This window comes from Nymphaea colorata, chromosome 3 (genome assembly GCF_008831285.2).
Source record: "Nymphaea colorata isolate Beijing-Zhang1983 chromosome 3, ASM883128v2, whole genome shotgun sequence".
NCBI lineage: Eukaryota > Viridiplantae > Streptophyta > Magnoliopsida > Nymphaeales > Nymphaeaceae > Nymphaea > Nymphaea colorata.
Genome location: NC_045140.1, coordinates 18,886,855 through 18,957,800, shown reverse-complemented (window position 1 = coordinate 18,957,800; position 70,946 = coordinate 18,886,855). Strand labels below are relative to the sequence as shown.

The window sequence follows — 70,946 nt, the reverse complement described above, 5'->3', positions numbered from 1 at the left end:
ACCAAACCCCGTAGCTTTTCTTATTTATTTAATGTGGCAACCAACAAAAACTCTTCTAGCTTCTGCCTTTAATTTCTTTCCATGGTTTCTCCAAGGAGAGTAAGGGCCCAATAGTTTCTACCAACTTAAACTATCTCGAAATTATCAATCATTCTCTCTCGTTTTTCCATTGTTTGGGAACCTCTTAGTTGATTGAATCAACACAAGGCAAACCAACACATGTTCATGTAGACTACAGTCTCACGCATTTGTGCACGGAATGTACATCTTGTTTTCCCATGTTGGGACCAAAAAGCAAGCATATATGAGTAGTATAATTGTTCTCTAATGAGACACATTCAAAAGTGTTTGTGAAGTATGAAGATGTGTAACATAGCTAGTTGGAATGGGATATGCATAGTAGATGTCATGAGAAATACATAGATTGCATGTTCCTCTTCGAGTGATATTTTCATACGCTGCAAAAGGTAGAGGTGTTCCATGAGTTGAAAGCAGTCTCACTGTCTACTCAAGCCTCGAAGCAACCTAATGATCTTAGAGATAGTGGCGTAGCCATATTGTGGCTGCCTGGCTGGTGTGGGCAGTTGCCCACGCCAGCCTCTTAATTTTTTTTTATTTTTAAATAGAAATCTTAAATATTTATTCTTATATATATATATATATAAGTGTCCCACCAAATTTTGAGTTTGTTTAAACAAGTGCCTCTCCAACTAATTTTTCTGACTCCGCCACTTCTTAGAAATAGAACAATTTATTGTTTCCAGGCGAAGAAAACAACATCCCCGTGGGCCCTTTGCCTCCACTTTCAAGTTGAAAAATGTCCCGTTAGTTTTGTCCCACTTAAAGCTGCTTATAAAGAAAACCAAGGAGAGACAGATCGCATCGAACGCCGCCTTTTCCACGTTCCACTTTGATTCCTTCAATAACAAGAGAAACTTGTCAAAGATTTTACGTCACGGCTGTAATCTGTTCTCTGTTCCGGTGTGCTATCGGTTTTTTAATCGGTTGTTGATGGTTCCTTAAGTTAACCATGAAACTTTTACATGTATCGTGTCATGTCTTGCTATTTTATAAACTCGGAAGTTGCTTATTGCATGAGATGTATGAACGGACGGACCCCTTATTGAAGGTTGGCTAGAAAGCTTTAATAGGACTTCCTACGTGAAAAGATTGGTCCTGAGGTTGGATGCAACTTCAAGTGCCATTGGGATCCGTTTAGCTTCCATTGGATGAAGATTAAGTATTTTGACAATGGATCTACATTGATACCGATCAAAGACTATAAATGTAAACAAGTGAAAGCAAAACACAAATCCTTGTGCCCCAAGAAGGGTTAGATGAAAGTTTCTACTTTCAATAAAATATTGAGTGTCCTCGTATATATATATATATATATATATATATATATATATATATATATATATATATATATATATATATATATATATATATATAGAGGTTGATTTATACTTTTGAAAGGTACTCCTTTTTTTTTAAGGGGGAAGTTGTCCTCTCTAATGATATCAATATTAGTCCGGAGTGGTCGATAGGCATTGTGTCACCGACAGTGATACACAATAAGCGGCTGATATAAAGGCCTTATCGGCATTAATTACACAATTATATAATATATATCTATATATATTAAAATCAATTGTTTTTTCCTACTAATTGATATGGCTTATAATGCTGATACTATTTGAAGTACAATATTTGCAACGTTGGTCTCCTCGTAAGGTGAACTGTTGTAAGAGACATATTTCACGGTGAAATTTGGTCGAGGGTACTAGTTGTCCTTAAATGTAGGGTGAAATTATATTTAAACAATGTTTGGTAGCTAGGTATAAGTTTTGCTTTTGGCAAAAGTTTCACTTAAAGTGGTAGGTTTAACTAACTTTGCTTCTTTCCATCAAACAGAGCAAAACTATTGCCTGTTAAGAGTTTTGTCTTCTGTCTCTTTTTCTGTCAATTTTTTAGCCAAAAAAACCAGCAGATCAAACATCAACCATTTACAAAGTAAATACATTGTTTGAGACCTGAAGCATAGACTGAAATTGAACTTCCTGATCAATAGTATGCCCACATTAGCGACATATTGTTAAATTGAATCCGTCGTGCTTGTGAACATAGAAGGATATAACTGTGACAAGAAACTGATGTTCTCCAACATATTTGAAACGACTGTAATATTGAAACTTGTAATGCAACAGAAAAAGAAAATGTAATAAAAGTTAAACTTCGATTCATTTGATTTTTGCATTGCAAGCGTACAGTCTTATACATATATTAAGTTGTCGTTGCACGAGAGTTTCTATTTTTGCATCTCATCATACATGAAAATTCGATTTCCAGTAAGATCTATAGAAGCTAGCCGGAGCCTATAAAGATGAAGGAGTTGTAGCAATGGGTCCCTTCGTACGTGCGGCCATTAATGAGGGTGAGCTTCCCATTTACTGCAGCAGCAAGATACTCGTTTCCCTTTGTCACAGGAAAAGAACTGAAGAGTTGGATCCATTGCAAGTTCTTGTGAAATATTTCTACCTAAAACCTCAATACATGTTCGATAATTTCACTATAAATGAGCTCTACATCATCACCTGTCAAAAATTATATAATTGGATTAAAAAACAATGATAAGAAACACGAGCTTCTGAAGTATTAGAAATATGTTTCAAGTTTGATGTGATGCAGGCGGTTAAATGCAACATGAAATCGTATGCAATCAAAGAGCTATATGCAAAACATTCGAGCCTTACTACAATTGTTACTGTTATTATTTTGAAGAATCAACCAATGCTAGGGTGTTTAGATTCTGATATGAAAAAATAGTTAAAATCCGATCAAGCAATTGGTTTGGATTCAAAATTAAGAAATGGCATCGATCAGATTAAGTTTTAAACAAATAGCCGGTCAAATTTGGAATCGAATCCAGTAAACATCCTATATCCAATGTTTGTTTATATATTTTAAGAGTCGGCCTTTAAGTTGCCTACTCAGTTTTAGATGTGAAAAATAAAAACCACACTCCAATCAGATACAGCTTCTGAATTTAAAAATTGAGAATTAAAGATGGATTAAACTTTTATTCATTAACATTCGAATCCGAATGTATTAGTAGTTAATATTCGGTAAATCGGACATGAAAAATGCACATCGGATTCGGACATCTGATTAGATTGGATTAAAACGATTGATCCGAGGATCCGAGATCTAAATAGTGGGGTCATCGACCAGATATCCAATCCAAATGTTACCGAACAAACACGTAATAATTGAGCAATAATAATTATGATAAAAAGTAATATGATGATGAAGGGGCCCATGTTGCCGTAGACAGCAGTGGGGCCCACGGCATTGAATAGAAAAGACGCTGGGAGAGAGGAAGCGACTTCGCGGAGAGTGGGAGCGGGGAGCGCCTCCCCAGTGTCCCCGTCGTTCTTTAAAAATAGAACGAGCAGTCGGTAGCAAGCAAGAATTCAGGAGGAGGAGGAGGACGAGGCGGAGGAGGGAGGCGTTACTCTCACCCAATTCCCTCTCTCACTCGCTCTCGCCCGCTGTCACTGTCCAACTCTTCTGCCTTCAGCCTCTCGCAACCCTAGTGACCTCCGCCCTACCCACCGACGCCACCCGCTGGAGGTTGCCTGCCGGCGTAGATCTTGCTCTGTGTTTCTGTTGCTCTCTTCGTCGTCCCATTGCCGTGTTTGGTCGCTCCTACCGACAGGTCGCCGAGTTGACGGGAGGTCCCGCGGATCGGGACCCACCGCTAACGAAGATCCCCGGTCTTCGAAAGCCCACCGACGCACCGCCATTTTGCGCCATCGCCCGGCGATCCCAGTTAGTGACCGGGAATCGCATTGGTCCGGAGTATGATTCTACGCTCTTAGATCAACTCCTTGTTTTCTCTTGGATCTCCTGAATTGCTTTCTTTTGAGCTGTTCCGGCTGCCTGCCGACAAGTGGTTACCGGCATGCGGGCTTGAATTTGAAGTAATGGTTGGAAAAGGCGGTGTCTGAATAGATCTATTACTTTCCGCCTGCGTTTTTCTCACGCACTTATCTTCTTCTTGGAATGTTTCCTTGTCTTATCTGTTCACTTCACATAGAGGACCGTGATCCGGGTGTAAACATTGTACTGATGTGGCTCACTGAAGTTTCAATTGCGCGTTTTCTTTTTTGTGTCATGTGCGTCCACTGTACAATGGGTTGAATGTAGTAAGATCTTTATTTACAAGCTAATTTAAATGCATCTCTGCGTCTCATTGTTTTGGGTTTGCTTTGGTCGAATTTGACTGCATGAACATGATCTGCGTGGTTCGTTTATGAATAGGAACCCTATGCCGGATCTCATGGCATTTCAAGAATTGGTGGGTCAAGGAATGCACAAATCCACGATTTTATTTTTTGTATCAAAGCAAAATTCTGTTGTTGATTCTTTCCTAATGAATCATGTAAATTCACATGTAAACAGTAAATTTGTTATCAGAGCAAATTGAAATAGTAAGACTCCGATTGCACTTGCACATATGCTTTTGCAGGATCCCGACTAGCTTATGCCATTATATGTCACTATTGGTTAGAATCAGTCCGATACTTTAACCAGACTTAACTTTTACAGTTCTATCTTTCTTAGTGGCGTTTTAAGGCTTAACCGGCCACTTAACTGTTGTTGATTTATCTTCTTTTGCAGCATTTTAAGGGTTCGAAGCAATGTCAGAAAAAGCACTTAGAGATCTCAACGTACTGCCTGTATCTGATAAGAACAGTGAACATTGTAGCAAGGGTGTCTTAGAGAAGTCACCCATAGAGGCTAAAAATGAGAATCTGAAGGAAATGAATCATGTAAGACCTGCATCTCTGGTCTCATCTATTCCATCAAAGGAAGTCAAAACCTTGGATCCTGCTGCAGCAAATGGAAACGTGGAAATAGAGTACATAGAATCAGAGAATCTACATCAGCTTGAAGATGTTGATACTAGTCTAAGTGTACTAACCTTGCTTCTTGCTTTGCAACGACTTTATGGTCCCGTTGAAGTACATCTTTTGCGCAATAGATTGTCTTTTATTTTCCCTCTGACGGTGCTTTTTGTGTTTCTTGTAGACACTATTAGCAAGGCTTGACTCCAAAGACTGGGTGTTGGTCTGTGAAGCCCTTAACCATGTGCGTCAGCTGGCCCTTTTCCATAAGGAAACAATTGCCGAAATGCTGTAAGTGTTTTCCTTGTGAAAGCAGACATTTTATGTTTCTGTTAACACATTATTCATTCTTGTATGGATCATGGTTTAGTCCTTCTTAGTTCTTTCTAAAAGCCCCAATTCACCTGTTATTGGCTTTTGTAAGTAACTTCATGTAGTTGGTATTAGTCCTAATAATGCCGATAGTTAGTAACAACTTTCAGATTGTTTGCGTTTTTTTTTTTTTTTTTTTTTCATTCTGGCTTTTGTAGTTCCTATACATTGAATTTCATTCCCGAAACAGGGGAGATGTGATTTCACTTATAGTGAAGTCCTTGAAGAACCCAAGAAGTGCTGTATGCAAAACTGCAATTATGGCTTCTGCTGATATTTTCAAGGTCTACAGAGATCAGACTATTGACTTTTTCGAGCCTCTGGTAAGAACCAATATGAATGTTGTTTCTTTGTTGGTTGGTTCTTCGTTATTCTCTTTTTATGTGTTACTGTTATGCCTGTTTTCAAAAGTTTATTGAGAAGTGAGAACACTTGTTTCATTGTTTGTGTGTGAATCTGACTGTCTTCTTTTGTTTCAAACAGCTTGTGCAATTGCTTTTGAAGTCTTCACAAGACAAACGTTTTGTCTGTGATGCTGCTGAGCGGACATTAATTACAATGACCATGTGTCTCTCGCCCACTGTACTATTGCCAAAGCTACAACCATATCTTCAACACAAAAATCCCCGCATTCGTGCAAAGACATTGGCATGTATATCAAGAAGTGTGCCAAGACTGGTAAGGTTTTCATAGCTAATTCTCTGGCTTAGTTATGGTTATTCAGTCAGCATTAAACTTCTTCAGACTGCTGAGTGGGCAAGTAAACATGATCTCTCTTGTGCGGCTGGTATATGTAGGAACATTTATTGAATTATAAGTAAAAATTTCCTAGTGATGAATGAAGTGCTTAAGTAGCTTGAGAGCTATTTATTTGCTTGAATTTGGTGCCGCTTATCTAGTTAATAGTCATAAGTTATTTCAGAAGCTGCAGCATGGTAGTAATCTGATCATTCAAATTAGGCTCTTTGTTCTGAAAATATGTGCTCAAGCATATGCTGGAGCACCATAGGAAGTAAAATAATGCTTAACTGGCTGGGCAACTAGTTAACTGCTTGACAGTGACATCATTTATCTAGTCATTAGTTAGTTCCGATGCTATGCTAGATGTTTATGTGATCATATAAACTGATATTCTTACATCCTAATTTTTGTTGCTCTTGTGCATCCAAGAGTTCTGCATGCAGGTAAGAATGATGTGATTGAGTCAAAATAAACATAAAACTTTTCTTTGTTGAAAACTGTTGGTTTGAAAAACTAATAAACACATAGCTTTATGTGATATATATGTAGCAAAGCCTACTGTTATAAATTATTTGTGTTAAATTTTTTCCAACAAAGTCTAACTAACAATACAGCCTCCTCTATAATTAGTTGCATACTTGCATCTTAAGGGCATTATCGTTATGTAAATTTCTCTCTTTTGAATCTGAGATCATGCGTTCATCTAGTTGACTTCCTCGCTTCCAAATTTATCGCTTCACAAAACGTCATGGTCTATGTGTGTATGCATAGTATAATTTATGACAATATTACTTGGTATTTTTCTATTTTTCGTTTTGTAATTTGATATGCATGATTGTGTAGGATGGTCTGGTGCTTTTGAATGTTTTGGCCATATGTAAATGTCATGGATTTGAATTTTTTGGACCTTAGATTCCTACTATTTGTCTTGTGTGGGAAAAGGAAAAAGAAAGCAACCCAAATTCCTACTTTTAGTTAAAAATTTGCATCCTTAGTCTGTGAGGGCCAGGGAAAGAAGGGTCTGGAGTTATGTGGATCTCTAGATTTCAAATGTTAGTTTGTCTTTCAGATAGGAGCAATTAAATACATTCTTCTTCTCATCCTGTATGGTCAAACCACAAATCCATCTCTGACCATCAGCAGCTTATCACTTATCAGATTTATGTAGTCAGCGGCATGTGTTTGTCATTTAAAAAAAAAATGCTTGTACACCATCCTATTTAACATGTTCATTTGCTCATTTCTTGTCTTTTGAAGGCAGTTATGTCATTGGGAAGTTGGCCAGTTCTTATTGACAAATTTACTAAACCTCAATCATCTATTTATAGTTCTCATGGAAAAGATAGGATAGATATGATAATATTTGTGAGGTAGGGATTAACATGTCAATAGCCTGTAAGTAGAGACGTATATGAAGAAATCCCTTTCAAAATGACATAGGACAATTCAAATCTATTTATTAGATAGAAGGTGTGAAGGATGTTGAGGGAGAGTAAATCTGAGGATTGCAAGTAACATTCTTTGCCAATGCAGAAGTCATGCTTTGGTTGTGGAATACTTCTTATGTCATGGTGTCCATAGGTAATAAGAGCATAAGTTGGTAGAGGGTTCTGTTGTATTTGTGCGGTTGTGTAGATTGATAGCATTCCTGATGTTGTTTCTTTCAGCAGTGCACATTCATTTTCATGTTTGTATGATGGACAGAGACATGAACTCTACTATGGGAGACATAAACGTTATCCACTTATCCTTTGGATCAATAATACTAGGCTAGAAAAGTGAAGTTATGGAAACCAAAAAATTTTCTGTGCATATGCTGTTAGACTGTTTGTCTTATACAAACACATGTGTGTGTGTGTTTGTGTATTTAAAAATTCATTTAAAAATTCCATTTGATGGAGTTTATGCATGTAACTCAACAATATGCTTATATGGCAATGCTATTCATATTCATCTAGTGGCTTGTACCTTGAACAAGTTCCTCTGTCGGCTGCCATTTTGTCTAGGTTACTGTTGTGGACTTATGATGTTGATTGATTGTCAGAACTAGTTCTCATAAGGTACCAAATGAATGTGGGATGGTGAAGAAAAGATGATCTTGTAAGAGTGAACAGAATGTTGAGCATGCTTCAGCATGTTGAAGAACGACATTCCTAAAGCACCTCTGAAGGTGCATTGATATTTAGCTTCAATTCCCTGAACCTCATTAGCAATTCATGTTTTGACACGCTGCTTTTCAAATGGCTTCCATAGTTTACCCTCTTCTTTTTCTTATGTTTCTTTCACATGTATTTGGGTTCCCGAATATTTTGTTTCCATCCATGCATAAGTACCATGAGAAAAAAGAAGATCTAGATGTGGTATGAGCATTGCAAGCAGTATTCCTTTGATATACAGAGGCAATAGAATGAGGAATCTATGTACATTTGAAGAAGCATGGTATTTCATGTCAAGATCCTTAACTGAAAGCTATTTTCAGCATAGTTGGCAAACTCCTCGATACAACTTGGAAATCGCCCGAGTCAACTCAGATTGGCTAAAAACCTAGCCACGATTCAAGGTTTAACTCGTATACACCCGATTTTCAAAAAACTCGGGTCTGGATCTCCTAGATCATTCGAAATCGCTGATTCGGGTTGGAATGGCCTAGTCGGGCTTGAAAAAAGAGAAAGAAAGAGACAGAAAAAAAGGGGTGAGAAAAACAAGATCTCCCTTTCCATCATTTTTCTCACCCTTCTTACCCCCCCCTTTGAAAAAGGGAGTTTTATTTGAAACTCTTACTTTCACTCTGTTTCTTCCTCTTGAAAAAGGGAGTTCATTATGATAGCATTTAATGATGTGTCAGGAAGTTTATTTGTGCTTTTTAAATTTCATTTTTAGTAACTTTTCAAATGATTTTTCAAAATTTTCTTCTTTGGAAACCACAAAATAAGTGACCTAACTCAGACGAGTCACCGAGTCAACTCGTTGCAACTTATTGACTTGGTGATCCAGTTGGCAGCCGATCTGAGCCCAATTCACATGTTTGCTAACTATGATTTTTGAAGAAGATTATGTAAAAATATGAGGTAAAGTTTTAAATATAAGTCAAGAGAAAAGAAATATATCTAACTATAAACTAATTGTTGAGTTCAAGAAATAATACATAGTGCAAAAATAAACTATAGCACGGATTATCATGATGCAATGGAAGGGGCTAAGTTTAATCCATCAAGGAAAATGTTTCCATTAACCGATAATTTATGCCTTGTAACACTTGAAACAAAGTATCCATATCCATTAATTATTCAGTTATAATGAATATCTAACAAAAATTAGGTTACTGGAATAAAATGTAAAAAGTTCCTCTCCGTTATTCAATTTTGTTAATCAAACCCATGCAAACTAAATGGTACTTTTTTCCCTAAATAATTTCCGTTAGCTCATGCATATTCTTCATGGTCAGCTGAGGTATTGTTTCTTTATGGAGGCTGATTAATGGGAAATATGGGTATCTCAACAAGTCTTCTTTCATCCAAAAAAGATCTGGCTGGATGAAAAGGGAAAAAAGATGTCTGAAAACTGAAAGGAGAAGATACCAAGAGCAGTTCTGTCATCAGCATGTAATGTGTAATACATTATTATACTGACATGCTATATGTGTCATCTAATGGCCTGTGATGCATTGATTTAGCATGTTCTGCTGTGATGGAATATGATTTTTGTGACATTGAACAAACATCTCTTTTCATCATCCTATTTCCTCAGGAACCAAACATCTATTCTTTCTGCATCCTGATTGTGCTTTGGTTGAAGAGTCAAGCCAAGTGATTTGGATGTGCTCAAAATTCTTTAGATTGAGTATATGGATACATTCATGTGAATGCTTCATGTCTGTCGTGGAGTAATTTGAATCTGAAAGGCCCTTTAGTGAAGAAAGTGGAGGCTTCTCATTTGACCAACATTGTTTGATGTAGATCTTATTGCCTAAATCAATCTGCATGTTTTATGTTACCGAATGAGAGCCAGAACAGATTCAATCAGGTGGTTCTATATCAGATGAAAGTATGCAGCTTACCATGGTCTGCTGATGTGCATCAATCTCTAGACTCTAGTATGATCATCTATGAGGGAGACTGCCTCATAGACGTAATGTGCTGGATGATTTATACCCAAGAGTCATGATTAGTGCTTTGGTTGATGACATAAATTCCACATTCTCAAAAGGCAATTTCAGTATTAATTTTCTGATAGTCTTTAAAGGGTATATTCCTGCAATTACATATGCTTTCATGGACCTTTTATTTTTTCTCTTTCGTCCATATAATTTTCCTGTGCTTGTCTGATCATTCGCCATTATATTTTCCCTTTTGGCCTTTTAAACAAATCAAATATTATGCATCGGCATATATCTCTTCTTTGGAATGTTTGATATATTTGATAATCTTGTCTAAAGCTCGAAGCATAACTTGATGCAAGTTTATCATCCAGAAATCTGCATTTGTACCTGGCTTGCTTCACAAATCAACATCATGGTAGAATATGTATCACCCATAGCTGAACTATTAGATAGGTATACTAGCATGGGACTATGCACCTGGTCTAAAACTAGTTGTGTAATAGTTGGGCAATAAAATGCTATTGTGGTGCATTGACTGGATGGAAGAGACTGAAAATGTAGATTCCGAAGGATGGAGCTTGTTTTTATATATGTTGAGGGACGGACATTGGCAAATGGCAATCTTTTGCTTTTTACAATTTTATTTAGTGGATGTTGGCTTGACGTGTATGTACATGGTGCAAATTTTGGGCCTACTCTCTCAGTGACCTTCAGTCATGTCCTTCCCTTCCTTATGTATCGAACTGTGACTCTTTAACTAGCACAATTAATAAGCCGACCCTTATGTATCGAACTGTGATTGTTTAACTAGCACAATTAATAAGCCGACCATGGGGAGATGGAACTTATCAAAGCCTAAAACTATTCAAGTTGCCAATACTTGAAAGTGCATCCATTTCTGGAAACTTCTCTGACTAGGATTGTCTGAAAATCTTTTTATATTGCTTGTCTTGCTTTGTGGTTTCAAAAGTAATAAGCATACGATGCATTAGCTTGTATGGCATCCGCTGGAAGGATTTTGCATGTTGTGCTATAAGAATATGAATATCCAGTAGCTTTTATGGTATCAAATGGAATAATTTTGCATGTTGTTGACTAAGTTAATGGTGACTTTTGCATAGACAACAAAGATGCATTTATTTGTGCCATCATTAAAAGAAAAACTCAAGTCTTTGTTGAAATGAGGAAATAGATGTCAGATATTTGTTTGCTACAGAAATTGTTGTTTATGTTGGTTATATGTATCCTGTTATTTTTATAGGGCATGGAGGGTGTAAAAGCATATGGATTTGATGAGCTAATCAATGTTGCTGCATCCAAACTGAGTGACCAGCTTCCAGAGTCAAGAGAAGCTGCTCGGGTTCTCACCTTGGAACTGCAAACTGTATATGAAAAGTCGCAACTTGCTTCTCAAAATCTAGAAGCTGAGCATCCTGGGGTTGATACGTGGGAGCAATTTTGTCAATCTAAGCTGCCACCTTTGAGAGCGCAGGCTGTGCTCCGTGTCACCTCGACTCCGAGAGAAGGCCTAGCCCTGGAGTGCTAGCATACGTGCTAAACTTTTCATTCGAGAATTTTATGTCCTTATTTTGTCCCTTATCTTTTTCCAACTGTAGCTTGTCATTTTGATTTTTTGGTTGTACATATTAAGATGTCCTTGGATCGTTGTTAATTGGTTGGCCACTGAGTATGAATATGTTCTCTCTTTGCGATCATGAAGTCGATTACTTTGCAAAAACCTCGTTACAGAATTGAACTAGAACCTGTGTCCGCATTGTCACTTGCCGTTTGGCTGCACAAGCTGCTGTTTCAAGTCATTTACGGGAGACTGAGTTTCTATCACCTTCCTCTTTCTTCTTTTATTTTTTTGGAGAAGACGAACTACATGACAGATTCTGTCAGAATGAACCACTTGGATTGCTTGATGTCGAAAATTCAATGCCTAAATTTTTAAAAACTTTTAGCTTCATAATTTATATTTATGTCATGAAATATTGCTACGTGTTTCTTTTAAACATAAATAGTTCTCCTCAATGTTGCAATATGGGTATCAGTGTTAACATCAGTTTAGTAGGTGCATGCTTATATTGGTATGTATCATCTCAAATTTTCATTTTAATATAAAAAAAGTTGTTTACAATGTTTTCTAGATAAAAAATTGAGGAAGGCATTGATTAGCATAGCCGTTAGCAAGGGGATGCATATCGGCCGATACGGGCCGAGGCCGAAGGCATTGATTAGCATCGCATTGGCAAGGGTTTGATACGATGCATACCGGTCAATACGGGCCGAGCGAGACACTTCCATTACAATTACATTGTTTTCCATAATAATGAAGAAAAAGGTTGCATACATAGCAACAATTTATCGGAATGGACTTTACCGATCCATAAAGCGTAACAAAGAACCGGTTCCTGTTTGAGCTACTGGGTTTGACCAACATCGAGAAACATGCAAATTAACTAGCTTTCTACTTTCACTGGGAAGAAACTCTGAGTGCACAAAAATGATAATCAAGAACATTACATGTGTGCTTGATCAACATAATATAAATATCTACGAACTCAGTTTAAACTGTAAGAAAGACTAGGCATATATGGGTCATATTGCCTGTCCGTTTGTATGTAAAGCCTGGGCTCCTCAAATGGCTTCTTTCCCTTTCTTTCTCTAAATGTTGAAAGTTCAAACAGTAGAGATATCAGAAGCCAAAATTTATGGTTTCATTGACGTTTCCTTATAATGATCTTCTCACCTGCTTTTGGAGACGTAGTTCCATATTTTTGAAGGTCATAACAAGGAGTTAAAACATTTTATTTCATTATTTAAATTGAATAAACATCATAAACAGTCAAAGACCAATGACGCCTAAATTATTGGATATAAATAACTATTCAAATCCAATCTAATTCATATCCAGAAATCAATAGCTGATAAGCAAATAAGAGTTTATCTGAAGCAACATCAGGTGGAGCGAAAGTTGTAAGAAAAGGCTTATAAAGGGTGTTAAAATGAAGAAACTAAGATCAGATCTCAAATCTGCCATTCTGCAGCCTGAGCTTTTCATGGTGTCGTCATCAGAAGGCATATCTTGAAATCAACTGGGGCTGTGAAGGGTCCCTCATTGTCGGACAAGAGCTATTGTAAACATAAAATGAAATATACTTTTTATTTTCTGAAGATACTAAAGTTTGAATAGAACTGCATTAGAAAACATGATGCACTAGGTGCTTCCAAGATTTTTTGGCTGTAAATCATATCTACATGCTTTTCTTCCTGAACATTTGGAAGATGAAAAGACTTGGGACCCGTTGACATGGTGTAACTGTACGTATTAAAGATTGTCAATAATTCGTTTGTTCTAAGCTTCAATCACCGCAATAAAAGAAAAAAAATCAAGGATACTAAGCAAATTGCTTAAAGGAAAATCACCAAAGGTTTAAATTTGGAGGGGCGAGTGCCTCTGGTTTTGCAAGTTGTGAAGCTGGATGGCCGATCCACCCTTTTCCAAATCGCTCCCAATCATAGAACTTTATCCAGGCGTCGGGCGCAAGATCAGAATGATGATTCGATCGATTACCATGGTGGGGATGAATCCTCCTTGATGAATCATTCTTCCAATGGACCGGGGGATGATTAAAACCTTCCAAGCAAGCCTCCACTGCTGAAGAAGACTTAGGCAGACGTGAACAGCAAGGATTCAATGGATGTTGATGAAACTGAAGAAGAGCTCGAAGTCAGAGAGACCGTCGGCAAACTCCGGCTCTCTGACATGTACAAATGACGTGCAGGTTGTGGCCGTCTCTGAGGATGTTCATGAAACGAAAAAAAGAACAAGAAAAAAGGAAAAAAAACTGCCGAGGCGAGAAAGAAGAGATCGAAGGAGAGGCCTTAGAAACAGACCAACAAGACGAAACTGCGTAGAAAAGATGGAAAAGTTGGTAGCAATGAAGAGGAGAGAGTGATTCTCCATCCCCTGTTCTCATCCCCTTCCCGGTTCCCACCGATCATCAATATTTTTCTGTCTCAAAAAACGATACCACTCTTTTCATTACCAGAGATCAATCACAGGATTCGACGCTTAGGGCCTGTTTGGTTGGAAGGAAAGGGAGGGATTGCGTTTGGTTGGTTAATTAGAAAGGAGGGAAAGGAAGGAAAAGAGAGAAAGTCTGTTTGGATGGGAGGGGAGAGAAAGGAAAGGAAAGGAAAAGAAAAGAAAGGAAAGGAAAGGATTGTATAGTGTAAATTCAATCCATCTCAAATCGAACGGATTGGGAGGGAAAGGAAAGGGAGTAAGTACAAAAGTGTTGACGGCCCACAATACCCCTCCATGTTTTTTTTGCTCCCTGCCTCTCAACCTTTTGACTATTGAGGGTATTATTATAAATTGTATTGTTTCGTTTTCATTCCATTCACTTTTATCTAAACAAGCTTTTATAATCACCTCTTTCCATTTCATTCCCTTTCCTTCCCTTCCTTTTCTCTTCTCTTCCCTTCTCTTTCCATTCCTTTCCCTCCATCCCTTTCCCTCCAACCAAACAGGGCGTTAGATTGCTCATTCTTACTTAAAAAAAGTGTAAACCTTCTGCTTCGTAGTGCGGTGACAAAGAAGCCACGCTATATAAAGCGGTACTAACTTTGGTACAAACTCATCCGACCCAGCTGCAGTTTCCTCCCGTAAGGAAAAGGGGAGAAAACTTCGGTGCAAAGCAATATTAACAACATTGGTATTTGTGATTCATCGTTTCCTGCAATTTCGTTTGCGTAGGATGACGTAACTTGCTTCTCGTACGTAGGAGCTCCTGTGCGTGCCATGTGCAAAAGAACTACAATGACGCTCAAAAGCTGCTCAAATTTAAACCCAGAGTCGATAAAATTAAAATGCATAACAAAATTTAAGAACAAAATTTAAGGACAAAAGATCTTTTAAATATAAGAACCAAAGTGAAAACAAGTATATATCACTTGGGGAGACCCCAAGATGGCAAAAAACACCGGGCAAAAGGTGATGAAATTGGAGATGGCCTTTTCTTTTGCAAAATTAATAGAAAACCGAACTTTCAAAGACTTGCAATAAGCAAAAAATGAGATATTGATGTAGTTTAAATGATTAAATGATATCAAATATCATTACTTTCATCTGAAAATTGGGTTACTTAATTCAGTGGTATGCGTTTTCTCAATGTGGTCGTTCTCACTAGTTTTAGTTTAACAAAAACTCCATTGATCACCTGGCTAAAGGAGGAGGTCAATCATAAAGCGTTCAGTTTATACAAACCCTGTTGATGTAAACAGGTTCTCATGATGTTGCATGTTTTGGGCTCAAATGGCCCCAACCATAAGAATGCATTTAGATCTAAAATCTAAGGCAATCAAACATAGCTTCATGTCCCAAGATAGGCAGTCTGACCTGATTGGATCTCTTTCCAACGCAGATTTGGACTTCTTGAATTTTAAAGTCAAATCCACATAAAAATCCTCCCATCTGATCTTTGTCGAGTCTTGGATCTGATTTCGCTACAAACCTTCATACCAAAGCTCAATCCCATTACTTGTTAGATCCTGTTTCGTTCTACCAAATGAACTTAAACTCTAGAATGGCATCAAACGATCTATTTTCCTCATCTCTTCTTCCAAATCTATTCCAAACTCCGAACTCGTTCCACAAAATCTGCCTCGTCGAACCGATCAAAATTGCTTGCCAAAGGAGACAATTAAGGCCGGATAACGCCCTTTCATAATCCCTACTGGTCAAAGAATTTGGTCGATCTGATGATCGCATTCTTGTGGCGTCGATGAGATCGGGTTCTTGTGGCCATGTTAGGTGGGAATCGTGTTTCCAATTTTTTGTATGCACTTTACATATTATATTACATTGTATTATATCATATTATAATTAAAAGGCGCCAACATGAATCATGTTTTTAATGGTGGGATATTTTGTCGAGGCGAAACAAATCTCAGTGAAAGATCCCCACTCTTCCAAAAGCCGCAGAAGTTACTATGAGAGATGCTTTTTATTTTATTCCATTTTCGGTTAAAAGAATGGCCTTTTCTGACCGTCTCGAGGTAAAAAGATATGAAAAGTTGTGTGTTTCCTTTGGAACTTTGAAGGATTCGTGGTAGCTTCTTGTTTGTAAAGTTTCTATGGTAAAGAAAGCGTTCACATTGAATGTTTTGGACAGATGTTATTATTTATGGGGCTTTCAAAGTGTTCCTACTGCCAAACGACCCTTGAAAAGCTTGGTGTACCTACTTGGGCTAAATGACTGGTAGGTAGCCCATCTTAGTTCAAGTAGCGTGGGTGCGGTGCCAACCTTTGCTTTTCTTTGCTTTTGATGTTTATGTTGTTAGACGAACAAAAAAATCTCTCAAAAAAGTTAGAGTAATTTCAATGTTTTGGACTAATTTTTTGAAGAGGTCATCCACAAATATACTCCAAACATGTTATTTTGGATTTTACACCTAATTTAAGTCTAACCTAGAACTAAATTCAATGGGTTTAGTCTAATAAATATCAAAACCACCCTCGACTTAGCATTACAAATAGGACATTAAATAGCTGTTTGATAACATGAACACAGAGTTAGTATATTTTCCCATAAATCGGCCCCGAGAAAATAAATTTGACTCATGGAGTATTGTAACAAGTGTTTTATGAATCTACCTCCTTTTTAGAGTATAATAATAAGATAGTGACTTGGTATTAGTTTTGTAAAACATGTCCAAAAAAAGGTTGTTTGGCAATAATAACAATTTATTACTATTTCATAAATCTACCTTGAAAAATTGCGATAGATACATGTTTGATGAACCTGCCTCAGTTTTTGAAGGAGATTCAAAGAACATCAACAAGCTGTTTTCATTGCCAAATGCGCCTCAAGAGGAATGTTTAGCCATATCTTTGCCTTGCTAGATCTCAGTGTTCATTTTTTGTCCTTGCTTCTTCCTCCTCTTCCTCCTTCTTTGTCCTATTGATCACTTCTCATTCACCTACTCCTGTTTTCCAACCTTGCTCTACTTATTTTCCAACTTTGGAGAAGCCTTTTAATTTGATCCCCAGCACCCAAGAGAAGTGGTGGGAGTTTAGTGTTTTATGTCCTTCCCATATATGATTTGATTGTTTAGCATGAGCAAGGGAAATTAAGATTCACAAACATATAATCTAAATATCATGAGATGAAGAATAAATCCAAGTTGAATTGTTGGGTCCAACTTGTAAGAGCCACCCTTGGTCGAAACACTTTCACAGGGCAACATATTATGCATCTCCGGAATTTTAAGAATTTTTCATAATTTTAACAGAAAATAAAATATAAAAAATTTCAAAATAATATAAACTAATTAAAACTTTTAAAAGTTACACGTAGGCCCCTGCCAGCGCGTTTTCTCTGAACACATTAATTCACCTTCTCTTGTTTTATCTTCTACCATTCTTGCACCTTCCACCCACTCCCACATGCTTCCCATCCTCTCTAGCTCTGCCAGTTCTCAAGCCTAGACCCTTCATTATAGCATCATCCGGTTAGGTGGCTACCACCAACATTTTTCTTTCTTAATTTTTGTGTTAATATTTCGTTTGCAGCTTTGGTGGAGATACATGGGAAGCTCGTGTGGGCCATTGCCCCCACTGCCCATCAGAAGTTTTATTAGAAAAATGAAAAAGTAGCGTTGTGACAGCTTAAAAATTCTATAGAGCGCCCACATCAAGCCTGTATTGGTGACTCGAGTGCCCTTTAGATATCGTAGCTCGGCCACTCATTTCTAATTTCTAGTTAGTGTTACACGCATTCCTCTACCTCTGTGGGCACTGCTGTTGTCTCAAAACCAGCCATGCGTTCTTCCTTTTTTCCTCTTCTGTGAAGTAAAATAATCAAGAAGAGTTCCTCCACCTGTGTCTCTCAAAAGGATTCGATCGAAAACGATTTAGTCGCTGTTTTGTTGCTCAATTTTCTCTTCCGATCGCGTCCCTCTGGAGGAGATTTTCAGTACCTGGTTGATGCGCCAGTTTTTTGTTTTTCCCAACCGCAGTACCGACATTTTTTCCGGTGTCCCATACAAGTCCTCTCATCCCTTTCTTTCTATCTATAAAATTTGACGTTGCTTTTAGCTGGTAGTACTTGTGCCTCATGTCCTTTATTGTGTATTGTTGAAGTCGGCCGAATGCCACGTCCCAATGCAGCCAAGTTCTGAGTGATTTGGTGTTCAAGCCTGTCACCAGTTTGTTTGTTTTTAACTTATTTTACCCGTCTTTTGGGGGCAAGTGATTTTTCATATTATTTTCATTTCTTCCCTTTTGTGTTCAAAGAAGCTGAAAGAGGACAATGTCAAATAAATCTGATATAGCTCTTGCAATACCGCATGCTTTTAATACTGCTTCATGATTTTTTTACATGAAATAGAATTCAATATTATATATATATATATAAAAGACAGAATGAAAAAGAGACTAAAGAAGATGAATGCCTGATGTAACGAGGTTCGATGTAAACTCACTCCTACGTCCACAGAAAGGAAAACTATCGTTGTTGATTGCGATAGGCATTGATCTCTCTTTTATTTATTTTATAATAAAATTACAAGCACCACCAAAGTCATTTCTTGAATTACATAGATTGTTTTCTTGAATTACATAGATTGTTTCGATCTTTACAAGATGAAACAATATTTTATTTATAATTATTATCTTCCTGTTTAGTTGGTGGGCCTCTTTGTTTGACAGCTGCATCTTTATCTCTTGTTGTGCAGTCAATAGTCTTATTAACTGCTTGGCCAGCTGTTGTCTCTTTATTACTACCACCTTTATCTTGGCAGATGGTGTTTTCTTACCAATACTACAATTATCGATTTTATCATCATTTACTGTCATGAAAGACATGGCAAATGATAGTTGAGCCAGGTCCAACTAAGTACAATAGTGGAAGTCGAGAAAGAAGATGATAACTGAGCCATGTCGAATTGACTATACAAGGTAAGCCAACAAGGATTCAAGGCAGCAGTAAAGGAAGACACGGAAGCGAATGAAGCACTCGCATTCTTGAAGATCCACTGACATGACTTTCACTGACGCCTTCGTGATACTGTCCGTAAGGCAACATTGGCGACTTAGAAATATGTTACAGTCTGCATCTGGGAGCATCCCCATGTCTATGATGTCCTTTAAAAACTTGGGTAATAAATAATCAAAAAAATTTAAGCTTATTATGGATGGATGGATGGACCTGCATGTGAACCCACTAATAAAATATACTCATGGGTGGGTGGGGCCTTTGTTAATGAAATTGCAGTTCAAAAGTCACCTCTCCCCATTAGCTCACAGATTTTATCCTCGGGTCTCTAGATCTATTCCTTTCTTGTCAAGGAATTAACTGAAAGCCAAAGTTCAAAAAGATTAAGAGCCTGATCTTTTTAAGATTACGTATAGTTTTAAAATGTCACCTCTTAATTATTTGTATCATCTCCTTGCCGAAGTCAGCTCTGTAGGCGGCCACTATTCTACTGGCACCAGAGCTTCAAATCTTTGGGTTAAATAAAAGAGAGTGGGCTGTTGAATCTACCAGTTGCCCAACACCTGGTTTTCATGTGGTAGTTTTGTTTTTACTTTTTTAATTTCCTTCATGAAGAAAGATTCTTCTCGGGCGTTGTTAATCAATTCATGAGAATGGAGAGGAACAAAAAACTAGATTTGCTTCTTCTTTAGTGCGAAACTGCAGAAGGATTGAATGACCTGTCTTTCCCGCGATATTATTCATAAAAATCCGTGTCTTAAGTGTATCAGTCAAACATACAAACTACATTTCATAAAACGATTAAGAAACTATTTTTTCTCAAAACTAGTTCTGATAAAACAACTTTGTCAAGGGTCACAGACAAGCACGCCTTAGGAATCACTTCAATCCATGCATTTTGATGCCTTTATTTTCTACTTTCAATTGTTAGCGCAGGAGGGCATCGTTTCAGCAGCGATCAAGTGTTCATTTATTAATAAAATCTTTACTGCTTGTTACACAGAAATCTCGTTGAAGCAAGGGGAACCCGGACAAGGAAAACTAAGGGCGGAAGGAAGGAAACCTCTCCGCCTCGTTTTGCATGATTTCATCCGGGCACAGGCAATTTTGGGGCGTCAGAAAACGTGCTTAGCATGTGCTTTGTCTGCTAGCAGGCACACGTTTCCTTTCTCTCTTACCCTTCCGTTTCTTTCACGTCTTCTTAGGCCAACTCCTGAACAATTGCAGCAGCGAGCTGCCTGAGAGAAGTTCAGACTTCAGAGCAACGCATCATGTGCTTGTGTTTTATATAGAAGAGCCATTAGAGCTAAGTCAAATCTAAAAATTTTTCAGTTCAGGGGTCCTCTGGTCGGCGAACAAGGAGATGTCCTGACGTGTTTAAAAGAAAAAGATTCCAGCGACGGAAGAAAGTAGTGGGAAAGCTTTTGTATGGCAGATATCGACTGCAGATCTTACATCTCGAAGCTCCGGTCAACACGGGCTTCGTATTTCTTCCTGTGAAAGTGCCAGGCGCTGCACTCAATGGTTATTGAGAAGCCCCTACCTGCAAATCGATCACTGGTGCTACCCACCTTTTTGGAAGTGCCAACCAATCTGCTGTTGGCCCTTCGTTTTCCTGAATCCATTTTCGGAGCTCAGGTTTCTTGTATTCTCATTTGGTATACCAACCTTTAGATTGGATGTGGTAACTGCTGCTCTGCTTCTTCCTTTTCCTCTCTTCCTCCTCGAGTAGAAAGTTGGTAGTTGCAGGATTTTAGAAAGGCGACATGGATAGTAGATATATGGGAATAGTTGCACAGGTAATGATCATGGTGATCATAATTTCTGTGATGTTGTTGAGCTTCGGTCTTTGGGTCTTGGTGGTGATGCATTTATCCGTGGTGGGTAGGGCCCTTGGGAATGGGATCAGAACTAGGAATTTGCATAGGAAAGATGATGAGCGTGCTGGGATGGATATAGATGAGTTACAGAGGCTTCCCTGGTTTCATTTTGGGACAGGAGGGGAAAAGGGTGGCTCAACTGCTTGTGCTGTCTGCTTGGAAGGGCTTCAGAGAGGTGATAGGTGCAGGTTGCTGCCCTTCTGCAGGCACAGCTTCCATGTGCATTGTGTTGATCCATGGCTGATTCAGGTCTCAGTCTGTCCAATCTGCCGGGCGAGCACGAAGCTGAAGAGGGAACGAGGTTGTGCACGGTGGGGTCGGTCCTTTGGGTGGGTGTTCTGACTTCTGAATTGGAATCGGCTCGACCTGTTGCAGTTGGAAACTGTAAGCACTCGATGTCGTCCATCATCGTTTGCCTGCTATAATCCTCTGGTCTGTGCCATCGGTTCTGAAATGAACATTTTGGTAGGTGTAAATGGTATCTGGTTCATAAATGGTCGTCTCAAACGCTTCCATGCAATCTACTTTTGCTTCTCTGTTTCCTGTAATAGGCGGTTTATGGCAATTTGAAGCGTGCCTGGACAGATTTATAACAGGTTAATCCATGCAAAAGTATGACTCCTAAGAAGGTTTGTGACATCCACATCCAATGAATTGCACGGTCTATTCCTGTTACCAAAAGCAGTCCTAATTTCTTCTTCTTCTTCTTTCTTTCTTTCTGTCAATTTGCTACCCCTTTTTGGTTTGGCGATATTTAGCAAACTCTGATTCTATGGCCTTGAAAGTATTGTTCCACCGACCAGACGCCATGTACCAGGCATATGCTTCTTCATAAAAGGAAAATCATGAATCTGTAAGACCAAAGATTCTTTGCTCTTGTGGTTTTCATCATAGTGCCCTCGTGAACCGTCCATTTCTTACAACATTTTCCAGTTTTGTGTATCTCTGAATCATACTATGGGATGTTTGAATCGTTTCGATCGATGTCATCAAATTGGTTTCGAGCAATCAGACAAGTGGTAGCCTCGGCCACAATACGAAAAAAAGAACGCAGACTGCTCTGATATCTTCATAGAAAGCTGTGTGCTGTACATGGGAAAAATTCCTTATCAATAAAAGGATCTTCTTGTTACTGTGGCATTTTTATGGTCCCCAAAAGTTTTAACTGGATTCATACCTCAGCCATCTGATTCTACTTCTTAGATGTCTTTCAGGCATGAAAATTGTGATTGGAAATTGGTCGCAGCAATTTCCCAAGCTTACCTGCAAGTGCTGTCGATGATAATTAACTGAAAGAAAATGATTCTGCCGTAATATCATTTGGTTTAAACCAGCATAAATACTGCCATGTTACTTTATTCAAATTTTCTTTTAGTTGATTGTGAACTTTTTTTCACCGGATTAGTAAAAGAATAGCAGAGCCAATTATTTTTCGGTCTCTGGCTGTCCCAGGGTCTGCTAGGTGACAAGACTGAATGCTGCCAAAGCAGATTCAAGTATGTTACCAAACTCATAATTGCAACAAGAGAAAAGTCAAAAGACACTGCAAGAAGAAATGAAAGAAACTATACAGAAAACAATGTAAGTACCGCAGTCTATTTTGTATCTTTGCCTTGAATCAGATAAATCTTCACTTGCACCATTACACGCAATCGTCAAAAGCTTCTAGTTGAAAGGTGCTCTAAGTCTAAAGTTTAAATCTTAAAAGGGCATTGATATGTAAAAAAAACTGAGTTAATGAAATTTTTGTATGCAATAATGTAATTTTTTTTGCTCACATCAGCAATAATAATGTAGCTCCGCCACTCCTTGCACGAGTACCGTCAGACTTTCTGTCGCAAGTGACCGAAAATGACAAGTTACTAATGGATAACGACCGACTAACTTGTTTATTTCAGTTGGCTTCTTCAAAGCTCCAAAGTAGATTCATTGCATGAGGGCGGAGCCGACATTTTTTTCTGAACGAGGGCTTAAATTTTTTTAATAGGGGTCAAATTAAATTTTTTTTGAAAATTATATCAGCCGACTTATTCATTAAGCCAAGTGTGGACATGTTATGGACAATTGCCCATGCACGACCACAAAAAAAAAAAAATTGTCCTATATTGAAAAAGTGTTTGTTTTATATTACCGAAAAAGCGTGTTTCAATTTCTCACTTTCTTTTTCCACGGTTTTGACATTTTCCCTTGCTCCATCTACACATGTCAATAGATCCCATTTGATCTATATCTGTTTTTTAGATGTTCATATATTCTGATTTGAGCATGAATAAAAAAAAAATCATATTTGAGTCTGATATCTTGAATCTGAGTTTTAAATTAAATCTGACTGACTTTCAAAATATAAAGACATTGGATATAGTATATTTATTTAAAATTAAATCAGATATTTAAATTTTTTTTCCATATCCAATTTCTTGAAACGGTTTAATTGAATATCCAATCCAAATAAAATATATTGGCATCTCTACGTGCACAACCGACTTGAATAGACTGATTTAAATCAAATAAGCTCCTTTTCTATTCAATGAGAGAGCCAATTAAAGAAATATGCATAACTTTGCGTCAGTAGCTTGAATTGGTTGATTCAAAACAAATTATCAATTTTGCCCATGAATTATTAAAATGACACTTTTGCCCTTGAAGGGGGTGGGCCTGGGTTCTGGCTCAGTGGTGTCAACACCAATTCCCATACGACAATGCCGCCAGCACCTTCACATGCTCCAATGTGGGCCTCACCAATCACTTCTGCCTCAATTCTATAGCAGGGCGGAGCCAAAAGGGGGCCGGCACTGTAGGGGCCTTGGCCCTCCTCAATTTTTTTTCTTAAATTTACATATAATTTTTTTTAAAGTTTAAGTACCCTATATAAAAAATTTTAAAAACGATATTTCGGTTCCTATCAAAATTTTGAAACTATAATTTGACCCCCCTCATAAAAAATTTCTGGCTATCCCTGTTTATGAGAGACTAATAGAATGTTTAGTTACTCTATGTTTGAAATCCATGGATCAGATGTATATTAAGCATGACATGCTTTTGCTAATCTATAGTTCATCAGACTAAGGTTCTTACATCAAACCTAAGATCTACCTTTCAGATCCTTATTTTACTTATTTGCATTGGGTAGGGGCCGGAGTTAAAATGGAACTGGAGGAGTCTGATCTTAAATCCACAGTTCTCAAATCCTATAGATGTTAGGTTAAGGGTAATCAAAGCACCCTAATTGTTTAATCCCTAGGTAGTTTGTGTTTTCTTCTAATTTCCTTTGTTTTCATTCTTTATTTTATTTTATTTTTCTTGCTCCAATTTGTTGACATAATTTCTAAAATTACCGAAATATTATGCTACAAAGATTTGGACTTTGAGTTTCTATGATTTGATTTGGTGTCTTCTGTTTTTGTAGGGGAGTTTGGGGTTCAACTGCTCTATTGCATTGCTTCATAGTTAGAACTGGTCAGTAATATAATGGCCCCTACATGGCATACTGGGTAGCTGCCTATTTTGCCCTATTTATTTGCCTTTTTTTTCTTTCCAAATTTAATAAATAAATTGAAATGTTTTAAATTAATTTAAAGAAAAAAATGAATAAACCTTTTTAGGCATCATAGGGCTCCACAAAACTGGATTCAACATATTTGCACCAGCCTGAATTTTGTTTTTCTACATATTTTCCCATCTCAATCTTCTCAAGAGAGAGTCTCTACCACCAAAATGAATAACAAAGGCGACGACGAATCACCTTGCCTTGTTCCTCTTTGGCTCTCAAAATACTTCCCTTCTCTTCCATTTAGAACCAAAACAAAAGAAACCCAAGTCACACAAGGCACGATTCCGTTTACCCATTCAATATTAATTCCCCAGTGAAGTAAAGTATTTCTCAGAAACCCCCATCTAATTGATTTTATCATAAGCTTTTGAAGTATCAAGTTCGAGAAATAGGGATTGAATGTCGTGATTCTTCATGCTACTAGCACTCGCATGGACAAGAAGAACTTGCTCATGAATTTGTCTTTTTGCAACAATCAGATTGTTTTATAAATACACTGACACTTTGGAATTGACACCAAGTGTGTCATCTGAATGCTTTTCACTAGTTTTCCAGTTTTGAAAAAATCCACAACAGCAGCCGGAACATTATCACCAATGATTTTCTCCAATATTTTGTTATATAAAAATCAATGCTCCTGCAGATTTTTCACTCTGCCAAACGCAGCCTTTCAGTCTCGCCACTGTCAGGAAAGAACTCTCCAGAATAATTTGTGCCTGCTTCGTGGATCTGAGATAGACCTTCTGCCCAGGTCCCAATTTCTTCCAACTTTTTCAGATTTCCTTTGCACTGATTGCCTTGAACAGCAGATTGAAAAAAAATCGAGAGTCAAAATACTTCGTCCTCTTTAATCAAGATCTTTGCTCGAGAGCCACTCCATACTGTCATCGTTTATCCCTGCACTTCTTCTCTGCAATTGAATGTCTTTCACCTTACTGATTCTACGATCAATAAGCCTAAAAATTTTTTATTCCAAGACGAGAGGCTTCCATGTGTAGTCTAACAGCATATATATATAAAAAATTTTGTGGCCGCAGCCTTGCTAGGGCCCTTCAGTGCATTTGCATTGGGACGTTGACGCAAGACAGATTAAGATAAACCAATCTTAATCTAAAGGATTTCAAAACTAAGCTAAGATGATACTAAAACTGACTAAAACCCACTAAATTTAAAGGAAAAGCAGAGGAAAAACCACAAACAGCTTATATTTCGTTTCTTCAGCTACGTCCCTTTATATAAAGGAAGAGATGGATTTTGGATCTGTATTCATTTATATGTATTAAAAATCATCTAAATCCAACTACAAAAATATGGATCTGAATCTATCTGCTTCTGGCTCCGCATCCGACGTGCATTACCAGCTCGATGAACCATGTTGAGGGATTCAGTCCCTTATACACACACGCACAACGAGACATATCAACATGCCACACAATGTAATCAAATTTTATTGGTCTCATAAATTCAATCAGAACTTGCTTGTTTAGTAAATACAATGACCAAAAAGCTTCTAAGTGGTTCAGGTTTGAAGAAATTAGCTCCATCTTAAAGAAGCAGCACCCTTGAAACATCATTCATGATTTGTTCAGGTTCAGTTAAAGGGCCATGCTCATTCATTTCGGATTCCCTGCTATGCCCTTCAGCGTAAATGTTGTCGATCATCCACAATTATACTAAAGGAAGAAACGATGCGTTAGGTGCATCGGTTTAGGTACGACAATTTAAACCATTTCGTTTTAAAGCATCGAACTTTCTAGTTATTTAATAGCTTCTGTTTTGTTCTTTCTGATTCAGCTTTGCACATCATTGCATATTATAATCTCATAGGACAAGGCATTTGATCTTTATCATATCATTACATATTCTAATTTCATAAAAAATTAACGAATCTGTTGAATGCATAATAAAGCAATGATGTAGTCAAAATATCCCCTCGATCCTCTAGAAAGCTTCTATTTCCATGATTATGTAAACGTATCAGAGAAACATCCATGGAATGGAAGGCTCAGTCATGGTGATTTAACCTGCTTAGTATGTGATCACCTTCCTAAATGTAAAATTATGGAGCACTGGTACCCTCGGAAATCTGACTTCACTGATGGCCTAGTCGTGCCAGTTGCTCCGCCATAATGAACTGATAAACTTAATGCCAGTAAAAACTGTAAGATTCAAAAAGTATCTTGCCAGTAAAAACTATAAGATTCAAAGAGTATCTTGCCAGTAAAAAGCTTCAAGATTTAATTCTGTTAAGAAGCACACCCCAGCTTCAACCTTGAGATAAGAGATGCCCCTTTTGATTTATGTCAGTAAAAACTTCATAATTAATTGGTCCTGTTAAGAAGTACTCCCAGCTTCAACGTCATAGAGACAAGAGAGTCAGTAATTGAATTACAGCAATAAGTCTGTGCCGGGGGTCGGCCGCAAGCATCCAAAGCAAAACAGAGACCTTGTGTATTGTGGCCAGGACGGTATGGTTTCATGAATGTTACAGTTACCTCAACCATTTCCAAGTCATTGCAGCTCATGTCTTTAATGAAGTGTGCAGATTGGCAATGGAAGAGTGGCGGAGTAACTGAGCAACTACAACCACAAATCTAGCTGTATGTATATTCTTCACTTCTAGAACTTCCCTGCAATCAGTTGTTTGTTATCAGCTAGAGATTTAAATGAATTGGAATTGGATTGAAATTGGCTTGAGATCATACTGCATTCAGCCAGAGAGAGGAAAATCTCAAAACAGAAACCGAACGATTCACACCCACATTGAATCATGTCCTATCTCAGTCTAAGGAGACAGATCGTTTTAGTCGTTCAGCAATATTGTTTGATATCGTGACAGACCGATTCAACTGGTTGGTTTATATGATTGACATAAGTTCATGACCTACATAAGTTCATTACCCTGCATCCTTTTAAGTTAGTAGCTCACCTCGAGTACTCGTACTAGCTAAGTTGCATATAGTCAGCTGGCATAGTCAAGTCGATATGCTTACTGTTGGTGTGTTGAATCCATGGAAAGTTAACCAACATGTCTGATTGGCAACAATTGAAGAAAATGAAAAAGGAAAAAGAGAAGGATCAGAAGCGAGAGAATGAGTGATAAAAGAGTTCAAATTTTGTGAATTTCAAAATGAGTTCATCCTCCACGAATTTAAACCGCATGATTTCTAATTACCATATACTAAAGTGAAATGAAATTATTGTGCCAGGTTCTGAAATCCTCGGAGTCGCTGATGATGATGAAGGTTTATCATCTTAAACAAGATGAATCTTCTGGCCTCCAATTCTTCCCATCCAAGCTTCTGCTATTGTCCCTGTTTCCTGGATTCCAAGATTAAACTTTAAAGTTTAAACTCATCCGGTGCATTACAGGGTCTTGAATCTTAAGATTGATGATTTGATGTGACATGAACATGTTAGTTTGGCTTGTATTTCCATGCCAAAAACTATGATCTGTTAAGCTTAAGATCTCATGTCAGACAAAGACAGACTTAATGTTCACATTTCACTTTCCAGTTTTACATTGGCAAAACTTTTGCATAGTATTTGATTAGATACCGGGGGAAGTGGGTTAGCGCTTATGTCGATCTCAAGTTTGACAGATCTGCAGATTGTCTCTGATCTGTGGTAACTAAGTGCATGAATCAAATTCCAAAACGACTTTGAATTGGAATCAGGCTTTGAAATTCAGCCTAAAATTTTCACAATCTGGCTTTCGGTTTACGGCAATAGAACTTGGTACTTTGAATTTGAATCTTGCAGTACAAACTAGGAGAAGTGTGCACGGATCGGCGAGATTGGAAACTTACGGTTAATGGGCAATCTTTTAACTCGGCCAGTAGTCATCTATCTCTCAAGGATACCAAAGCATACAAGGAGCCATGAAACTGAACTACTAAAATCAACTGCCCTATAAAACAGTGATGTCCACACAATAACTCGTTTTGGCTAATTCTAATCAAACATTCCCTTACACCCACCCAAGACATCTGGCTGCAGTTTACTCCTGAAACAAGCAGAGTGTTTGTGCTACAGTATGAGTATATTCTGGAGAAAAACGTATACGTTCATGGTTCTATTGAGAAGCCTATTTTCAATGTTCAAGTTGTTTTCTGGTGTTTAAGCAACTCAAGAAAGGATTTCATTTCAAACTCATCGTGTTGGTCATGAAGCTACTGCCCAAGCCTCTCGGTTGTTGGCACTTCTTTAAAGAAACCATTCAATCCACACACCAAAGACACCGAAAAGAAAAGGGAAGCCCTGTTTTGGTACAGTACAGCACCTGCCAGACTTTACACCTGTATAGCAGAGGACCTTTCTGGCCGACAAACAATTACCAGTATTTCATATTATGAACACCAAAACAAGACATCTGCATTGATGGGATTTATCTAATCGTCAGCCTGAATGCAGGCCTGCTTCTGGCCCATCTTCACCTCTCTCTCTCTCTTCCTTTCACGCGCACAGACAATACGATTTTTTTTTTTTAATCTCTTTGATGCGTAATCTTTCTGTAAAGAGAAGGACATGCGGACTTTTTCATCTCACGGTGAGGCTGCTACAGCTTCGTTGTTCAAAATGCCCTTTAGCATGACTGCCTTGATCAGAAAAAGGCCGGATTTCTCCGCCCTTCATTAACACCTCACAGAGGGAGTTGGTGAACTACCCCCCCTCCCCAACAATGCATGGAGCCCTCGTGGTTCCCCTGTGGTGTTTGTAGCACAGTCATGAATATGTATGGGTAAGCATGGCATCGTCTCAGTACCAAGCCGATTCGTCCCCCTTAAAAAGAATCGATTGATATGAAGCCCACTCTGGGGGGCTGAGAAGAATGCGTATCGCCGATGCGCGTAGTTATTTAAGGTTTCCGAGACGAGTCGGAAACCGATATTTTCAACAGGGTTGTAGACTCTGATAATTATCTTATCCATCTACCAGTGTCTTAAAGGTAGCAAAAGTGAAGATGGACAGCAGAAAAGGGGGGTAAAAGTTGTCACTCAAAACATGAGACGGCGTTCTTTTATCTTGGTGTGGCAAACCATCGCTTTTATTATGCTGCCATCAATGAATTCCAACCGTGAGCGGACTTGAACCGGTTCGAAGTGAGTCGACCAATGGAGCTAGGTCTGAACCTGGTTCCGGATTAGCTCCTGTTTATTTGGGTCATAACTAATTCCTTTTTCTTTTGGGATCAAAACCCACCTGTTCAAGTGTAAATAGCTTTCTTAAATTAGGTTCAGCATTAGCTCCAAAGGGTATAGTGTAGTTTGTTGAGTTGGTAGGCCGATCAAGGCTTGGCCATTAGTATTAGTTAGATTTCTATGAGCACTAATCCTCTGAACCGTAGAAGGTGTGAACCGTAGAAGGTGGTAGACGTTGTCTCTTTTCATAAGTTCACACAAGTCACGATGCAGCTCTATCCGTCGGATGTAAGAAGAAAAAGGAGCGCTTCAGCTTCTCACCTAGGCAGTGGATTTCCTCTCACTCACACTCACCGAGAAATAAGGTTCAGCAAGGATGAGAGACAAGAGATAACCAGCTCGGCTTCTTTGGTTTGGTCTATACACAAGCTTGTTGGTAATTAATCGTTTATATTATAAATTTATCTAGTAGTATGCTTTGTGCGAAGGTGGGGGTAAAAGTTATTTGAACACCATCTCATAGCTTTTCCAAGAAATTTTGGAGCAAGAACACGCTTATATGTATTCGTTTTTTATATTTATAAAATATGAATTATCAAGTAAAAATAACCAAAATACATCATCTGCGTCGACATGAGCGTATCTGTGTGACATAGCTAGCTAGTATATTGATCAAGCACCATTAGGTTTTGCAATAAACGAGCTTAGGGTTCAAAACACAGGTACATATTCTACAGCAACCTCACGATTTCAGTTCTACTAATTTCAGCTAGACTTTGAAACAACACTGAAGAAGGTCAGCTTGAACCCAGCTCGTTTTGCTAGATTTCTTCGTGAGTTCGAACTAGATCGAAACTTCTTTCTAATCTAAGACCCGACTTTAGTCTTAGTTCATTCACTTCATCTATGGTCCGGCCTAGTCATAGCGATTGAATCTGCTGCTGTTTTACTGTGGCGAAAATAGTTGAATTTTCTACTGGCCACGTCCTTGAAAGTGTGTTAAAATATGAAGTGCCGAAGATATATGTATATGAGGTGCTTCACTAATATGAAACTATTTTTTATCAATGCAAGTTGGGGCATTACCATCAGGCTTTCCTCTGCGGAATGCAGACTGGGTCAGGTCCAAATTAGTCTTGTCTTTTCTGCAAAGTGCGTCCCTGCAATACTCGAAAGCCTGCATCTCAATAACATGTAAGATAAATTTGGTTGATGGTTACTATTGATTGTTTCTGCTTTTTAGTTTAAGCAAAGGCCTATGGGGGCATTTGATTCCCTTAATCCCATTTGATCTTAAATCAAACCTTTTTCCAATCCAAACTCAAGATTTCAATTGTTGATCTTAGGTTTGGCCCAAAAACTTTGTTTTGATGAACTATAAATCTAATCTAGAGTGGATTTTTATCCTATTACTAAAGTTACAACTGCATCAGATTCATGGAACGAAAACTTAGAGCAATCGAACAACCCCTAAGTTAGCTTCCAATTAAAGAAATGTATCACCAGATAATGTTTTATTATATATGTATGTTTTCATCAATCTCAAGATAAAACATTATCTGCTGCTTGGGCACATGTTCCCTTGAGGAGACTGACCAGCTGACATGATCCGACAAAATTGCATTTTGGATCCAGTTTCGCTTAGTGATCAGATTTGGATCGAGTTTGATATCTTGCTGGGATACAATCAAATTCAACCGGATTACACATAAATTACATATCCTATACTAGCTAGACGGATCAAAAATTGGTTTTCAACAAATAGAATCGTAACCAAATCTAAATTCTATTACACAAAATCTTATTAAGTCAAATTCTTTTAGGAGGCTGGATTTAACCTGAATCCTAGCCGTTCAAGTATCTATTTCTATGCCAAAACAAAACAAAGGAAAAGGAACTTTCTTGTGAAGATAGAACCAGAACGAACCGGTTCCAACCGAGGTCCGAGTTGGGTACCCAACTGTTGTTAATTTCTGTACTTGCAGTGTCTGCATCTGCATATAAATATGAAGTAGAACTAATCGTTGAGCAAACTCAAAAGGATCTGCGCGCGCGAGAAAGAGACAGAGAAAGAGAGATGAAGAGGTTCTCCACCTCCTCTTCCTTGCGCGGCTTTTCTTTGTTGTTCACGGTATTAGTGATTTGGTATGCAGAACTCAGCGAATGCAGGAAGCAGGAGATCGACTTCTCCCCGAGAATCAGACTCGCTATACGGATCTGTTTCCGCACCTCAAGTTCGACCAGGGCTTCTATGAATCATGGGGAGTCTCCAATATCAGGCAGTCCAACGACGGATCTTATGTTGATCTCACCCTCGACAAGAACTCAGGTACTTGGAGTTCCCCACTCCAACACTAATGCCGTCGCCTGCAAGTGAAATTGTCTTTAGATTGTGATCAGGGGAGCTCCTGTTCTTGCTAATTTTAACACATTTTTCTTGTTTTTCTTGCTTTCTTCTGGGTTTTGGTTGCAGGCTCTGGCTTCACATCTCAAGACAAATACTACCACGGTTTCTTCAGTGCCGCTATCAAATTGCCTTCCTCATACTCTGCGGGGATCGTAGTTGCATTATATGTAATCTCTCTCTAGATCGCTCTTTCCATTATTTACTATCTTAACTCATCACAAGTTCCAATGCGATCTTTGGTTTTCTCTTCAACCATCCATATCCTGGTCATAAACTTAAATTTTCTGTTACTGATTTTGAACTGTCTTGAAAGTTGAATCTTGTGGTTGCATTGAAGATGATAGAATAGACTCCCTTGCATTATCCAATGTTTGATGGTTTGAGTTGTGTGAAGAAAATTATGCACCCACGTGATATAAAAGTCGAATTGTCAAGGAGTAGGCCTTTTATTTTGTGTCTCTTCTTTGATTTTGCCACCCAAATGCCTGGTCGTTTCCAGGTTCAGCAATCATCTGAACAATTGCTGATTAGTTTCAGATGCAGATTCGGAATTTGATTAGTAACCTTTACCAGGTTCTTCTATGTGATTTAGAATCTAGAAATTGGTAATCGAATATATTTCATCTATTGATACATATCTCTAGCTTTAGCTGGGAATATATTTCTGGCCGTGATCTAAATTGTGTTTCAGGTCCTATAAACTTATGTTCCTAAATTACTATACGTCGGTGGGGCTAATTAGTGAAGGGGATACTGTGATTTACAGATGTCGAACGCCGATGCTTATCCGCATAATCACGATGAGATCGACTTCGAATTCTTGGGGCACGTGAAGAGGAAGGAGTGGGTGTTGCAGACGAACATATACGGGAACGGGAGCGTGGGGGAAGGGAAGGAAGAGAGGTTTCACCTGTGGTTCGACCCTTCCCAGCAGTTCCACCAATACAGCATCCTCTGGAACGACCACCACATCGTGTAAGTGTTCGTTTACATCTACCCACTTCATTCCATTCCAATGCTTAATGATTTTGAAGTTTTTTACGCACAACAGCATATTCTCTTTATTTTATGACTTGTCTTCCCATCAGAGCACACTACACCACGTGTTGTGTTCCTCAGCGTCGAGGAGAGTAGCGGGTCGGGCTGGCGGAGCTTTTTCGGTCTCTAATTCGATTTTCATGAGTTTTACTTCTCTGTCTTTTAATTCGATTTTCATGAGTTTTACTTTCTTGTCTACCATAGATGCGCTGCATTCTAGTTGAGAGGTTTTGACCTCCTCGAAATACCTCCATGTGTAATGTTCCTCAATTCCATGACATGATGATGCTAAAAAACAGTTGTATTAAGGTCATGGAAGCAAAGATCCCTCCTTGGTTTAGTTTGAGTTGTCTTCTCCATGCACACCATGTGTTGTGTTTTTCATATCTAGGTGCCTAGGCTGGCAGGTTGATGAAAGTTTGGCCGTCAGTTTGATTTCTATGGGTATTCCTCTGAACTTCAAACAGTAAATGCATGTACTTATTTTAGTTTAGTGAGTGTGCTCCTTCCCACTGAAGCAACTTTGAACTACAAGTGGAGGAAGAGAAGATGAGGTGCTTTCACATGTTGTGTTTCTCAAATTCCATGACATAGTGATGCCAGAAGGCAGCAGTTGTGGTATTAAGGTCTATGGAAGCAGAGATCTCTCCTTGGTTTACTTGCTGCCAGTTGATTTATCTATCCCATGCATGCTCCCATTCTCTCTTTTATTTTTTTCTTTTCTGCTTCCAATGAATCAATATTCGAAGCGTTTAAATGTATGGTTTAATTAATGATAGACAAATTATCCAGCAAGATGATGGGTACAAGGCAGGTGGCAGTACCCCCAATCCTACGCGGTCCATGCTTCCTTTATACCCCACACGGATTGGGTGAGAAAGGTTGAGCATCCACTGCAAAGGGCAGCTCATTTTCATGGACCATAGATCGGATTTCATTCTTCGTCCTATCGGCTGATCCTTTATTATTGCAACGTTATTAATGGAATTTTCAAATTTGTAATAAGGCATTTCGCTTGTGACAGTAGAATATATGTTCATAATATATATATATATATATACTGGTTAAAAATGTTCAAACAAACGATGAATTTTACTTTAAAATATTTTTTTCTGGTGATTAAAGTTTGGAAAATGTCACTCCATTTATAAATTGCAATACTTTTGAAACATGAGCAGAATCTGCGAGTTTCCTGCATGGTGACAAACACTTAAAAGCTTAGAATGTACCATCTCTGCATCTTCACATGATCCACTCTCTCATGGATTCAAAGCAAGTGTCAGTGGCGGAGACAAGTGTGGCAATTGCCCACCCACCCACCAATTGCTTATATTCTTGCCTCGGAGCCATTTTCTCGAAAGGTTTAAAATTTGAAGCATCAGCACCGCTCTGGCTGTGGGCCTTAATATATGCAACAACTTGTTGAGACAGTGCTGGATCTTTTGATTCAACAATATTTGAAGGACGTTGATATAAGAAACTCAAACTCATTGCAGGTTCTTCGTTGACAACATAGCAATAAGAGAGGTGAACCACAGCCAAGGCATCGGCGGTGCCTACGCCGCCAAGCCCATGTCCGTGTGCTCCACAATATGGGATGGCTCCAAATGGGCCACAAACGGCGGCCGGGACGGTGTGAACTACAAGTACGCACCATTCGTGGCCTCGTTCACGGGTCTTGAGCTGGTAGGCTGTGTCTGGAACCAGTCCCAGTCGGCGGCGGCGTGCAGTGGGCGCGGCGACGGCTCGGGCATCGACCCGATCAACGGCGGCGACTTTGTCCGGCTGTCGGACCAGCAGAGGACGGGGATGGAGTGGGCCAGGAAGAAGTACATGTCCTACTCTTACTGCCAGGACCCGAACCGTTTCACGGTGATGCCGCCGGAGTGCAAGTATCAGAGGGAGGTGGGTTTCTTGGAGGATGGAGCCGACGATAGCTGGATGAACGATATCACCATGATGCCGCCGCTCCCCAAGCATGGTAGCTCTAAGAAGGGACACTGATCTCCGAGCACCTCATGTTATGTCACTAATGGGGAATTTTAGTAAGAGAAAATTTCACACGCTGGTCCCAATTGTAGAGACCAGGGAGAGTAGCACAAAACTCATCGCATATTGTAAGTTAAATATGAAGAACGGACATGCCAACTAAGTTTAATAAATGAATGCTATGCATAGTTGTCGTTTTTTCATGCCTTTTATGCATCGTGACCATATTAATTGTCTGCATGCTCGGGCTTCTCACAGGCTGGCAGAATTTGTCTTCTTTTGTTATATGTATATATATATATATATATATATAGAGAGAGAGAGAGAGAGAGAGAGAGAGAGGACAAAATTGCTGAAATCTAACTCACATAAAAAAATGAAGCCTTCATCTAGTTAAGATGCAGGTTTTTGTTGGTGCTGAATTTGCTGAAAATCAGTAAAGTCAATTTGCAGATTTTTGCGTTTTATGCCCAAAGGGTAGATGGATCAATCTGTTCACTTACTCGACTAAGTCCAGATTGAACAGAATTCACGTCAAACCCAGCCAGATGTGCATACTGATCAGAAGGACAGTTTTTCTAAAGTGAGCGTGGTCTTAGACAGAGACATTCTTTATCTCCCTATCTATTTTTGTTGTTATGGCAATCTTTTCATGGAGCTTAAAGTCTGCGGTCATGAGGGGTCAACTTCACATTCCCAAGTTTGGGCGTGGATTCGACATGACACATTGATGGGAGAAGCTCCAATTAGAAGAATTTCTGGTGCTGATTATGGGACAGTGTAAAGCTGATAATTGTCTGACTGTTAGGGAAGCGAAGTTATAAAGAGAACAAAGGCGATCCGGGGAGATGCTTAAGCTTCTTGGATAGGCTCCTTGGAGCCTGACAATGATAAACTCTGTTGGAAGGGTGATTCTCGGCTGATTTTGTTTGGGCCTCAAGTCTGGCAGAGAGGATGGATATTTCTCTCGCCTCTAGATGTAAATTGTGCAAGAACAATATTGAAACGCAGCATCGTGTTCTGTTTGCATGCCCCTCTGCTCTGAAAGTTTGGTGGAGTGTGGTTAACAGGTTTTGGGTTAGAAGAACTCTTTCTAAAGATTCTGTGTCAGAAATTTTCCAGTCGAAGAAGATTCAGCCACAAAGCAATTAAGCTTTGTTTGTAGTTGTGTTTTAACGTGGTAACATGGAAGCTGTGGAGATTAGGAACATCATAGCTCATGTATGGAAGTGATTTGGACGCCAGAAGGGTCGGATCAAGTGGCTAAGGCCATTCCATTATGGATTCAAACCATTTTGGCAACTCTTGGCTAGGCCAGGATGGGCAATTAAATTGCATCTGGTTTGAGAGGTATTGATAGTGATTGTTTCTGGTATTCAATGGCCAGGAGTGGTTATCTTCGTGATGAGAAGGCCTGGCATTATGCTGAACTCATGTGATGAAAATGTTGCTTAATGAGAATGCAGCAGATCCTCATCCTATCTTTGTAAGAGAAAATGAGGCGTTGGCCTCGAGCAATGAGAGGTAATATTAGCTCTATTCGGCTGAATGGTTATAATTGGGAATTCCCGCGTTCTCCTTTGTCTCCGCAGGTTCTGTTTTCGTAATCACAGTTTGTCTTCTGATTTAATATCCGTCTGCTGAAGCAGGAAACGAATAGGGCTGTCAGCCTGTGGTCTTGTTTTGTATTGAAATAATAGTACTCCCGTAACATTATTCATTTTGAAAAGCCTAAAAGAAGTTCAGTCTTAAGTTGGTCAACTATGATTTCCAAGGGCACCTCACTACTTCACTATTTATGCCACAGAACAAGAATATACTTTTTCACAGCAGTAGACTCGTGCAAGAGAAGCCAACTCTACAGGATAATCTACTGATCTTATTTCTTCATCAGTAAGTTCACCGGGTCACCCCAGAAAAACCCTCTACACATCAAAGGCATAAGCAAAGAACTACAGCCAAGCTGGATTCTTCAATGGTGTCACAACAGCCTTGACTTGCAAGTAGTTGCTCAAGCTGTAAACCCCCTTCTCCCTACCAAGACCACTCATCTTATACCCACCAAAAGGAATTGCAGCATCAAAAACGTCAAAGCAATTGATCCAAATAGACCCTGCCCTCAGAGCCCGCATAAGGGTGTTAGCGGTGTCGAGGTTCTTTGTGAACACACCTGCAGCCAGCCCATACGGGGTCCTGTTTGCTCTATGTATCACCTCATCTAAGTCCCTGAAATCAGTCAACACATCAATACATAGAAAGTCCAAATTACGAAACCAAGTGTAAAGGGTAATACTCAGTTCAGTGCCTACTTGAACTTCAAGATAGTTTGCACTGGACCAAAAATTTCATCGGTCACGATTGGCATGTCTTCCTGTTCAAAAGCAAAAAAATCAGAACTAGTTAACCCTCTTCATCATTGAAGTAACAAAAGGTCTTAGAGGCAAGAATGTGATCAATGGAACACCTCGACATTGGTAAATATTGTTGGCTGGATGTAGTAGCCCTTGTCACCTATCCTTTCACCCCCTACTTCCAGAGTGGCACCATGTTCAATACCAGATTTTATGTACCTCAAGACCTTCTCAAACTGCTCCACATCAATCTGTAATTCATTTTCCAGCAACGAAGTGTAAATTCAAAAAATGGCAATTTGGTGATCCAGCGTTAATAATTAAAAAAAAAAGTGAAATACATATGCGAGTGCAATATTCCTCTATATTATATTTAATTTATTTGAAATCATTGGTAAAACATTACGAGGAACATTGGGAAGTAAACCACTATAGTATGCATTATGCTACCTGAGGCCCTTGTTCAACACCCTTCTTGAATGGATCGCCAACCACACGCTTGGCAGCTCGAGCTTTAGATTTCTCTACAAATTCATCATAGACTCGTTCATGCACAAATGTCCGAGATCCAGCACAGCAGCATTGCCCCTGTAGGGATGTTGGAACTATTTATGAAACTAGTCCATCACTAAGAGGGTGCTTTTACATGCTTCCAGCACTACAGTAGCTTACTTGGTTAAAAAACAGAGCAAAATGGGCAAGCTCGACAGCTTCATCAATGTCAGCATCTTCGCATATGATGAAAGGTGATTTCCCTCCAAGCTCCAAAGTCACAGACTTGAGGTTGCTTTTTGCTGCTAGCTCAAGCACAATCTGCCCAGTAGTAGTGGATCCAGTGAAGGCTATCTGTGAAATGACAAATGGAGCGAGGAAAAAAGGAGAAGGTTAAAATTCTATTGCAGAAGAAAGAATAACAGTATACCCATATAGTTCTATTGCTTAGGGTATGTTTAGGAGGATAACTTTGTCGTTCCCTGCTTGAGAATCATAGTTCCTGGAAATTACTTTGTCAAGGAGGCCATTGACGAACCCAATGCAGTGTTTTCGGTACCCACCTAAAAGACGGATTTTGCAGAATGTGAAAAGAAAAAAGGTATGTCTGAACACATACTTTCTTAACGGAGAATCTTCTAGCACCACATTCTTAGGATCTACTGTAGGTAAAAGTAAGCAGCTAAACCAATAGAAAAGATGTCACAATCAAGTCCTACGAGAAACTAGAAGATGCTGAAATTTAATGTACTATGGTTATTTTGTTCGTCCTCTTCCAGAATGTTAAAAAAAAAATTATTTTACTACATAAATTAGAGAAGGTCTAAGTAGTTTAACTGGAACATTGGTAAGAGACGACTTTATAAACTTTATATCCATGCCAAAAAGAAAGAAAGAAAAAACGACATAAAATTGCATCTGAGTGAAGGTGGAGTTTTCATAGTCTTGCAAACAATTCATGTTTATACTTTGTTTGCTTATAACCTTTTTGGAAGAAAAGGGCCACAGAAAACGACCTACAGATTTCTAGCTAGATCATTTTATGAACCAATGGATTTTAAAACATATATCATCAGAGATGGTACCTTATCTACATCCATGTGACTAGCTAGCGCTGCTCCAGCTGTTGGTCCAAACCCAGAAATTACATTCAGAACACCAGGAGGAAGCCCAGCCTGTCAAATATAGAAATATGTAAGATGTTAACTCAACAAAATGAGGAGTGGGACACTCAAGTGTTAATTCAACAAGATTTCATGCCTAACTCAAGGATGGTCAAGTATCATGCCATTTTTGTTAAGCTTTCCTGAAGTATTAGTAGCTACTCTGAAAGCAGGAGACTAAACCGTCATTCATTTATATCTTAAGAAAGAACCTTAATAATCATAAATTCAGGTTAGGCCAAGAAAGAAATATGACTTTCATTAATTTAATCCATGAAAACTTGACAGCCTTACAACGAAGAAGGAACAAGGGCATCTAAGGCACTCAAATCAGTATACTTTATTGAAGTTACATGGGAGTTCACCAAAACCCAAATGGAAATTACCTAAAACAAAAGAAACAAAAAGGAAGCGATAGAGTGAAAGCATCGGAAATTGTCAAACCTACACATGACATTATCTTGGAGAAAATCATAGATGATGTCACCATTTTCTTATGCTTCAGCTTGCGTTTTCCATGTATGCTGCTTAATTTTTCAACTAAGTTTTGACCAATTGTTGAACATAATGTTTGTCGGATATATTTGACATATGTTTGGTGCTTATGTCTGGTGCTTTACTACACGACAGTATGAATACTGAATATCCATAAACTTTACGCTCACCCAAGCACCTTTAGTCATGGTGTGAGAAGCTAAATTAAAGGTCTATTTCTGTTATTGCAAACTGTATTTCAAATTGAAGATCAGCGGCTGGAGTTCTGTTCTAAAGATTATTGGAACATACATCTATGGTTTAACGATGAGACACTCCAAGAGCATACCAAAATAATAAACATTTCACCTGTTAAGGAGTCTATGTATAACAATATATGTTAGATATGAAAATTTGAGTAAATTGATCTGAATTCGCCGTCAAGGTACATGCATTAACAGTGTCAGCAGACACATCTACTTTGCAGTGCCATATAAGAGGGCAACCCATAATAAGGTATGCTGACTTTTAAATGTCATTTCCCTTTCCTCAGTTCTTATCTTTAGGGTAATATTAGAAGGATCTGAAACATAAAATTGCCATATTGAAGAATAAGGGTGGAAAATTTTAATGACGTAGAAGCAATTCAAATATGCAAGTTACACAAACTCTCCTTTTTAAGGATAGTGAAATTCTAGCTACCATATGAATTCCTAGATAAACTTTGTTCTAGAACAAGACTTTTGGACAATACGGCATATAGAGCACTCTCTGTTTAGAAAAACAGTTTTAGACAGTAATAGAATGTAACACCAAATAACTTACAGTAATGAACTAAAAGCAGCAATAAAAGAACAGTTCAATAATATCATACCTCAAGAAGCAGATTTGACACATAAAGAGCAGAGAGAGGCGTCTGCTCTGCAGTCTTTAGTACAATGCTATTCCCACAAGCTAAAGCAGGTCCGACCTTCCAAGCATACATAAGAAGTGGAAAGTTCCACGGGATAATCTGTCCAGCAACTCCAATGGGTTCATGCAAGGTTTGCACGTGGTAACTTCCATCAGCTGGAACTGTGAGACCATGGATCTTATCTGCCCATCCTGAAGCAAATCCATGATGGTTAAGTCTATACCACTTTACACATTGTAGCAATCAAAACTAATTGGTGTCCTAAGGAAGATTTTATTATTCAATTTCTTAAAGAGTTACCAGCGTAGTATCGCATAAGTCGGACTAGCATTGGAACTTCAATTTGGGATGCCTGCTCATAAGGCTTCCCATTATCCCAAGTTTCAAGAGCTGCAAGTTCATCATTGTGCTTTTCAATAAGATCTGCAAATCTGTAAAGTACTTGTGACCTTTCCTGCACAAGAAATGGAGGAGACATACTTCAAAAAACAGTCCGAACTGTTAACACACTTACAAAGAATGCATGCACAAATTGATGGTATATAAGACTTCTCTAACAAGATTTAATGTAACATCAGAATAGTGTACATTGGAATACCTAATGCCACCAGTTATAAACAAGTAACCCATATGTTAAGAGCTAAAGACTACCATATTGGGAGTCTAAGAAAGATTCAGATTGCAGTTCAGATGAAAGAATATCATAATTACATAGGCGGTCATTTTTGGCCAAGGTCCCTTATCAAATGCCTTGCGAGCTGCAGCTACAGCCCTGTTGATATCTTCTGCATCCCCTTCAGAAACATGTGCAATAACTTGTCCTGTTCTAGGGTCAAGTGTGGGAAACGTCTTACCTGAGACCAAGGAAACACTTACGAGTCAATCTTTTGTAGCTAGAAAATGGAAAACCATAATTCAATATTGAAAAGAAAGAACGACAAACAATTACTAATGATACACTTCAAACTGTACTTCTGCAGTAGAAGAATCACCTGATGCAGAATCAACAAATTGACCATCAATTAGGAGCTGTGTCAAATTTGCTTGAACAGGGGGCACTATTGGTTCTTCAGCTGCAGCAGCAGTACCAAATGCACGACTTCGGATGGCATTTGTAAAAGGCCTTCCTGGAGAAGCATTAACGATAAAACTGTTAAACAAGTAAACAGCTACAAACGCCAAACTCCAAGTTCAAGGAGTATGATAAGGTCATCATTTTCATGCTTAATTACAGGAACAAAAAATTATGCCAAAAACTAATTCCAGTAAAACATAAAGAAACTGGAGATGGTAAAAGAATATTCAACCTTCACTACTTATTAAACAACTGACACTCCTAATAACAGAGCTAATTAATCCTTCATGACTGCTAGTTTAGATAATAAGCAATAGGTTGATCAGTGAGGAACATAGCTGATAAGGTGAAAAAAAGAAAAGAACATCTGGTGGTGGTGGAACCTCACTTTCTCATTTGCACGAGAAAAATTCCACCCTGACATCATTTCACGGAGCAAAAGTTCGTTTGGCATTGTGAGAGGGGAAACGCTTCCATGAAGTGGGATCACTTTCTTCATGAGATCTCAGTCCTTCACCGTTCAATTATTTTGATCCCCAGCAAGCTAAGTGACTTAAGAGAACAGATATACAAGGACCGGAATGTAGAAAAGCAAGAGATGAATATCAACAACAGAAGTAAACGTATGGGCACCATTTTAGAACAACCAAGTTATTCTATCTCTCTCTCTCTCTCTCTCTCGCACACACATAAATACATGTGCAGAGAGGCACGTGTACGTCAAACATGATCTGTATTCTGTTATTTGTTTCTTCCGTTTTGTTTGCGGTTCCTTTTGACTGATAGAGAGAGTTTGAACAAACGGAAATAGAACCACAGAAATGTTTCAATGTCTTTGCTTCTCTCACCAGTAGTGAAAAACTTCAATGGTGACCTTTAATAAGATTAAAGTTTTCCATACAGAAAGGCTGCACGCGTTTGACTCCATGAACACTGTAAAATATTGAAAGTAATTCAGCCAAAGACCAACATAGACTCACCGAAGTTCGTGAATGCTGCAACACCTAAATCCAAGGCATCAACCTCCTCCTCAGAGTTGATCTTTAAACATTCTAGAAGATATATCTACCGTTCTCGTTCTCTTAATAACACCAGATCTGATTAAGCTAATATTTGTATTAAACCAGATTAACAAAAAAAGGACGAATATTGAGACCGCTAAAATATTTAAAAGGCGTTTTTTGGCTTTAATCTGGCTGAATTAACCAGGTCTTTCATCTTCTAAGAAAGAAGAGGAAAAAACAAGTATCTGATCCATTCACCTTGTTCTTTGGAGCTGAGTTAACATACCTGATCAGATCGTATACGTCTAATTAACAACTCAGCTCTAGACTTACATAACCACAAAAATCAACAGAAAAATCCAAGAGAGAGAGAAAAAGCATCAAAAAATTCTTCTTTTTGCCGCTTAATCTAAAGAAGGCCATAACTAGAAATATCTGAGACTAGTAAAAAACCAAAAAACAAAAAGGTTATCTTGATAAACCAACAAAAAATCTCAGAGACCCCAAATAAGAAAAAGCAAACTTCGGGTGGCCAATTACCACGGAAACGCAATAAATTCACTGTGGGGGACACAGAAAACCAGAACTTGTGCAACTGGTAGCAGAACCAACCAACAACGAAGGCCACAACCATAATTGCAAACAAAGAACCACGAAAGGGAACGATGAACTGTCCATTCCGAAAGGCCATGGCAGAAAAAAAAGGATCTCCGTACCTAGAGATCCAAATTTGGACGATCGGAGGGCCATGGACAAGAGGGAAGACATGTTTCGGATGGTCATGGTGGCCTCCGGTGTTGGTGGGGGTGTCAGAGAGGCCTCTGCGAGCACTTTAATGGCGGATTATTCAGGGGTGGGGGAGACGCAGTAGGCGTACTTATACAGGCCATGGCCACATGGTAAGCAAGGAAGGAGGGTGGGTGAGAGACGAGTCGAGAGCAAACAGTGCGTGCCGGTCCCACCTCACCCTTACGGTTTATCCTCAATCTTTTGGCACTCTCAGGTCAAGGAGTGCAAGAGGGCACGCTTTTCCAGTTTATTGCAGAAATGCCCCAACAATGATAATTTTTTTTTTCCCCCTTCCGATGGGAAGAAAATACTCCAATATCCAGGTTATTTTATCCAACATAATTTTGGAAGTGACCAACTTTCCAAAACCCTGGGCTTTTTCGCTTTTCAGTGTATTATTGGGATCATTCTTTGCTTTTACGGAGTATCTAAGTATCCATAGATCCAAACCCGATTTTTACGGACCCGGTCGTCACAATCGAGAATTATTTTTGCCATTTAGGCCCTGTTTGATGCTGGGGTGAAAAACGTCGCAAAACTTTACCCACATACGACCATACCATGGTAAAAATTAACTCGTAAAAAGGTTCAATCTGAGAGGTCAGAGATTCTATTTGTTTTCACGTGAAATTAGAGGAGAACAATAAAAAAAAAAAACTAGGTATTAACAGTACTAAAAATAGTTTTTTATATATATTTTATTATGTACACCAAAACACAGTTAATAAACAACTATTATGTATATCAATTTTACCACGTTAAATTATTTCATGTCATCAAAATAAAGCTTTAAATTGAAAAAACCTTAAATTAAAAGAAAGAAAATTTTCATCTCAATGACAAATTTTTTCCTGTCCAGAATATACTCTAATTCAAGGCTTCAAAGCAAATACTGATTCGATCCACTTTGAGAACTGAAATCCATATCCAAAACTGAAGCCAAATGCTTTGAAGGGGCGGTAGTTCTGTAATTAACGCGAAAGACCAGGGCAGCGGTCTCCTGGAGTTGAGGATAAGACCGAACGAGAGGCCAAAAGAGTTGGATACCCCAAAAAACGAAAGATAAAAATAATATTTTTTGACCGAAAAGGTCTCCCGATATGAAGGAGTTCCCAATTTCTGCCCGCCTTCTCAACCCAACAGAAAAAGGGAGAAGAAGGGAAAAGCAGTCGGCAATTATTATTTACTTAAATATAAAAGTTATATTATGTACCACAAAATCTTTTTAAGGAGGATTTGCTGTTGTCAATTAAAATTAATTCGACAAAATGAATCTTACTTTTTTGAGCCCGTACGATTGATACAAATAGCGTTGCCTAAAATAAATAAAAGGATGAATCGGCCTGAACAGAAATTCGTCGTCTTATAAAAATTACAAGCATTTATCACATCTTTCTTCTTTCTTTTGTTGTTGGGCTGAAGTAGAAAATTTTTGTGGCCAGACTAAAACTATAGTTTTTCACAAGAGCTAAAATTTTATATATATATTAAACTATTTTTTTTTAGATTTACATATAAATTTTTAAAGTTTTTTAAACTGTAAGGATGAGGTATTTTTTAAATTGGCATTTTTTCAAGATTTTGATCAATTTATCTCCAAAGGGGTGGGGTTATTTTCATCCGACTGAGATGGATCAGAGTGCTGCTCAAAATTAAATTTCACCACTTAATTTTTAAAAATTTTAATTTATGCCCCTTAACATTTTTTGGAAATTATATAGTGGCTTGTGTTGGAGAAAAATTCTTGCTCTGCCACCACGACTTAATGCTTACAAATTTGGATCTGCGCGCTTGGACACTATTGAGATGAGTTGAGCTCAAGCTAATAAACTCATACTCAAGTCTGGCTTTTAAACAGCTCGAACTCGAACTCGACTCGTGTTCATCCCAAAAATCAAATCAAGCTAATAAACTCAAACTCAAGTCTGGCTTTTAAACAACTAGAACTCGGCTCGTGTTCATCCCAAAAATCAAATCAAGCTAATAAACTCAAAGTCAAGTCTGGCTTTCAAACAACTCGAACTCGAACTCGGCTGGTGTTCATCCCAAAAATCAAATCATGTCCTTTATGTTCTATCTATGTGTCAGCTACACCAAAAAAAAAGGTTACGAGCTATGTCATGATTTTTTACATTGATTTCTGCCCCCACAAAAAGGTTGGACATGACAACGTGCAATTCAAATCTAAGAGATGAGACAAAGTCGACGAAGAAATTGCACAAATACTCGTGACCATGATACTGACCTTAGTCCTTAGCTGGTGTAATTTAATGGTAATAAGCCAGAGATTTGAAACCCTAAAAACTTATGAACCCTTGGAAGAAATTTTCAGCTGGAAGCCTAAGGCTGCATTCTTTAATCCCAAATCCGAGATTTTGGCTGATCTGAGAGATTGGCAGCCAGAATCTCAGATCCATAGATTTTGAGAGTTCAAATCCATACTTTTTTTTTTTTTTTTACATATAGCATACATAAAAGTTCCATGCTACTGAGACCCATTATTTATTTAAACAGAGAATCTTCCATAGAGCAGCTTTTTGGATCTGCTATCAAACATTAAGTAGGAACAATGTCAAGAAAGCGTTTGATTTCAAAAAAGCATCGTGTTCACGGAATATATACTTCTCAAATACATGCTTAAAAGCATGATGTTTTTTTATTTTATTTTAGAAAACATAGTGCCATTATCAATGCTTGTTCATACATTCAACAATCAAGTCATAGACGTCGTCATTTTATCTTGTTTAAACAAAAAAAACAAAGTGTTATTGAATAATGGAGCGGAGTGAGCCTTTAATGTTAATTATGAAGAATAGTGAAAATAAACCTTTGGCAGTTCATACTAAAAGGCATTTAGCGACAATAACAATATATAATTGTACCACAGATTCATTCATCGACGAACATGTCTCAATCTATTATTCCTGTTAAGTACATGACATTGACATTAAAATTCAACAGACCACATGAACTAAGGCTGTTAAGATTAAGGACCTTTTATTTCAATTTCACGTGGTTCAAATGCGCCTAATACGTGTACGCTTGGGCATCAGGTTGGGTACCGGCTTGGCCTGTGCCTGGCTTCATAAGTTTTTTGGTCGAATTGACTGGATATTTATTATTATTATTATATACTTATAATTATATATATTATATTATAAGTAATTATATTTATATATTATTTTATATTAAAATATATTATTTATCATAATCAAACTGGCCAGGCCGAACATGTCCCTAATTGTGGGTAGTCGGGCCAAGCCTAGGCTGGGTATCGGCCAAACCTAACTCTGATCGACCTGAGTCACGGACTTTGATGCCCAGCTTTATCTCTCACTCTAGAAAAATGTTCCCCATTGTCCAAGAAAGGTCATAAACAGTATGAGCCAATTTAAAAAAATAAAAATATAAAACCTTCTAAAAGTGATTTTTTTTTTTTTCCTTGCAGAAACTTTTGGTTGGAGCGGGAGGAGGACGGAAGCGTCTCTGACTAAGTCTGTGACCATGTGCTGCCATTAAAGGCAGTCGGCTGGAGCTTTTATAAAACATTAATACATTTCAGAATGCTTTTGTGAAAGGTTGAAAGGGATATCGCAACTACCTTGGGACAAAAGCAGAAATTACTTGCGGCTTTGAAAGGGTAAAACAGTATAAGATTTTTTTCTACAATCACATGTTGCTGAATGGTTAAATAGTTAAAATTTAAATGCATCTATTCAAGCACTATAAACCGTCATTATATTATAAATCACATTAGCAACGGCTTTTAACTATCAACACATCCCGACATAATATTGAAAAGCTTGATCCTTCCCAATTTGACATTTTAACATCTGTGATATATTCATAAATTCATAGTTTATAATTATATATATATATATATATATATATATTCTAGCGTGTTTGAAAATAGCGCAGCTTTGGCAGTGTTTTCGAAAGGGAGTGAATTAACTTACCCCCACCTCCCGTTTCTCTTTTTCTTTATTTATGAAGTTCAATACGTTTGACTTGAGGGAAGTAGTGATAGAACTTTCTTCTCATATTTTTATTTAAACCAATCGGAGTTGTCGCCGGATCTTGAACACGGTGAAAACTTCCAAGCTTCGCCCACAGAATTCGTGCACGATTGTAATATAATTGAATATGATTGTAAACATTCCCTTAACTGAATTATTGAATAATTTATATCCTTTTTTTTTGTCGGGTCCTGCACATGGAGGGGACCCGATCCAACAGTTTTATCCATATATCTAGAGCCTAAATTATATCAAATTTTGCTGATGTCGTGGAGTTCATATTAATGATGATACGAATTTGGTTTTTTTTTAAGCTACATCACGAGTCGCATGCCAACTAGGAGTTGGATGCGGCTTGAAGCTAAAACGAGAAATAATATGTAGAAGCATGAAATCTTATGGCGTCACCAACACTGCTCATTTCCTTCTCAGTTGACAGTCGTGACAGATAACCCTGTAACGTTGCAGAAGCCTAAATTTGAAGTAGTTGGCATGCAACTCTCTCTGTCTTTTGAGATAAAATCTATCTATCATGAAAGTTGTTGAACTCCGCCCTCACGGCATGAAGGCGAAAGTCCCTACTCTTCCCTTCTAAGATATGCTTTTAGTGCTTGGAAGTGTTCTTTTTAATGTGTTACAACTTCTTCCATACAAATGACTTATTTTTACATCCGAACAAAAGATTGGCCACCTATCAGTGTCCCTAACCTCCAGCTGTTGCGCCAACCCACTTCGAGGGTGATGGTGCCATTTAGTAAACCCAAGTGGCCAATATCTATCCCAAGGAGCATAATGTTGATGACCGGGCTGATGGGTCAGTGAAAGTCCAATCGTTAGTTCGATTTTTATGGGTACTACTTCTTTGGATTGTAACTACTCGTTAGTTTGATTTTCATGAGTACTACTTCTTTGGATTGTAACTACTACTTTCGAATTGTAACTACTCGTTAGTTTGATTTTCATGAGTACTACTTCTTTGGATTGTAACTACTACTTTCGAAGACGAAAAAAACAACCATAAGTTCACCCAAGTTCTGAAACGAAAAAAACAACCATAAGTTCACCCAAGTTCTGAAACAGTCTTACACCGAAAAAACAGACATAAAAAACAGAGGAGGAAAAAAGGAAGAAGCGTTGACCTTTTTGGTGGGGAGTGTTCCTTTAATGGATAATCTCTGTTCTCAAGGTCGGTAAAGGATAACATCTGAAATTTTGAGAGGGACTGGCCCTTTTAAGTCAACAGCCAGAGAAAACAAAAACAGAGAGAAAAATTTGCCATAATAATTGGAGGACTCTGCAATTCCTTTAACAATTGGGAGTGGGCATTCTGCAATTTGATAAGTTGCTGACGAGCCACCAGCAAACAAAGTTTTGTCAATAATTGAAGAAGCAGCCTTTGCTGAAACAGCCGTGCCTTTGGCCAATGCTTGTTTGACAGTGACAACAAACGCAGATGATCGAAGTCAACATTGTCATATTATATGCCTTGGGAAGATGCTCTGATTATTCCATATTTGCCAACTTCTTTTACTTACCAAGCAAAGGAGATCGTGATATCTGATTTACAAGTTAAATCTCAATTTGTCTTGCAAGTCGCTTGAACTAAAAGCCAAGCATATTATTATATAATTGAGGTTTTATGTTGTTGAATAAACTACAAAATCTCTCAATTTAAGACTTCAAGGAATGAAAAGCAAGTTTTTAGTTTGATTCTCATAAACAAAGGAACCGATACATGAGAAAAGAAAGAGAATGAAATGAGGAAGGAAATGAGAAGAAAGAGATTGGAAGAAACATCTATTCATTTCCTTCTCAATCTCTCCATTTTTTCCATTTTTAAAGGAATTGGAATTACATTAAAACATCCTTTCATTTCCCTTCCCTTTCTTATTTTCCCTTTACTCTCAAACATCCGTTCACTCAAAATATCCCAACATTTATGACCATTATGTCCTGGTGAGTGTTCAAAAAAACTGACTAACTTTGCATTGATAACAAGTCAATGTTCAACATTTGAGGGTCAATAAATAAGCGTTGAACTTTTGGGAGAAATCCTTCAAAAGCTGCCTTTAGATGGAATGGAGAAATAATTTACAAAGTTTTTCATCTGAATCAAACTTATCCACGGATGAAATGTGTAAGTTTCTGATGCAATTGAGTTTGAATGCGGTGCTAGCATAATGGGCAGAATAATTTGACTTGAACACTTGGTTTCCCATAGTCAAGGCCCTGATCCCTTGCCCTCTCAGCATTCACATCTATTTAGTTGAGTAAAAAAGAAGTCAACATTTAGAATTGTATGGTTATTGAAAACATGAATGGGAGTTGTTTGATTTGGACTGTTTTCCAACACAAAATCAAAAAATTCTGCCTGAATTTGGTATTCTTGAAATGACTAATGCCGTGTTTGTCTCACCTGAATCCATATCTCTAATGTATAAAAAAAATCACATATGGACGCAACCTGCCTCAGAATCTGCCACAGATGCGAAAATTTAGAGAGAAAGGTAGTCCGGGGAAATGGGATTTGCAGTTGAATCTGGCAGCTAGAGTTTGGACCTTCGTATAGAATCCACGTTAGTATGTATATGGATCAGATTTTGACTCCTTTTGCCTGGAAGAACACTCTAAGAACAATTTCTATTGTTCTTGGCGTCCCTTGTTTGATTGGGCGTGATGTAAAAGAAGACCCTGTTCTCGACACATGTGGGCTTGTGCGGGCAATTTCCTTAAGTTGCTTATTTACGGGTTGTTGCTCCATAAACCCATGTGCTTCGTCATTTGCTTATTTATATATTGGTGTCCCTCAGCCATTGATGTTCTGGAGAGTCGGACCGTCCATGGACTGCCAGAGATTCTGGATCTGTCTAGGATATAACCTTCTACTAAGATCCTCAACCACTGTATCCAATCAGACTCAGTTGAGATCACATAAAAATCTGATTGAATTCAGATTCGGATTGTTTTAAATATCTTATATCTAATGTGCTTAGATTTTGTAAATCGGCCAAGTCCAAAATGCAGATTCCGATTTGGATATGAATATAAAAGTAGGAATCAGGTCAGGTTCAGATTGTAAAATCAGATTTTGGATTCGGATTCATATACGACTTTTCTTTGTTCATATTTGAAGCCGAATTCAAATCTAAATATATGAATACCAAAAAATGAGGATACAGTTAAGGGTATATCTGATTCAAATCTGATCCATTAGCATACCTGAACGGCTTTTTTGCAAACCATCACGTAAAGCAGAATTAGTTTGGACCAAAAGATCCAAAACAAATCACACATTAGGTGCTTGGATTTGTAACTCTCCTATCGTGAAAGCATTCTTTTCTTTTGACTAACCCATGATTTGAATGTCAATCTCATCTATACAATCTAGGTTACATATATCATACTAAACCTCATCAGTTCAATCGACATAGTCACAGCTCAAGTTTCCCTTGTGCATATGAGCTTTCCACCCAAGTCAAGTTGCCTCACATATAGACAGCCATGTTTTTTCTTTTCCTATCTACATTTTAAGGTAAATTTTGAGTAAGCAGGAGTATTCCATCCTACTACCCAGAGGAAAGCCGCAGCTCTCATCCAATCACTCGCCTCCAAGTTGACACTCTAGAGATTCGAAACAAAAACTAGCCACCTACTAGCCTTTGCCATGACCACTGTGCGAACCCTCTCGATAAATTTTTAAGTCCCTTAAAATTCGACATATATATGCGATAAGTGATATGTATGCCAAGAAAAACTTTATCTAGTTGACAGGGTAGGACTTAGTAGAAGAGTTCAATAACCAAAAGCATGTGTTTTTGGAAGCCTGTTAATTCCAAGTGCCAATATCCGAACGAAGAATCCATGACTTCATACAAATAAAAGCATCTAAGCAACCAGAAACAGTAGGTCAACAAGCAAAGAAGGATCAAAGTTCAATCTCTTCAATGCTTTCCCTTGAAGTGAACCAACCTGAGAAAATAGATCTAAATCTAAAGAACCAAATTGAAACCAATAAAAGCAAGGAAGAAGAAACGCAAAACATCAACTCGCGTAAAATTTAAACCATTTATTGTTCTTCTCGAAGTAGTAAAGAAAATGACTTTAAGCAAAATCACAAAGATAAGTCCTTGATTAAAGTTAAGAGAAGAAAAGAAAAAAGCTTTCACTTGATGAATTAAAACAATACGCACCCCTAGATTGGAATATGTGTGTCTAATTAAGGTAATCCAAATCAAACTTGCAATCCAATCTCTTTCTGTTTCAAGTTTAATCGCCATTCAGTTTCTCCACAGACTGAGATGCAAAACTGCATCTTAAATCCAAATCCAAGCAGTAAAAGAATATTTATGTTCATTTACCAGTCATAATCAAACAGCAATCAATTCAGTAACGAGAAAAATCGTGGTGATCGATGTTACTAATGCCTGAGATGAAAGCTGATCAGAGATGAGAAGTAAATTGCACATTCGAAAGCTGTAAAAAAAAAAAAAAAAACCACTGAACGCTATTCATAGCGAATTAATTGCTAATTGAAAGTTTTGAACAATAAGAATCCATTAAACAGCAAAAAGTTCCTTTCATAATCGTCCCTACCGTTCAGAGTCGTCCCTTTTTAAATTTTCAAATTCCATTTTTAAGGAAAGGAAACCATTTGGACCTTTAAGTTTTTAACTATATCTTGACACATAAAAATGCATGAATACATAAATATGTCTGTGTGCAGGTGCTTTTTTCATGAACTTAACCATATGGGGATGGGCCCTTCATGCCCAAAGAACCTAAAGATTGCATAAAAAACCAGATTCGACTAGATATTTATGAACAAAAAAAGTTTGCACTATTGCTTATTAGATCCTCATAATATTTTATGTTGAGGGAAAATGGACCATGAACTTGGAAAAGGAAAAAAAGAGAATGGTTACCTGAAAAATGGCTAACATAGCATGTGTTAAAAGAAGGTTAATTAAGAAATGAAAATTTACGGTGGAGCGTCAGTTACAGAGGTGGAGGAACCGTGAAAGGAGTTAAGGTGATGCGTAGGTTACAGGGTTGGAGGAGCTATAAAAGGAAGGCTCCTTGCCGTCAACCAACCACACCTCCTCCGGAGATAGAGAGCAGAAGAAGAGGGGAGGATTGTCAACAATGGCGGTTCCGAGGAAGACGACGACGGCGATGGTAGCGGTTGTGGTGGTGGCGCTGGTCTTCGGGGCGCAGCCAGCCAGCGCCTGGCTTTGGGGTTGGGGCCCAATCCCGTGGCCTCTCCGGGTGACCAAGCTCACCTGGCCTCCTTTCAAGTGGCCACCAAACTTTCCTAAGCCCTGCTTCATTGACTGCTGGGACCAGGTTGTCGAAGAGCGGCACTATAACAGGCAACCCGTCAACTACTTCGTCATCCTCGACTGGTGCACCGACATGTGCAGCGACTGGTCCCACGGCGACCATCCATGGGACAATGAACCTCCATGGAAGGTTCCGGGGGTGGGAAATTGAGGGATTAACTCCACAATTGTTGTTGTCGTCGTCATCTGCATGCGCCGTGAATAAATGACAGGTCCTTTAATGGATACAATTTGAATTGTCTTATGAGTGAACTCGATCAATAACAGGGCTATGGATCTTGTGAAACTGAGTGAGAGATCAGTTCCAAAAAACTGTATTCTTTCAAGTGTTTCGCGCTAATTTCCTCTCCCTTAATCACTCTTGGCATACAACGTATCTATCGTAGAACAAACGCTTAGCACCTTCAACATTTAATCATATCATAAACTTCAGCACTGGGAAGAATATTCTTCAAAGTTCACTATGCGACACAGAGAACCCTTGGTCTTTCATATCAAAGTACCATACAGAACTGCATCAAAGCGAAATTCGCGATTAATATGATATCAATGCGAACGCGGTGTTGAACATTTTTGCGTTGAACTCTACACTAAACTAAAGGGCCATTGAGTGGAAGGAGAAGGCACCGTGATCAAAAGTCACCATGGTTTTACATCGTACAGACGAATCCTAGTAATGAGCAAGCCTAGCAAGTGGTGTGATCCTAAGATGGTTCTTCATCGAAGGGGGACAAAAGAAAGTGCATGTCTAATAAATTCATTCATTCCCTTATCATGGGGCGAAAGATATTTAAATACCAATTCTTTTTTAACTCTTGCGAGTTCAAATTCGAGACAACTGAGCATGAGATAATTGCCCTGTTGCAGTTTCAATGAAAAAAACAAACGCTAGACTTGCATGACCAAGAAAGACCTGCATGTTTCACACCAAGGAGTAATATGAGGATTTTCAATAAGTCTTACAGTTATCTGCAAGACTGCAAGTAACAAACAACGGATACATAATGGTACAACCGTTTTCTGCATTTTCACACCAAAGAAAGAAAACTAGATACATTTGTTTCAACAAAAACCCTATAAATTTCTCCCTCTGCGTCTGTAACTAGCCTCATAAAAAAGAAGAAAGTGTAGTAGTACAACAGGTGGACAAACTCACCCGGTGCGATCCAACAAACGGGTGTTAGTTGACACAATTTTTGCAATTTACTTTGACAATGACTAGTTGAAGGATTTACGTAGCGGTGATCTACTATAAAAGGAGCCAAATGAAGAATTCAGAGTCATCAACTTGCAGCTGTCTTCTCATAGGCACTGAATCACATGAACATGGTGCAGGAAACAAAACTCATCCAACTCAAGTGCTTCAAGGAAGCAGCAGGTTTGATCATATTGGCAGCTGCTCTCCCAGCTCAAGATGTTCTTTCTGGTCTATCGAAGCAATACATAAGACATGTGGGAGGAAGAAGTAAACACCAAGAAAGACAAATACTCCAAGATCTGCCTCTTCCCCTACAGGTGGCTGAGGAGGATTTCTCCAGTATAATTGACTTGAGCACCACAGGCAATACAGAAGTACGATAACTACAATAAGTTTTACAGACCGACTAGTTTGGTTCACCAAAGATTTTCCAGAACACGTGCTGCCATAGTAAAGAAATAAATGTAGATTAATGAAGTGAAGTTTTATAGAATCTAATTCAAAATATACGGTAAAGTGAAAGAGCAATCCACAAATAAATTCAAGATTAGGGAGATCGTGACAGTAATGGGTAATCATTTTTAACAATTTTTTCCAATTTTGCTTGGTCTTACAAAAAATTCGATATCAAGATAAAAAGTAGATCCAAATTTATTACAATATCAGAAACAAGAGAATTGAAAATGCCATTAACTCTCAAATATTGTTTAAACAGGCACTTGACGTCAATTGACTATTAGGAGTCAAAAAATTGCAAAACCCAATACTGAAAACGTTCTCAAGCATGTCCAACAAGTAAGCCATGGACAATGTACTAAAACATCGAAAGTAAATGGCACAAACCAATCCTATCAAAAAATAGGTCAGAGAGGAGAACGCTAAGAATTTTGGTGGCTGCAATTATGAGGCCTTTCAATAATGCCAGATGATTTGTCTGACCAAATGAAACATGTTGCACATCTTCAGCTATAGCCTATAGCACAATTAGAGATTGCAATAGCCAATTATTTTAGGAAAAAAAAAGGTTATGTATTACGTACTCAATAGGCTTAACTCACGTGGAATAAAGATAAAATTCAAGCCTAATTCACTTCATGACCTAGAAGCTGAGGTACGGCTAATTCATTTATTGACCTAGAAGCTAAGGCGACAATTATGACTTACAGAAACATTTGCAAAAGACTGAAGACCCCTAGATAATTGAAGCTCTTTCTCAAACAAAATGAAAACTGCAACATAAAATTCTCAAAATATAGATAGTTCTAATTTCTAAATATAAAATTAAACTCAAGTACATAGAATTTTGGTATGCTTTTCAAGACAAGATGGTAAATGACTATCTGTGTTATAGAAAAACTAGAAGTTCAGCTTAGAAGCCATCAAGTGTGAATAATGACTGGTTTCTTTCCTAGACCGTTTCCAATGGCATCAGTAAGGGGGCGTTTGATTGCCCGGTTGAAAGTGGAAAAGAGGTAAAAAATGGTACGGGCGGGTGAAATTTCACCCGCCCGACTAAAAATGCATCAAACGGGGTGAAATTCACCCCGTTTTCTGCAAAAAGAAGCGGGTGGAATTTCACCCGCTCGACACCCTCCCCCCGACGAAAGACCAACGCTCGACACCCTCCCCCCTCACAGCTCGCCTTCTCACTGTCGCACCAGAGGCCGCTCTCACCATCGCCGGTCCACTGTCGCTCCGCACTCACCATCGCCGGTCCGCCGTCGCATCAGAGCTTCAATCGCCGGTCCTCCTTGATCTGGACCCTGATGTCGCCGGATTTGAGCCCCGGCATGTCGAGGACGAAGACGTAGGAGGAAGGGTAATCCTTGACGTCGGCAGGCGTCGAGGCCATGGCCTTGGTGTCGCGCACGTAGCAGCGGGTGGGCGCATTCAGCAGCTTCTCCATCTCCTTCGGGACGCTCATCAGCTGGTTGAGCGTCGATAGCAGCGGCTGCTCCACCATCACCACATCCATTTTCCTACACCTTTTGCTTTTCCCCTTCTTGGTGGTGCGGAATTGGTTTCTGCGTCTGCAAATGGAGATTCGAGAGCGCGATCGCGGTTTGTTTCTTGCTCTTGGGGTTTGATGGAGCGATTGTTGATGGGGGAACCACAAGTGCATCGGCCCAATTTATAAGGGAATCAGAGAGGTTACAGAGAGAACTAGAAGGTACCCGATGGAGGGAGACGGTGATTTCCCGAAGCTTCTTTCTTGCCCCTCGAGATTTTTAGAGCATTCCGTATTGCTTGGACGCAGCAAAAGAATCTTCTGGAGGGTTTGCTTGAATTGATTCCGCTATCTTTACATTTAATAAATTAAGATAATATCCATAGTTTTCCAATTTGAGTTCAATCTGATCTGTTATATGTTTATAATTGATAAACCAAGCTAAGATCCAAATATGCATTCCATGTGTGCTCTCCTGTCATGGATCTCTTTTAGGGCCTCGTAGTGTTATATCTGATTTTCCATGATCTATATGGTTGAGAACTCTTGGAATTCCATGATTTCTGGGTTTTGTCGTAGTTAAACATGTTACGTGGATGTTCCATTAAAAAGTTATCTTTCAATGGTCACCTAAAAAGTCTCTCATTCATTTTACCTTGTCCATCAAAATAGTTAAATTTGTCAGGTTAAATTCTTCTTGTGCATCAAACATGCCCTCAAATCGGAAGAGGGTTAAATTTCATCCTGTTTTTTTTTCCATAAAAATTTTCCAGAAAAATTTACCACGTTAAATTCTTCCCTGTGCATCAAACGCCCCCTAAGGGAAATCTATATCTAGATTCTACAAGCTTCAACAACCTATAATGTTGTTTCGAGTAGTTTCTTCTTAATTTTGGAGGTACACTACTAATAGGCCGGCTATTCCATTAAATCACAAAGATCCATCATCCACAACCAATAGGAGCTTCCATCTGCCTCCCTTCGAGGTCTTTTTTTTTTGAGAGGTAAAATTGCCTCAAGCATCACCTTGAAATGGCAGTCATGATATCATGCCTTCCGGAAAATGTGAACTGCATAAGAATCTCGAGCATTAAGAGGTGGATCACGGACTAAAACACACACACACACACAAACAACTTTCTTTCGTAGAATTCATATTTTGGATATTCGCTCTCTATTACTGCCGCTCTGTCTTACGCTTTTCTCCATGTGTTCTGTTCCCCCAAATTAACCAAAAGGTTATTATGATAGTGATTGGGCCACACAGACAAGGGAAGCATGCAAATACTACATACAGTGTCAGTACATTCTTTCAGAAAAACATATGAGCATCAGTCCATGCACGTCTTTAATCTGCAATTTGTTGGTTGCACTGAAGGGCATAACCATGTAAACATGTTTCTAAAACATAAACAAAGATGACCAAACTCTGCACTAATATGTATGTACATATAAATGTTTAGCAAAATTGGCAGCTGTGAATTGTAGAAACACTGCAGATACATTATTTGAGAATTAATGTTTAGCACAATTGGCAACTGTGAATTGTAGAACCACTGTAGATACATTATTTGAACTAGCTTTCACTTTTACAGTGTGCTATGGCGGAGTCAGCAGACAACCACCAGTTATCTGAACACACTACCAGCAATACAATTTATTTATAGAAATTAATTTTTACACAAAGTAGGAGCTTTTAAATCATTATTAATAAATAGTAACCACAAAAATGAAGAAAATATCAGGACGAAAGCAATCTGCTAAAGCTGTCAACAGTTTGTGTAGCAGATATCCCATTATAGAGGAGAGGAGAAGAAATAAAAAATGTTTTCTATTAGAACAAACAGTGGCACATATAACAAGAAAGAAATGTCACCTGTTGATGTAAATAAATCCAATCAGCAAGCAAGCGGTTAAGACTCCCACTACCACAACAGCGTCAGGATTATTTGGAGCGCGCTCTTGCCACCAACCTGTGCTCAGGATCCACATATATGTTGGAGAATGTCCATTTTCCTGCATGGAAAAGCATCATCCACAGAAAAAAGAACACGATGAATTTGGTTTGATGTCATAAATTATATACTCAATTATTTTTTGCAAATTGCAACCACAATTTACATTTTTTCAGAAAATAAAGCATATGGAGTCCAAATTTTGTTAGGTAACGCAACGTCTGGTTATATGAACTGTGGATACTTCTAGTGCTTGTTAGAATATCTCCGGTGAATATTTCTGCTCCTCAAAATGTGGCTACTGAGCTTCATCTAGCGTCCTTCTCCAGATTAACATGAAATTGACATGGTAAATGCAATTCAAACCATATATTTAGTTAAAGAGTCATATCAAATTGCAGCAGTGAATGTTTGAAACACTTCGAATCAGTGTTATCCATATCACACGACACATGCCCGTACCATGCGATATGTATCGTATCGGTTCGAGAAACATATACGATATGCCTACGATACATGATATGCCTGTGTATCGTAGGCGTATCGCCCGCATCGTGCGATATGGGGGCCATATCATACGATACGGCTGATACGCCCCCATATCTTATGATACAGGGACAAAACTGAAAAAACCTTGTTCTTTGTGCTTCTTTTTAAAATAACTCCTCCCTTCCACTTTCTAAACATCTCCAAGAGCTGTGGGAGGGGGAGGTTTTACTAGTTTTCTAAAAAATTAATCATATGTTGATGAAGACATTCCATTTTAAGGCATTGAAAATTAAAAATTAAAACAATTAACAAACAAAATGAGGATGAATATGAAGATGATGATGATTATCATTGATTGATGATAATCACGATATTTGGTACTTGGCAATAATGAATTATATGGTGTGAACTTGTGATACAATCTAAAACATTTTAAACTTGTGATTGATGCTTATTATGTTATTCTGAATTTATGGTTTCTCGTTTCTGAATGTGCTGTTAATATATTATAGCTTATGAATGATGAATCATGAACATTCTTTATGTGAGGTGTGTTTTTTATATGGAATATATTTTTCCTGATTTTTTCTGTTTTTTCACTTTTTTTTGTATTTTTTGAATTAAAAAACTAATGTTACGATACGCTACACTACATTTACGATACATTACGATGCAACGTATAGGTCGGCCCAACCGATACATGTTACAATATGCCTTTTACAACGTTGCTTCAAATATTTGAAAAAAGCAAGCCTGACTTTTACCAAACAACAAAAGATGCTTAAGTTTCACAATCTTCCATTTACATGCTTGAGTTAATAAATGCATTGCAAAGGGCTGCTCCAACAATGAAAATCATTAGATTCAACTGAGTTTTTTATTATAAGACAATTTCAACCTTTAGAAAGTTAAAAAGCATAATTTCTCATCCCTATTTCACTCGTTTAGGTTTGAAGCTATCACCTTCCCCTCTCACCACCAGAGACATTGTCATCACTGGAGTTTTCTTTCCCATCAGGGGACTGTAACGAGGACAAGCACCTTATTCCCAAATGGAAATAAAGCCTTCTGTCAGGCCCAAAATGTGCAATCTAATGTCAACGGGAAAACATCAATATTCAAATGAGGGAAGGAGCAGAGAGAGATTCACTAGATTCCACAACTAAGTCTGGATTTCAGTAGCCAGCAACGTTTTTATAGTAAGCATAGGGCATAGTTGCTGCACGTGCTTGATGTTCATTATATACACAGATAAGTCCTAGGACATGTTGCTTGCAAGCCATGCATGTAAAAAATATATTTATTTGTTTTATGCAGGAGTTGCCCCGGTGCTGCAGATGTGAAAGTATGAGTTTCCTTCTATTAAATCACCTTGACATGTTGACACATTCTTTTCCTTTTTCTTTTTTTTTTTTCACTTCCTCCAATCAATGCAAGTCATTTGTTTTCCTTTGCACTCCTTTGCATGTTCAGATCTCATGGAACCACTAAAGCCTAGGGTGCAGCCATGACAGCAAACAGTTACCACCAAAAGAGAAAGAAGGAGGGAGGGGGAGAGAGAGAGAGAAATGAGATTAAGGGCAAGACAGTCTTTCAATTGCACTAATCAACATATATATAACCTTGGTAAAGGAAATGGTGGTAAACATCTCTTGTGGTGATGTAGATTTCCATAAGCAAGCAGTTAATAAGACACTTCAGAACCTGAGTGTGTTCATGCATTCAAAAAGTAAGTGGCTTTTATTAAATATTGGTCGATGTAGCCTCAAGTCAGAGCAGCTGTCAGTTTCTCTGACCTGTGACTCAGTGACCAACGCTATAATATGGCATGTACTACTTCTCCCACCCCAAACTAAGTTTAGGTTTCTAGTACTAATTAAACGTCGCTGCATTTATCTAGCTTCCTGTTTAATAGGTTATTCTATCAAAAAGCAGCTTTTTGTTTAACATTTTCCAATTCTCTACAGGCAATATCAAGTATACAGAACTTTTAGATGAAGCCACATCCCCCATGCTGAGATCCGTAATGTTTTGACATCAACAATAACGAGAATAAAGAACACAGTGAGGGTCATATTTTTCCACCATTCGAGATAAATGCAGGATTAACAACTGAAAGAAGAAACCAATAATGACATCAACATTATTTAAATCACAACTTAGACAGAAGACTCTGCCTTCTATGAAGCTTCTCATAGATTTAGAACTGGCACCATAAAATTTTAGACAAAGAAAAGAACAAGTTCAAGGGTACGAGTAGATAACCACAACAACTAGTAGCAATTAGTAATCACTTATCAAGGAACAGAAGCAAGATGATATGAACAATCATAGAGAGTACCCTTGTCCAAAATAACAAAATTGTAATAAAATAAAATACCTACCTCAAATAGGTGGTCTAAGAAAAAATGCGAAAATGATCCTGCAGCCACCAAGAATAAGCACTGCCTTCTTTTAAGAGGCATCTGCAATCGGGGAAGTTATGGTTAGACGACTAATGCTGCAAAGGGCGACATTGGAACGAACTGTACTTCTATGAAGAAGACTATTTTGGATGGAACCAAATTGTAGAGGGAAAAAAGTGGACGAAAATCAGATCTATTGGACAATCTGTGCAGATCAATTTTTCCCCTTTTTTCCCACTGGGCTACACAAGCCTCGTCTTATCAACCAACTCAGCACATATAGTGAAGCACGCACCCAAGACAAATATTCAAGCACCAAATACAACCAGAAACCATATCACAGAATTATGAAAAGTCCACCGTATGAACTAAAATGCAGTTTCTTTTAATGAAAATTTGCAACATGAAATGCTTCAACCTGTCCAGTCGTTCCTCATTAAAAAAAAAAAAGATGACAAAAACCCGATTGCCATCAAATTTAGCGTAGACAAACTAAACATCGTCCCTCATTGCCAACTACCAAACTCAACTTCCCCGCAATTACCACCAAGTCTGGAAACTAAACCACCGTATTCCTTTGGATGATCCCAAGTAAAAAAGAAAGAATCAGACAACCAAGTTTGGAAACAAATAAAAAAAGACCAAACTCATGATACCCAATTCAAACTCCTACTCGCAATTGCCCCCCTGAGTCGACTAAAAATAAATGCACGTGCTTTCAAATTTCCATGAATTGCTAGTACTCATCCGCTCACTCACCCCAGAAATCGTGCCCAGGACGCCCCTCTGAAGGGCAACTTTGGAGAGCCAGCCGTAGAAAAACGCAAGTGGAACGCCGAGGATGAGGACGTAGTAGAAGGGATGGTGGAGGAAATCCATGAGGGAGGAGCCGACGTCCTCGCCGGCGCCGAGGGAGGAGGTGAGCCATTCGGAGAAGGAGCCTAGGTCGGGGCCGAGGAAGGAGTTGAGGGCGTAGACGAGACAGTGGTGAGGGCTGAACCAACCGCCAGAGAGGTGCATGAGTCCGGTGCCCACTCCAAGACTGTACACCAGGTGAGGCCCCGGACCCGGCATTTCCAAAGCTTCTGAAGCGTAGACTTTTAGGGGTTTACTGGGTACCAGAGGAAGGAGAAGATGATGAAGAGCTCTGTTGGGTCAGCAGAAGTGGACTCCATAGAGGAGCTTCATTGGGCAGAGGGACGGCGGAGAGAGAAAGGAGGGGGTTCTCTCTCTGTCTCTGGTCTTTCTGAATGGTTATTGGTAGGAAAAGTCATTGGGGCATTTGTTCGGATAGAGTACCACAGATCCGATAGATGAGTGGTGTTGACTTGTTGGCTTCGTAAATCCAATCGGCGGATTCAGATTTGATAAATTAGGTTGTGCCAAATTTAAATTGAATTGATTTACCGTTAATTTAATTCAATGGGTCGATTTTTTTACAGCAATGTTTAGAACTAGATTTGATAAGATTTTTCTGAAAAATGTAGGGTGTGAAAGGCTTGAAACGGCTTGGATCCTTTCAGATCCAAATCTCAATCCGGGCCATTTGCATCAGATTTGATTCAAATAAAGGCTATCAAGTTAGAGTTGCATTCCGTTCAAAAGTAAATGTGCGCACTACTACTATATCCGAACCAAAGTTGAATGAAAGGGTCCCCAGCACGTGAAAAGTTTATTCTCATAGGACTTTGATTTGAATACTAACAAAATATGATGTGAATTAGTTCTCTAAAAATCAATCCAAATCTGGGCACTTTTCAAATTGACAAATCTGAATCAGATCCTTCAGTATTCGAATTACAAGAAGATATCAACTTCATTTGAGTCACCCCCTAATAAAAAGAAGGCAGAATGGAATAAAATCGCGCTTTTAAAGTTCATTTTTTTTTTCCAATCAGTTTTAAGTACACATTTTAATCTTCAACTTTCAAACTTGAAAATTCACTATTAAATCAGTGGACGTGGAAGTGCAGTAAGATCTAAATCTGTTGACAAAATTAACATTTTTCAATTTTGAATGAAGCCATGATCCCCGCGAACCACGTTTAAGGGCTTTATAAGAACGCTATTTTGTTTATATTTAACAAAGTGCCAACTAGGCCTTTTTTAAGTACATGAAGAAAAAATGATGGATAAGAAGAATTGGGAGATGGATTTCTCTTACATTCCAGAGCCATAACTTCCGTTACCCAAAGAATTCGGATAGAGATTAGGGAGGATGTCAATGGATCAGACTTTAATTGAATTGAATTTCCACTCAACTACTTCAAAAGTATTTGATATGAGAAAAAAAGGAAAAGAAAAATTGAAGAAATCAAATCATATTCAAACTCAATATACAATTGGGTTCAAAGTTGGACTTTGTTTTCAATATGACTGAGTTTGGATTTAGTTTTTTTTTTTTTAAATAAATATCATGCATTCAACATCCATTCATTAGTTCTGAACATTTCATAATGTTGTTGGGATTCAATTGTATCTCTAATTGTCGGTTCCAGATCCATACGTGAAAACACAATTTGGATCAGGATCATATTAGGATTGTAAATCTAAGGTTTGATTCAAACATTACATAACTTATCCAAATCCGAGCGATTAAACATGAGGTAATAATCAGATATGGTAAAGCGTAAAACAGATCTGACAACTGAGCTTACATTTCTGCAGGTATTTCTTGCTAGCAATGCCAGACGGAGTGGCCACATGACATATGTTGATGTCGGCAGCAGGGTGTGAGCGGATCCGAATTAATGACTGGATTTGGATCCAGATGAACTAGAAATAAATACAATACCAAACATATATCCAACTCCAATTTGAGTTGCTTTCGGGTTTACACCAACCAAGGAAATGAGAAAGTCCAAAATTATAGATATGAAAATGAAGAAAAACCAAAAGCCCCGGGCTGAAACTTGAATAACCAAATGTCCTGTTCTGTTCCTTCACTGCCCGTTAATCTTCACACACGTAGTTAGCAAAATACTCATGTACAGACAGGCTGTGCACAAGTGCAAGAAGCAAGAACAGATTGCCTTAATATTAAGTAGAGAAGCAAGAACAGATTTAGTTAATGTTCGTGCAATATTAAGTGCCGATCTCCATCTTCCAGCTCTAAAGTTATGATCCTGATTGCTTGTCGGACAATCATCTGATTGAGAGATCAATTTTTGGTTGGAACTACTTCTGGAGAAATGTTACATCAAGCAAGACACTGTTCATTTCTGTCAATTTAATTGCAACTTGTGAACATGGTATGAATTGTTTCTTTCTAATTCTGCCTAGAGCATAGCACGCTTTAGCAGAGGAGCTGGCTATGAGTTGACAGTAAAACAAATGGCAGGTCGAGTGGGGCAAAAGCAGGAAAGAAGCTGCGGTTCATACGTTTACAAGTGGCTTTTTTCAAACGTTCGAGCGGTGCTTAAACATTGACGGCCGCAAAGCAGTCGGTCGACTCGTCGTAGAGCAATGGAGGCTATGAAAGTAAATTCAACCAGTTCATCGCAGAGACCAATAATGGCAGACGAAAATTAAGAGAGAGGGAGAGGGAGGGGGTGGGGTGGGGAGGAGAAGATGAGAGAGAGGAGGAGGGCATTTGCGGGTCCTGCAGCGGGATTGGGGCTGCTGCTGCTGCTCCTATACCTCAATTTCGGGGATCGCCTCCCGTTCTTAGTCCCCGCCCTCCCCCCCTGGCGGTGGGGATCCGGCGGGAGGACTATCATCTCCGGCTTCGTTGGGGTGAATGGCACCCATTTCGTTCTGAAGACGGAGGGAGGAGGAGCAGGAGTGGACGCTTCGTCTTCGCCGTCTGCAATTCCACGCTCCCGCGCTCCGCTCTACGTGAACGGATGGAACTCCTACTGGCTGATGCAGCAGAGCATCTGGGGGTCGACGCGGCCGAGGGTGTCGCGGATGCTGAGGAGGGGGGCGGAGATGGGAATGGCCGTCTGTCGGACGTGGGCCTTCAGCGACGGCGGGACCGACGCCCTCCAGATCTCCCCCGGCCACTTCGATGAGAGGGTGTTTCGGGTATTCGTCTCCCCTCTTTCTCTGGAATCTATGAATGTCATTTGAATATTTTCTTGGGGCAGAAATGACCAACCGGTGAGTACGCGTAGCTTTGTTGGTAGAGCGAGGCTTGTGGGGCCGAAGACTCAAAAGGACGGAAAATGGGTTTTTTTCGCGTTATCACAAGTTTGTCCCCGTCGAGCAGAAAATATTCCTCCTCAGTTGCCTGGTGGACTGCCGGGTGTTGGCAGTGACGGTCTGCAGCAGGCGTAGGATCGATTCCAGGACTCAATATTGGTTGTCATCCATTGATACAAACCCCGACTGATAACTGGATAGGCATCAAATTCGATTAGATGGATAGGCATCAGGCTTTGGATGCTGTGGATAAGCGGGTCGTGTTCAAGACGTTGTGTGAGTCTTCTTTGCCAGAACATGATCCCTGCCATGAAGCGTAAGAGGCTGCAGAGAGTGAAGTAACGTAACTTATGGTGGTTTGCATTCCCATCAAATAGAAATTCTGCTTTCTACCGTGTTTGATTCTCGAACACCTTCGACTAAGTTTGTGAAGATGTCTATTTATTGTTTTCCATACAGAAAGTTGCCTTTGGTTTGGTGTTCTGGAATATCTTCGAGCTGTCCTAGACGAACTATAATGCCTTGCTTTTTGAACTTGTTGAATTTTAAACCCTCTGTCTGTGTCACTTGACTAATTTTGTAAATATACGTTAAAGATGATGTTTGGTGTAAGATCCTAAAGCGGGAGGGCTGTACCCACGTAGATTATAGTGGAATTTGGTGGTTTAGTTTTGTCTCTTTTTTTTTGGCTTTTTTTAGGAAATTTGAAGACATAGACGATTTGCGCTATTAGTTTAGCAAGAATTCTTTATCCCAATATCCGGTTATAATGCAAATGGGCATTTGAGAAATTTCAAGAAGCAACATCTCAGAGATCTGTACATTTTCAAGTACTTTTTAAATCATGCTTTTATAGAAGATAACACAATCCTAGAGTATATACTGATAAAAGACTGTCTTAAATGCAGCTATGCGCTATGCTCTGATTCAGGCAACATGTATGAGTATCATCTGAATAGAAATCAGAGCTGCCCAGATAGTATGGATGGAGACCTGACTGGGTTTTTCATCCTTCCTTTTTTTCTCTCTCTTTCTTTTTCTCTCCTCCCTTCATTTTTTTTTTCCTTCTTTCCTCTCCACGGATCCGTTCTGCATGCTGCAGTCACAGTGCCCAAAAAATTGCGCATGACTCTAGCCAGATTTACGCCATCCGACACAAATGGATGGATTTGTTTCTGAGTCTTCTGCGCATTTTACATTTCATGTCAACTGTTCCTTACTGCAGGCTTTGGACTTTGTCTTGGTGGAAGCTGGGAAATACGGTGTGCGGCTTATCCTTAGCCTGGTGAACAATCTTGACCCATTTGGTGGGAAGGCTCAATATGTAAAGTGGGCAGAGGATGCTGGTGTTAATGTCTCAGAGACAACAGATTCATTTTTCTCCCATCCAACCATCAAATCCTACTATAAAGCCTATGTTAAGGTTAATTCTCATTCCTCTATGATGTTTGGTTTGACACTAAAGAACTAAAGTAAACTTGATACTCAAGAGTGCTTGTGGGGTTTCACCGTTTCTGTTTTGGTCAGTTCCTAAGCACTGTGACATAGAATTTCAGGAACTTCTTCCATCACCAAATTACCAATATACCGTACCTGGTTTAACATTTAGGACGTGCTTGTTAGCAATGAGCTTTCAGAATCGTGTATGCAGTTTAATATGTAACGAAAATGACTGAATTCAAATAGTTACAGAACTAATCCATGTTTTTTTTTATCATCCTCTGATGCAATTCCGAGTTTCAGACCAAATTGAAGCTTGTCTAAACGGATAGAAGATTCTCGGGCTTCATTTGGTCTCATTAACATGCTTTATGTTGAAGTCAAGTCTAATGTACGAAAACTCATTTTTACCTCCAACCAAATACAGATAAAAAATGAAAACAGGAATTATGTCAGGTATGCCTGTATGGGTATCACCTTTTGGGAATTAACCTCTGTCTTCCATGTGCATGATGGAAGGAGGCCTGATTTCTTGACTACTTTTCTGGAGTAAGTCAGTTCTTTGAACAATCAGTAACGCGTGAACTTTTGTACGTATTTTCGTGTCCCTTTTATCTTCGTGTCCCTTTTATCTTGCTTGCTAATCTATTACCGGTTTTAAGAAGTTATATCTGAGGCTGTAGAGACTTTTTTGCTTTCTATTTCATCAGTCTAGTTGTCTTAGAGGCTAAGGCTTCTTCGTTGATCTAGGCATCATCTGGTTAAAAATTTTTTCAGTTACTATACCTTGCGTTGTCCAAGAAATTAATCGACACAATGAGTTGCAATAGATAGAATGGAAAAATCAAAGAATATTGATCTGGGAACTCATGAAAGGACTGAAAGGTTTTGTTTCCCAATTACATTGTGCAGTCAATTGTGACCAGAAAGAACTATTACAGTGGAGTCAAGTATTATGATGATCCTGTCATATTTGCCTGGGAACTCATGAACGAGCCACGTGGATCCAACTCATCCGGTCCAATTCTTCAGGTAGCACTCTGTCGATTTCCTACGTTTCTTATAGGCTCTGGTATCTTCTTGTTTTACTGACAATGCCTCTCCCACTGTCCAACAACAAGGCTTGGATTAATGAGATGGCATCATACGTCAAACATTTGGACCAGAAGCATCTAGTCACTGTTGGGATCGAAGGATTTTATGGTCATACAACACCTGAAAAATTGCTGAATAATCCTGGGGAATGGGCAGCTGACCTTGGATCAGACTTTATTCAGAACTCACTTTCAGAAAATATTGATTTTGCCTCCGTTCATGCATATCCAGATAGCTGGTTAGTAAGCAGCCCATCTTAAATTGCAGAGCTGAATTTCGACATTTTTCTATCATTCTCAGTTTAAGCAAATTGATTCTCCATTTCCTTGTAGGATACCAAATGCAACACTGGAAGAAAAAGTGAAGTATCTTGCACAATGGGTGGATTCTCACGTGACTGATGGGGATAAAGTATTGAAAAAGCCAGTTCTGTTTACAGAGATTGGATCATCTGCACCTGGATCGCATGGTCTTGATGCCTTTTTGAAAATTATGTACGATAAGACGTATGAGTCTGCAAAGAAGAAATTATCTGGTGCCGGTGCCTTAATTTGGCAGTTAATGGTTGAAGCAATGGAAGAGTGTGGTGATAAATTTTCTCTGGTACCATGGGAAAAACCATCTACGTTTGAACTGATGGTCCAACAGTCATGTAGATTGGAAGCTGTAAATGGATGGAGTAATTCAAGTATGATTTATAATTGCTCGGGCGCAGTGTCCTGATGATGAATATGAAGTTCACTGGTTTATACTAATCATTTTCGGGAGATTGAAAAGATTGCAGATTTGGCTTTTGTCATTCTGTGGTGAACTTGATAGCTGATTGCCAATACCGATCGAATATGCATCCTTATGATTGAAAATGTGGCTCCATCATTGACCAACATGCAGCGGCCTGCAGGGAAGGTGACCTTGAAATGCACAACAGTCAAAAGCTGTGAATTTATTTATAATGGGGATGCAGCAGTTATCTGGTGTAGTAACTGCTTTACTCGCAAGACTGAGCTGGAGGGACTTCTTGATCCATTAACTATTCTTTTTGTCTTGAAGTATTGCAGTAACTGATGCGCTCGAAAGAGCCTGCCTTGATAGAGTAATGCGATTGAATTCATGGCAAGAAGATATTTTCTGTATTGCCCTAAGAGGGGTGGGATGGGTCGATTGTTCAAAGTAAAACTAAGCATTCTTTGTGTGCATTTGACTCTCTCTCTCTCTCTCTCTCTCTCTCTCTCTCTGATGCAGAGTGCAAGTGAGACATAGATTATCTAAATAAGAAGCTTCTTAGTTTTAATAATTATATGACATCGACTTTTATCAGGATTAATGGATAACCAATTGAACTTTTACCAGTGAGGAAGCTAAATGATGATTTTTTCGTCTATAAATAATTGCACGCATTTCCTTTATGACGGTTTAATTGAAATCAATTAAGGAAATTTTCACCTTCTCTGTGGTTTCTAGTTTTCTCTTGATATTTCTCACTTTTCCCTCACTTCACCCGTTTTCCCCGAGCAACGGGATGGAAACGATTTACTAACGCGAAGCCAACTTGGTGGTGTCAATGGTGTTGTGAAAAACAAGAAATCAAATTAAATCAGCCAAGCTGCCGACGATCAATTTGTGTCGGTAAAAAATATTATTAATCTTTAAAAATAAATAAAAAGTATTAAGAATTCGAAACACTTTTTAAAATGAACAGTGTATGATAAGTTCTTGGTTGGTAGCTTGAAGTAAAATACATGTCACATAAAACAGGCAGATAAACGTTAGGTGTGGTTTCATCATTTCATTATAAATCTTATGCGTCTTTTTGTTTAAATTTTCCAGGAAGGGGAGAGATACCTAACAGAAAGTTCAATTTGTGGGAAGCAACTGATGTAATAGATGTCTTTGTCTCGTCCAAACACTGGTTGCTAGCATGCTGCTACCAGCCAACTACCTTGTGTGCCCAAACACTCAAAATCATTGATCGTTGGTTGAGGCAACTTTATTAATTAAACATAAAAAATATCTTTTGACAAAGTCAGCTGATCCGATTTCTAAGTTGCCTGAGTCGGGTAGGATCGTTCATGTACTGGGTTACAAATCATGACATGCTCGAGTCGGGTGGGATCGTCAACTAATTACGTGTTCTTCTTTTTCTTATATAATTGAAAACTGAAATTTGGTGTTTTGTAAATTATAATATATATATATATATATATATATATATGTGAAAATGATTTTTTTTTTCTATTGTAAACTTGTATCTGTGTCAGCTCTCATGAACTTGTTAATTAAAAGAAAACTGAGAATAGGTGTACATTTAGGTTGTCTTCCCCAAAGTCATTGACTTGTTAGACATCCAACTACTAGCTCTACTAAACATACACATAAATACTCATATTACATGTCATTTAATTTTAGATGAGGAGAAAACTGAACATGAAGCCTTCACAGACTTGCTTTCTTAATCTGTTTGTAGTAAAAATGCACTATGAAAATTTATGACCTAGCCAAGTTAGTGAGTGAACTTGCAAACTTGGTAACCCAGCCATCTGCCATCTAAGTCTGATTCATAAGTTTGTCAACTAACAGTCTTAGCCCTTAGTGATATTTTCTTTGTCATAGATTTTTTTTTTAAAAAAAAAATTGAAAATTAAGTCTAACAACTAAGTCTTCCATGACAACAGCCTAAAAAAGTTGATACAACAGAATGGTGGGGTTGTTTTCAATATGACATCCTGTACATTCTCCTTTTATCACTTGCTGCTTTGTTACGTAAATAGATTTTCAGAACACTTTATGAAGGTACTACTAAGTAAACAAACATAGACAATACATATAAATACATCACGAAGCAAAACGTTAGACCTATGTAAATGATCATGTGTCTACAAATGATATTCCTTAGGTTGATATCCTTCAAGTTCTTTATATTCCTTATATATGCAAAACATCATAACAGGAGTTAGACCCATAGGAGTGACTCGATGTGTTTACAAATGATATTTCTTACGTTGATATTGTTTGAGTTATTCGTATTCCTTATATATGTTTTATATGTAAAACATCATAACATAGTTACTTTGAGTATGTTTTGAGGAGACTGGTGCAACAATGAGGTAAAGCTTGGTAGGTGGTCAGTTTTCTGCAATATAAATAGAGGACTGATGTGCAAGTTGAAGTGCGGTAAAAACGACACTCCAAGGTATCAAGCTGGTCTTGTACCCTACAAAAACAAAAGCAGCTCTCTTTTTAAACTAAGATGGAATTCTACTCTTACTCACCAATGAGTTATTTTTTACAAATAACATTTCTCCAATTGAGTTCTATAATATTTCTCCAATTGAGTTCTACTACACCTTTATTGCTTTTAACAGTGGGTTAAGTAGCTTGAAAGAAAGCTTCTCAGGTTCATCAAATTTTAGACCAATTTTTGGAATCCAACTTCACATATGAACTCGGACATCCAAATTTATAGATATGAAAGAAAAAAAAAATTTGAAGCTAATACATGAATTGAATTTTGTGATAGTTTTA

General features: G+C 38.5%; 6 protein-coding genes across 6 annotated transcripts; 4 read left to right on the top strand and 2 right to left on the bottom strand.

Moving 5' to 3' along the window:
• The first annotated feature begins 3,398 nt into the window (after nt 1-3,398).
• Nucleotides 3,399-11,840, top strand: LOC116250794 (uncharacterized). Its single transcript, XM_031624729.1, has 6 exons — nt 3,399-3,864; nt 4,687-4,982; nt 5,098-5,204; nt 5,476-5,608; nt 5,769-5,963; nt 11,387-11,840. The coding sequence occupies exons 2-6, from the start codon at nt 4,707-4,709 to the stop codon at nt 11,669-11,671; spliced, it is 996 nt and encodes a 331-aa protein (XP_031480589.1). The 5' UTR covers nt 3,399-3,864; nt 4,687-4,706; the 3' UTR covers nt 11,672-11,840.
• An 8,358-nt stretch (nt 11,841-20,198) lies between these two features.
• LOC116250984 (RING-H2 finger protein ATL74-like) lies at nt 20,199-22,060 on the top strand. The gene has a single exon (XM_031625012.2). It carries the CDS (start codon nt 20,897-20,899, stop codon nt 21,350-21,352), a length of 456 nt encoding a protein of 151 aa, XP_031480872.1. The 5' UTR covers nt 20,199-20,896; the 3' UTR covers nt 21,353-22,060.
• A 9,674-nt stretch (nt 22,061-31,734) lies between these two features.
• On the top strand, nt 31,735-35,338 carry LOC116249710 (probable xyloglucan endotransglucosylase/hydrolase protein 33). Its single transcript, XM_031622926.2, has 4 exons — nt 31,735-32,030; nt 32,175-32,275; nt 32,875-33,083; nt 34,643-35,338. The coding sequence occupies exons 1-4, from the start codon at nt 31,865-31,867 to the stop codon at nt 35,148-35,150; spliced, it is 984 nt and encodes a 327-aa protein (XP_031478786.1). The 5' UTR covers nt 31,735-31,864; the 3' UTR covers nt 35,151-35,338.
• Nucleotides 35,339-36,994: 1,656 nt separating this feature from the next.
• On the bottom strand, nt 36,995-43,542 carry LOC116250570 (benzaldehyde dehydrogenase, mitochondrial-like). Its single transcript, XM_031624286.2, has 11 exons — nt 43,324-43,542; nt 41,521-41,655; nt 41,240-41,382; nt 40,829-40,982; nt 40,490-40,719; nt 39,064-39,153; nt 38,159-38,332; nt 37,937-38,074; nt 37,600-37,737; nt 37,445-37,506; nt 36,995-37,361 (listed from the first exon to the last, which is right to left on the bottom strand). Exons 1-11 carry the CDS (start codon nt 43,388-43,390, stop codon nt 37,088-37,090), a joined length of 1,605 nt encoding a protein of 534 aa, XP_031480146.1. The 5' UTR covers nt 43,391-43,542; the 3' UTR covers nt 36,995-37,087.
• A 10,144-nt stretch (nt 43,543-53,686) lies between these two features.
• Nucleotides 53,687-62,005, bottom strand: LOC116251164 (uncharacterized). Its single transcript, XM_031625271.2, has 4 exons — nt 61,506-62,005; nt 60,726-60,806; nt 57,774-57,913; nt 53,687-54,391 (listed from the first exon to the last, which is right to left on the bottom strand). The coding sequence occupies exons 1-4, from the start codon at nt 61,818-61,820 to the stop codon at nt 54,136-54,138; spliced, it is 792 nt and encodes a 263-aa protein (XP_031481131.1). The 5' UTR covers nt 61,821-62,005; the 3' UTR covers nt 53,687-54,135.
• A 2,279-nt stretch (nt 62,006-64,284) lies between these two features.
• On the top strand, nt 64,285-68,632 carry LOC116250834 (mannan endo-1,4-beta-mannosidase 6-like). The gene is made up of 5 exons (XM_031624784.2): nt 64,285-64,772; nt 66,115-66,312; nt 67,242-67,361; nt 67,451-67,662; nt 67,757-68,632. The coding sequence occupies exons 1-5, from the start codon at nt 64,317-64,319 to the stop codon at nt 68,145-68,147; spliced, it is 1,377 nt and encodes a 458-aa protein (XP_031480644.1). The 5' UTR covers nt 64,285-64,316; the 3' UTR covers nt 68,148-68,632.
• Nucleotides 68,633-70,946: the final 2,314 nt, after the last annotated feature.

Bases quoted from the DNA above. Each gene is read 5' to 3' on its own strand.
- LOC116250794 (XM_031624729.1), top strand. From the start codon at position 4,707: ATGTCAGAAAAAGCACTTAGAGATCTCAACGTACTGCCTGTATCTGAT. The intron at 4,983-5,097 runs GTACTAACCTTG...TGTTTCTTGTAG, and splicing joins ATGTTGATACTAGTCTAAGT to ACACTATTAGCAAGGCTTGA. The intron at 5,964-11,386 runs GTAAGGTTTTCA...TTATTTTTATAG, and splicing joins CAAGAAGTGTGCCAAGACTG to GGCATGGAGGGTGTAAAAGC.
- LOC116251164 (XM_031625271.2), bottom strand. From the start codon at position 61,820: ATGCCGGGTCCGGGGCCTCACCTGGTGTACAGTCTTGGAGTGGGCACC. The intron at 57,914-60,725 runs GTAGGTATTTTA...TTTTCCATGCAG, and splicing joins TCTTAGACCACCTATTTGAG to GAAAATGGACATTCTCCAAC. The intron at 54,392-57,773 runs GTGACATTTCTT...TTACTATGGCAG, and splicing joins GGATTTATTTACATCAACAG to CACGTGTTCTGGAAAATCTT.
- LOC116250984 (XM_031625012.2), top strand. From the start codon at position 20,897: ATGGATAGTAGATATATGGGAATAGTTGCACAGGTAATGATCATGGTG.
- LOC116250834 (XM_031624784.2), top strand. From the start codon at position 64,317: ATGAGAGAGAGGAGGAGGGCATTTGCGGGTCCTGCAGCGGGATTGGGG. The intron at 67,362-67,450 runs GTAGCACTCTGT...TCCAACAACAAG, and splicing joins CATCCGGTCCAATTCTTCAG to GCTTGGATTAATGAGATGGC. The intron at 67,663-67,756 runs GTTAGTAAGCAG...ATTTCCTTGTAG, and splicing joins CATGCATATCCAGATAGCTG to GATACCAAATGCAACACTGG.
- LOC116249710 (XM_031622926.2), top strand. From the start codon at position 31,865: ATGCAGGAAGCAGGAGATCGACTTCTCCCCGAGAATCAGACTCGCTAT. The intron at 32,031-32,174 runs GTACTTGGAGTT...TTTTGGTTGCAG, and splicing joins CACCCTCGACAAGAACTCAG to GCTCTGGCTTCACATCTCAA. The intron at 33,084-34,642 runs GTAAGTGTTCGT...AACTCATTGCAG, and splicing joins TGGAACGACCACCACATCGT to GTTCTTCGTTGACAACATAG.
- LOC116250570 (XM_031624286.2), bottom strand. From the start codon at position 43,390: ATGACCATCCGAAACATGTCTTCCCTCTTGTCCATGGCCCTCCGATCG. The intron at 41,656-43,323 runs GTACGGAGATCC...ATGCTTCTCCAG, and splicing joins GTCCAAATTTGGATCTCTAG to GAAGGCCTTTTACAAATGCC. The intron at 39,154-40,489 runs GTATGATATTAT...TATATTTGACAG, and splicing joins TGTCAAATCTGCTTCTTGAG to GCTGGGCTTCCTCCTGGTGT.